The 60948-nt window shown below is 35.5% G+C and overlaps 1 protein-coding gene across 4 annotated transcripts; it reads right to left on the bottom strand.

The window, feature by feature from the left end:
* Window positions 1-608: 608 nt before the first annotated feature.
* CASD1 (CAS1 domain containing 1) lies at window positions 609-46368 on the bottom strand. 4 transcript variants are annotated; one of them, XR_545503.2, is made up of 18 exons: window positions 45676-46368; window positions 37532-37628; window positions 36898-37018; window positions 28516-28560; window positions 27437-27499; window positions 22528-22572; window positions 21964-22087; window positions 20506-20720; window positions 18477-18899; window positions 17384-17473; window positions 15432-15551; window positions 14287-14443; window positions 12577-12656; window positions 10156-10257; window positions 8423-8559; window positions 7823-7900; window positions 3844-3936; window positions 609-2129 (listed from the first exon to the last, which is right to left on the bottom strand). XR_545503.2 is itself a non-coding variant. In XM_070615664.1 (18 exons), exons 1-18 carry the CDS (start codon window positions 46259-46261, stop codon window positions 1863-1865), a joined length of 2847 nt encoding a protein of 948 aa, XP_070471765.1. In that variant the 5' UTR covers window positions 46262-46367; the 3' UTR covers window positions 609-1862. The 4 variants fall into 4 exon arrangements, 3 of the variants coding, with proteins under 3 accessions (XP_070471765.1, XP_070471766.1, XP_008522479.2); XM_070615664.1 differs by having other exon boundaries at window positions 8423-8563; window positions 45676-46367; XM_070615665.1 differs by lacking the exon at window positions 45676-46368 and adding an exon at window positions 44960-45506 and having other exon boundaries at window positions 8423-8563.
* Between the last annotated feature and the right edge of the window lie 14580 nt (window positions 46369-60948).

The raw sequence follows: 60948 nt of genomic DNA, 5'->3' as shown, positions 1-60948 counted from the left end.
AACACATAAGTATTTCCAAAAAAACAGAGAAATATTGGTTATCTTTCTTTTTCAACTGTTTCATTGGGAAGAATCTTTTTCAGGTGATAAAACTTACAAGCTAAATTAAAATGCACTCTACTCTTCATTGGCAACCCACACCAGCAAGAATAATGTGACCAGAGAACTTGGAAGTTTTTGATTTATAACTATACCATTCTCTACTTATAAGGCTGCAGTCTAGGAGGCAGAGCAATGAGTCATTACAATTGTCTCTCTGGGAAATGTCAAAAGATTAAGTAAGCGCAGAAGAAGAGAGAAAAAGAAAGAACACACATTTCTGTCCGAAAAATGCTCCTCAATTAATGGGAAGATATCACTAAAACGTAAATGTAGTGCTAAAGAAATAATAATTAAATTTTTTAAATCTTCAAGTAAGACAAGTACTAAACCATAATGCTTAAACTTCCTAGGTGCAAAAGGCAGATCACCCTCCAGAGCTCTGACAACTAAGTTATTCCTTATTCAAGTATCGCAGTGACCTAGCCCTAAATACTAAGAGTTTGAAAAAGGAAATTTAAGCTGAGGAAATGAATTAGAAATTTGAACCAATCATGAATGGATCCAGCTTTTTTAAAAAAGAACACATATAATTTAATTGATACTTTGCCAATACAAAAATAAGCATCCACAGAACGTTTATTTACTGTTTAAATTACTCCATATTTTCATATACCATGAACAGAAAATATATTTTACCCCACACATAATAAGAGCAAACAAGTGCAATCTTTCAAACATTAAAATTCATAATCAAATATGTACAACACATAAATAAACTTATACCTCTAACAGTTAGCTTGTAACAAAACAAAACAAAACCAAAAACATATATTGCCCAAAGTCACTGATTTACTTAAAATTCTACGTATGGTTATACAGCTCAATCATAACAACTTGAATCTTTACTATACTGCACAAATTTAGATTGGTAAATATTTTTTTAAAAATAGAAGGGAACAATAAGAAATACCAAAATGGTTATAAAGAGTTTTCCAAACATTGGAAATAATATACAAAAATTAATTAGTTGGGAGAAAACATATTAAATGGATCCACAGGGTAACTGGTATTACACTGGTATAGCTTAAGGAAAGGAAACTGGTGAATGTTTGGATTGGAAAGAAAATTTGGCCTTTTTATAAAAAGAAGCATTGACAACCCTATGATGGAGCCTACAACAACTCTGTGAGACAAAGTGTACAGAGATTTAGGCTTGTAGACCTGAAAACCCCAGTTAGGAAGAAGAATCATCTCAGGAAACAGACAACATCAGAACACGAACACACATAAATTAAGGGCATACTGCTTATCACTCCACATCATTGCACATATGATAATAAAACAATACTGCAGTCCTTCTTGAATAAGAAAGTTTTCAATGAAGTAGGAAGTTCCATGAGGAATACAGGTGTAGACAATCTTACTACCACAAATTTAGTAAATATCAAAACACTCAGTGGTGTCATTAAGCTAATTAAATTACCTATATTTTTTACTGGAAGGGTAATTATTTTTCCCTGCCTTCATATGTTAACTTAAAATCATTTATAAATGGAAATATAGATTCAGTAGAAAAGACTTTTCACATGCAGTCCTATACAATGCACTCTGCTTCATCAACTTTTTTTCAGTATTTCACAGTGAATATGTACATTTCCAGTATATACAATCACATATGTTCAACAGATGTCAGTGAGCTGTCCTCTTGCCACACGTTTCTTAATTTGCATATACATTTATATCTCCAGATAGATGCTTTTCTCCTCTAGGTAGACACACAGTTAGCCTGAAGAGTTTAAGTTTTTTAGGATTTTAGGAATCTAATGTCTTGATTTATCTTGAATGGATGATAAGATGAGGAGTCCACAAAAAAATGCAGCTATACATGCCAATCTTTTCAATAGAGATGAGTTATCTTTGGGAATAATAATCTGTGTAAGATCATTAGTGATCTGAGAAATTTCGTGTGCCACACAAACAAATATGAAAGTGCTGACAATGATGTTGAGCATAGGGTTTCCAGGTATGAGTACCAAGATACCCCTTGTATCCGCGGCCAGCCATATGTGATATTGGCAAATAAATAGCTGGAAAGAAAAATATTTGAAGTTAGATATGCAGAGAGGGTCCATGAATATATCACAGTTTTTCCTAATTTAAACATTTGATAGCATAATTATGTTAGAAAGCTTTTCCAAAACCATTTAATTCTGTTTCACTATTGGCCCTGAAAAGTCTACTTGCAGCCCACTCTCCAGAACTCCTACTTGCTGAAGCACTGCTTCAAAGGCCCCAAGAAATGAACCATACGAAACTTCTAACTTTAAAAACATTTCTTTGCATGACATAGAAGATGGCTGACAATGATATCTGCACTCTGGTATTGAGATGCCAAATAAAGAATTACTCTGTGTGTCTCTCTATACATATATGTACTGTATATATTTGTGAATATATTTATGTATGTGTGTATATGAATGGGAAATGGCATAGTTTTTAAGATGTCCTCATGTTTGCTCTGCACGGCCAGACCAATGTCTTGAACTGTATTCACATATTTCTAAAGAAAGTGTATTTCAACTTCTAGTGGTATACACATTAGATGACACCATTACTACTTTTTTTCTTGGTCAGGAAGACTGTCCCTGAGCTAACATCTGTACCAATCTTCCTCTATTTTGTAGGCAGGATGCCACCACAGCATGGCTTGATGAGTGGTATGTAGGTCTGCACCTGGGATCTGAACCCATGAACCCTGGGTGGCTGAAGCAGAGCATGTGAACTTAACCACCATGCCACTGGGCTGGCACCACACCACTACCACATTTGATTGTGACTACAAATGTGGTTCTTTTATCACATTAATTCAAAACATCAAAAAGTAGGATAATGCTTAAGCTACTTCAACAAATACGAGAACTATAAAATTTCCACATTTTTAATAAAAATACCAAATTGTAAATTCATTCAATTAAAGTTAATAAAACCTCTCATGCTCCAAAGATTAAGAGGCTGACGAAATAAACATACTTTTGTCTACTGAATGACTTGGTAAATCATTCATGATCAAGAACTGTAAATTCTATACAATTTCTCATAAATGAGACAAAAAATAATAGAACATTTATTTAACAATTCAAAGAGAAATTTATTTTCCCTATTTTAAAGACAATTTAATAAATCTTATACTCTAAAATGTATCTTTTATGATTACAATATGAATTCTACTGTTTTAAAATGTTCTGTTTCGAATAAAGTTCAGAATTCTCAGAATATATTTCAAAACCTACTTTTAAACTGATTTTGTAAATAATTTCATATTAGGTATTGCATGCAAAATGTAAAGAGTTTAAAAATTTTCTCCAAATTTCCAACCATGAGGGTGAATTTTATTATAAGCATAAATAAACTAAATTCCAGTAATGTAATATTTAATTTACAGATGAATAACAAATCAAAATCCCCTCAACTTGATTTCTCTCTCTTTATAAATTTCATTTATACCTGTTTACCTTTTTTCTCTCTTGACCTCAGCATCTAGGTTGTGCTTGAAAGCTTAAGATAATATAAAGAGTATTTGAAAGTCATCTGTGTCTAGTCATTTTAATAAGGCTTTTGAAAACATTCTATAATACTTTACCACTGTTGAAAGTTTTGAGTTTTTTTCCCTATAAGTCAATAAATAACATAGCTTTGGCTTAAAAAAAAGTATGTCCGATTTACACACCCATACATATATACTTACACACATGCATATAACACTTGGTTGTGTAAGACAGAGCAAAATATTAAGGTACCAACCTCTAAGGAAATTTTTCCAAACCAAGCAAAAAATGTACTGTAAACTGAACGGGCACAACCAGGGATATTCCTTATTAGGATGAAGGCTAAAATCTAAAAAGAAAACCACAAAGACAAATATTAATAATCTGTTTATTAAAAACATTTTGCTTTCCTTCAAGTGATAACTTTCTTCTTTATGTTCTTGAACTTGATACATACACAATGGTTTTTCTCAATAGATAATGTATGAGCAAGTTATTTCCGTTCTTGAGTCTACCCAAAGTGGATCTCTCAACATGGGGTCTATATACTACATCCTAGTGCAGATTTTATATTTTAGGTAGTACATGGCTGAACAGTTTTATTTTATGTATACTGGAAAAAATATAAACCCACCTTGAGGCCCTTTGTGTAGAAAAAAATGATACCACATTTATGTGGTAAAATTCATAAAATCCCACGATACAATTTTGCTTCTTTCATAAAGCATTTGCCTGGTTGGCAGCCACTCTCCCTCTTTTTGCTCTCTTCAAAAGCCTCCTTCCACTGACAGCCATGTAAACATAGGAAATGGCATGACATCTGTTGCCAATCTTCCTCTTTTTTTTCGCTTGAGGAAGACTCAATCTTCCTCAATTTTGTAAGTGGGATGCCACCACAGCATGGCTTGATAAGTGGTGTGTAAGTCTGCATCTGGGATCCAAACCTTCGAACTCTGGGCTGCCAAAGTGGAGTGTGCAAACTTAACCACTATGCCACTGGGCTGGCCCCTGGCATGACTTTTAAGATGTCCTCATATTTGCTCTGCATGGCCAGGCAAATAATGTCTTGAACTGTATTCACATGTAATATATTTTTCCCTCTGGATCTTTTCTCCCCCAGAAGAATCTTCAGCTTTTGGGCTCCTGGCCTCCACCTCTCTCCCCCATCCTTTTGTACCAGGTGCAACAGTCTTGAATTTTCTAAACCTCCAATTCAGGGCTACATCCACTAACCAGTTTATGAAGCAAAGAACTCTCCTCAGAATCCACTCTCCGTATAAAGAACCAAGAAATTGTAAAGAAAAAAGTATTTCCACTTTTACAAATACCTTTCAAAAACTTTCTCTCATAAAAGGATTGAAAAATCTATTTATGCTTCACAGAAAAACCCCATATTCAGTGTTGATCGCGCTGGGCATTTTGTCAAAGGCTCTAGGAAGAGGTCTCTGGGATGCATAAAAGATGAGGAAACAGGAGATAGGTGGATAACTCTATCATTGGGAAAAAGGAACCAAAGTGAATGACTCAGGTAAATTAAGTGGAGTGATCCTCATGGGCAATAGCATCAAAGAGACTCAAGTCTGAATCTGGCCTTTGCCTTGTATTAGTTCTGGGACTTTTGGCAGGGAACTTTACTCCTTTAGGTCTGTTTCCTCATCCACACAAATGGGGATAAGATTTACTTTGAAAGGTTGATGTGAACGTTAGATGAGACAACACATAGGTACATACAGACGCTGTGAGTCATTTAAAGAAACACATTAGGTAATTAATAGTACAGGAAGTATACATAAATGGTAAAAATCATTAAGGTGAGACCTAAATCAAGCCCTTAAACATAAAACTATTTAATGAGTTATTATAATTAAAGTATTGCATAAACTGTAAAATGCTAGAAAGAATGATACATACACGTACAAATCACTAGCCCGAGCATCAGAAAATCTAGGAATAGTCCTAAGCAAATCACTTTCCTTCTTTCTGCCTTTAATCTACCATTTCCCAGTGTGTATTTATTTCTTTAGCATATTCAAGTCTAGTGTTTGTAATACACTTAGTAAACAATGTGATTAGGGGAGTAGAAAATCAAAGAAATAACAACCATGGAGAAGACAACTGAGGTCTGGGGAGACATTCTTATTAGCTTGATAGAGAAATAATAATAATACTTAAAATTTGTTCAACATTTATAACTTGCTAGGTACTGTGCTAAGCACTTAATATACATTATTTACGGTTAATCATTTGTATGCTGTTCTATAGCAAGCCCTTCTAGAAATTTCTATCCAGACTGATGGAGAAAACCAAAAGGTCAGGATTCAAGGATTGATGCATAAGCCTTTTTCTGGGTCAGGCTGAGAAAATACTTTCTAAAAGGACACTAGGAATCTTGTACATGTTTAAAATCTTAAAGAAGCCCCCTCAGCTAAGTATTCTAAGGATATATAATCATATACAATACAATGATATATAAGTACATTTATATAAACACCCACTCACCCACCTCCACCCCCACCCCCACATCATCTGTTGGCATCTGAGAGTAACAATGAAACGTGATAAGGATAAGGATGTAATCTGTAATATTTGGGGCTACCTGGAAGCTTTCTGATTTCTTAATGGGGGACAAGTGCCTTGAAACAAAGCAGAAGCCAAAAAAATTTGTACATACTTGCTTCAATTTTTGCTGTCAGTCCATTCTTTTACTCTGCAATGGAGAAGCTGAGGCCTTCACAAAAAGTAACTAAGGAAATATAAGTATGTGGAGGATAGTGCCTGGAAGGGAAGGTGATAAGGCTCAGGGGCACTCATGTTAGTGTTACTCTCTGTGCTGCCACTCTCTTCCTATGCTCCCCTTATATTGTTTGGTATTGGTGCACTGTGACTGGGAACACCTCCCTTCCATCATATGCATTACAGAACGATATCAGATATGATATACAAAGAGTTACTGGTCAGCGCTACTGCTGTCTGCAGAAGTCATGAAAATGCTATCTGAATACAGTATAATGTTTAAAATTTCATCATCAATTGTGTCTGGAGAGTCTATCACATGCTTGGTTCTACTGACTATATAGAGGTTTAAGAGGAATAAAACAATTCCTGCAATGAAGAGAACTTAGGACCTAAGAGAAGATCCTCCAGGAATTCTTCCTGCTCCTCTTTTTGGATTACTCATTTTTCAGGCCTCAGCTTATACACTACTTCCTCCAGGATCTCTGCTCTGATATCAAGACGGGTTAGGAAGAAGTCCCATGTGCTTCCCAAGCGCCCTGTACTTAACCATCCCCACACCGATCACCATGTCCTATGATTACCTACAGCCAGAGGTATGTCTGCAAAATGTAAATCTGATCTGAGATGCTCCTAGCCTCTGCCCACCTGCCAGTCACTACCACACACTTCTCCAGACCTGGCTCTCTGAGCTCCAGCCCCGGTGGCCTTCTTTAACTTCCCTGAATGTGAACAGGCTCCTTTCCACCACAGGGCCTAAGTTCTTGTTGCCTGCCTTCATCCCTCCATTCTCAGCTTAATTTTCTCAGGGAAATCATCTCTGATGCCTGACCACCCTCACTCCAATTCCAACTAAATCACATCTTATTATAGTCTCTTGTAACATCACGTGCTTCTATTTATTTTTACATGGTGCTTATATGATTACTATCTGTAATAGAAGAATGCAGGCTCTGAGGGTAGAAATTATGTCTGATTTAGTTACCACTGTATCCCCCAGAATAATGTCTAGCATGTAGTAGGTATCAAATATTTGTTAAATGAATAAACAAAATTGTTAAATGAATGAATGAATGTTTGTTGAAATACATCTCTATTAGACTGTAAGTTCCGTGAGGACAGGAGCTGTATCTTGTTTAACATTGAACCTTTTACATGTAGCATGGTACTTAACACATAGTAAATCATTAATAACTACGATTAAGCAAATAAATAAATGAAGAAATTTGAATAAATAAATGACGAAAAAGCAAATATGAGGAGAATTAACATTTTCTAAGTGCCCATTAAGTGACAAATACTGATCATTTCCATACATTTAATATAAGAACCTTTAAAAAGAGATTTTAATATCCTTGTTACAATAGAGGAAGGTAGGGCTTAGAAAGATTATGTAACATACCTACATTTTATAGAGTGTGATCTCAAATCTCTCTGCCTCTAAAGGCTGTGTTCTTATCAAGAAGTAAGAAGAAAAAATTTTTCTAAATCAAGATAATTACCTGTACCACAGAAACGGATGGGTGGAGTTCATTGCATTCTGCTTTGTTTTTACAACTACTTGCCCAGATAGAATAGGTCTAAAACAAAAAATACATGGATTAGTGCACAAAAATAGTTATGCCTTAAAAATTCTCAGAATTTTTTAAAACAGTTTTCTTTATTTATAACATTATACTTCATTGTGTTATTTAAAAACCTTCAGTAAAAACTGCCCATAGGTTTGCTCATCACTTGTTTTGGTGTGCTCAACTACCCAAATATTGGAAAGCAGAGAGAGAGAGAGAGGAGCATAGGTCTGTGCTTTTCTGGAAATAGTGATCATAAGGTAGTGATGGCTCTTCCTGTCAAACAGGTTACATTATATTTTTCCCCAAATTTATGACAACTTTTAAAATTCCTATTTCACTGAGCTCTCAGTTATTCTTTATGTTTAATTTACATATATATTCTCTTTAGAATTTATGTTCAATTAAAAATTAAAGAGAAAAAGAATTTTAAAAGATTTTATTTATTAAAAATAATGGATTAAATTCCTATCTCTTAATTTTCTAGATAATTTAGGATTTTGGAGAGCTAGAAGATTATATTTTGAAACTTACCAAGAAAGAAACTACCGAAATAAACAATAGAAAATTTGAAATTTTGTTTGAAAAAAGAGGTTCACCCTTTCCTTCAGAAAGTACTTGACGCTTCTGTAAAGCCAGATAAATGAAAGCAAACAACATTCCATGAAAGACTATCTGGAAAATAAGGAGAGAAAATTTGTTTTAAACAGCTACTTTTCAATAAATAGTAAAAGTATTTGGTAAATAAGGACAACAGGTATAAAACTAAGTAGGTTAAAAGCTTAAAGGCTTGAAGTTTCCATAAAGGACAAACTTCAAGAAATGAAATAAAGTCAATGATTATTAGAAATTATCAGCAACAGACAAGCGAACATCTCTCTCAGCAATGTGAGACGAGCTGGTGCATTTTGAGCAGTTTCAACAATAAGCATAGAAATAAAGACAATTTAAAAGGAATGCTAAAAACTATTGTGAAGACTCATGATAAAATTTAAATGTACTCAACCAAGGTAAAATATATTTTATATTGGTACTTTCAATCAAATAAAACAACAATAACACCACTAAGATCATACTATTAAAAAGGAGTATTTGTATATAACAATGAAAAAAAAAATATGCTGGACCAGAAACCACACAAGCTTTCTTTTTTAAACCAAGACTTAATGTAAGCTATCATATCATAGCACACTGCTCTAATGAGAAAGTTAAGAATTTAAAATTATTTGATGTCAAGACTTTAGCAAAGCTTTTTATTCACATATGGTTGTAAACTTTATTATTTTTATTATTTTTTTATTGAGAGCACGTTGATTTATAACATTATATAAATTTCAGGTGTACATCCTTATATTTCAACATCTGTATAGACTACATTGTGTTCACCACCAAAAGTCTAGTTGCCATCCATCACTGTACAAATGTGCCCCTTTACCCCTTTCACCCTCCCCCCACTCCCCTTCCTGTCCGGTAACCACCAATCTGTTCTCTGTATCTATGTGTTTGTCTTCCACATATTCATATACGGTTTTGAAACGCAATGTAGTACACTGGACAGTGCACAGGTATTGGAAATCCGGAATGGCACAGAATAGGCACCAAGAAAACATTTGTTGAATGAAAAAAGAGATGAAGGAATGATACAAGGAAAAGGGGAAAGAATGAAAATGGGTAATTAATATTTATTCAGTGTCTATTATTTTCCAAATGCTGTGCTGGATGTTTTACATTTTCTCGGTCAATTGAATCTTAACCATCCTTCAAGATTAAATTCATGGAATCATCCATGACACTGCTCTCTCTTCTTTATACATGTCTACCACAAAATCCACACTGCATAGTTTAGCACTCAATTATAAGTAGTAATCTTGGGTTTTACACCAGATTGTAAGGCTGAGAAGCCTGGTGGTATGTCTTCTTTCTCTAATACATCCCTCATAATGCTGACATGTAGAGCACATACTCGTGCTTAATAAATATCGTCTTGAATGGCTGAAGCATATACATATGAGAGATCAGCTATAAGTCAAAATTATGACTCAAACAAAGCCCACTTTACAGACAACATTTTTACAGCATTTTCCTGCTGATATACATTTCCATGCATACCTTTTCTCTGCTATAAAAAGGGAGAGCAGGGGTGCTTTGATTTATCAAATCAACATGTTTCTTTATTCTAAAACTAAATAAAAATAGATAAAAATTTTCCAAATAATTTTTTTAAAGTATAATTTGAAATGGCAAAAGATCACAAGGTAAATACATACGTAACGGTCTAACCTCCATCTGAACCACCATTCATACACATTCCCTTTCAGTTCAAAACACTTGGACAATGGCCAAAGAGAAAAGATCTTCTCAAATGCACCCTGAGAAAAGGAATCCAGAAAATAAATTAAGATGGTAAAAGTCAATACTTGCTTTGCAGTTCTGTTACAAAGTGTAGTTTTCTAAAGGGAAGAGTATATAAGGGTCATTCACAATTTTAAAATTCTATTTATTTCATTTGAAAATATCACTTAATTTGAAATTCATTTGAAAATAAATTAATTTTACTAATGGCTAATAAAGATGACTTAAAACTTTTTGTTAACTTACTTTCAATGCACATGAAGGGCTACTGAGACTGCAAAATCTTTTAAAAAGCTGGTAATTAGAAAAGTAGTCCATTTAAGTACACAAAAGATTGCATTAATCTAGTACACGAAACAGCTAATACTGATTGATTAAAAAACAAAAGTACAAAAGACTTCAGCCAATATGATATCAATACCCTAAAGAATTGTGGTTAAGGTTAAAATATAGTTTTTCTTTTCTAAATGTCCTTAATGATCTATAATTAAACATTTGAGTTAAAAGAATCCTCTGAATTAGCTCATCTTACTTAATCAACTATACCCAAATGCCATTTCTAGCCTTTGAAACGAAGTTTACAATTTTACTCTGGTCAAGTTAGTGAATGATACCCTCTTATTAATCTGACAGCCTGGAAAATCTGCGAATGAAGGGGCAGAAGTCTTGGGTACATTCCTGCACATTAATGAAGTCTTTCAAAGAAGAGAACAAAAACTTCAATTTCCAGACTAAAGAATGACGACAAGCTCTATTAAGGGACGTTCCATTATTAAACCTAATGCCACAGCATAAAAAATGTAACGTTACAATTTTTAAAAAGGTTATTAAAAACCAAAGAAAAATATGAAAATAGTATTATATTTCAGGTAATGCTGAATCCTTAGGTCAGACGAACTTTCTTTTGATAAAATGTAATATTTTCCATTTAACCACAGAACTTAAAATGCTTATGGTTTATTAAAAATAGATCCTATCAAAATCTATGCCTCAGAAAATTAAGGATGATTCTTATTAAGAGTTGCCGTATAAAGTACTTGTAGATCATATATAATATAGATATGAAATATAAAAACGATATAATAGGTATATATGAGATAGAGATATATGGTCTTATAGATCATATCACATATATATAAATGTATTTATAATTTAAAATTTTATTTCTGATTAAAATTTTATTTCTTATGTAATCAATAAACAAGTATTTATCGGGCAGCCATCTGTAAAAGACACTGGGCTATATGGGGCTATGTCCTTTTTTTCCTTGTTCAGTGGTTGACACTGATGCAAAGCTGGGGAAACCTTCTTAGTCTCTCTATTGAACCTCTGGGCTGCCTTCCTTTCTCTCCCTCAGATGCACCACAGTGTTAGGAATTTGAATGAATAACTGTGAAGCAGTTGCTGCAGTTGCCTGGCTATTTCTTTTTACATCTGCTTATTGTTTCCACACTATTTTAAATATCTCGGGCAGAAAATGTTGGAGGTCAGGAAGAATTATATAAATGCTTTATGTCTAAGTATGACAATAAGTATGAAAGCCTACAAAACAAACAAACAAATAGCTTTATAGGATTACAACACACACACACACACACACAAAATGCTTACATGGCATTTGCACCTGACGCAGCCAGGTACAAGACAGAGAGTGCTAGAGATGGAAGTAAACTTCAGAATATGTCACAACTATAGACATTCAAATTAAAATATTTTGTTGTAAATATCGTGCTACCCAAATAATATATCTGCCTGATGGACTGACCAGCAGGTAGCAGTTTGCCACCCTGCTAAAGTAGCTGAGAAGATCTCAACCATCATAATAGGAGGATAAAAGGTTAGAGAGAAGAAAATGATCAAAAATTTTATTAATAAACATGCTACATATATACAAGCTTCTTTTGCTCCTAAGTTGGTTTTACTAACTGCTAAAATTTTACTCTATGTAGTTATGGAAAAATCAAGCAACACTTTGAAGCAATGAATAATGCACAAATCAAGTCGCAAATTCTGTCAAGAGAATTTTGATCTCCACTTAGAGTAGTGTCTTGTAAGAGGCATTCAATAAACCTTTGATTGATCAAAGTCAAGTAAAATGGATTTTGAACAATTGCCAGAGGAAGAGCTTTAAATTGCTCTTACAACAAAAACAGTAGTGACAAAAGTAGATAGGTCTCAGAAGAACTACACTGAGTAGTCAACTATGGAGTGACACTTTTATTACAGTCATTAAAAAATGAAACTTAAAAAAAAGCTTTGACTCTTATCACATACTTTAATAGACTTAAATTTTAAAATAAAATAGAACAAAACATAAACCAAAAGAATGTACAAACCTGAGAATATGCCAAAAAACATATACATAACAGCAAGAAGGCGAGTTTCAACAGTAAGCCAAAATGCCAGAAACAATTTCCTACGAGAGAAAATATTTAATTTACTAAGAAATATAAATTTACATTAGAAAACATTAAATACTCTCTAGTTAATGTATTAATACTCTCTAATGTAATAATACTCTGCATGTTCTTAAACTAATTTAAGCTGACTACAGGATACACAAAATATATCCAAGTAGTATAAATTACAAGTAGGACAAAAAGGAAAAAAAGGTGGAGGATCCTTGCTAGGAATGAGGCTACAACATACACCTGATACCCTATATTACTGCTGTTCATTGACTATAAATATATTTGAAAATACCTCCTGGATTCAATTACACATATTCATTATTGAAAGTTACAACAAAATTTAGAACAATATACTCAATGTAATTCTAACAAACACTCACTTTGAATCTAACTTAGGTAACATGGCTTAAACATTAAAGTTCTAAGGAGAGAGCTTAAGAACTCCCTAATGGACTAGGATTTAACCATGATTTATTTTAACATATGCATATTTTAAGTTGTATGTTCACAATAATACATATTGATTATTCACCTGATTAATATGCTGGGTTTGTGTTGAGGAATTAAACTGCAGAGGCTGTCCAAGGACACTAACGGACTTTCTTAAAGGCCGGAACACAACTCTTTCCTGAAAACTTATTTGGCATTATAACGGAAGTTAACAGAAAATATCTTTTGATATATAATATTTAGTTGAAAGAGTTAAGTTAAATACATTATTAAAAATAAAAACTTCTGGGGCCAGCCTGGTGGCATGGTGGTTAAGTTTGCGTGCGCTGCTTCAGCGGCCTGGGGTTCACAGGTCTGGATCCCTGGTGCGGACCTAGCACTCACTGCTGGTCATGCCACGCTGCGGCGGCGTCCCAAATAAAACAGAGGAAGACTGGTACAGATGTTAGCTCAGGGCCAATGTTGCTCACAAAAAATAAATAAAAACTATTTTTCAAAAAAAGGGAAACTTTTATTTGAATGATATGATCTTGAGGGGAAAAAGTATTAGGATAAATGACTGTGGCCTCACTTTGAACATTATCAATAACTGGCTATATAAAATTTGAAGACGACAACCTTTTGGGCACTTAGGTTTTCTTATATGTAAAATAGATAGATAATCACTGCTTAAAGAGTTGTCTAGAAGATAATTACATTAGTGCTTTTCAAACTTGTTTGACAGAAAAAGCCTTTTTGCAAATGAATGTTTACCCCAAATCTCAATATATATTAAGAAATCAAATGAAGCAGAGCTGCCAAGATTGGAGCAGGATGTAGGGGCATGAAGCCCTGTTTGGCTTTCCCTTCTCTCTGCTAGTTGTCTCCATTCTGGCTCTGTGCAAGATAGTTTGAAAACTGTTGCATTAGTTAATATGTAAAAGGGCTCTGAAAAATTTAAATTTAAAAAAGCAACACAACACAATAAAAATATACACTATTATCCTACACTGTTAAATTACTTGAACTACTTAGCTGAAACCATTTAGAAACATAGTTTAAGAACAAAATTTCAAAATATCAATACTACACATAAATTTTAACTGTCTATATGTCTCAGTAAAAACAATAGCCTTTAGCAACTAAAAAGAAATTTAGTACATTGAAGGACTATATTTATTAACAATAATAAGAGAGTATATTTACCGTTTGCTTTTTTTTGGATTATCTGTGGCCATAGTGCTAAAGTAACATATATGACCATGAACCATACAGTGACCAAGGGGACAAAGTAATAGAACTGATAAGGCTGATCCATTACTATACACAACACCACTACCAGGAAATTGAGACGAAATAAGACCTATTGAAAACGAAAAGAAAAATGGTTTTCATTTCAGGTGTGCATGAAGAACAAAGATAGATTCTCTCTAACAGAGTATAAATGTTTATTTAAGACTAAAATAATAACAGTATATTTTACTAATCCCTAAAACTACATTTGTTCTACGATCACTGTAAAGAGTTGAATATAAAATATTTATGCATCAGTATATTAACTAAATCCCAGCAAAGCATCAGCCTGAGCTGTCCTCTGGCTACAATTACCATGTTGTTAAATGTAGAAAAAGACTCATAAACTTCCTTCCTAGGGCCATAGTTTATAAACAGAGATTAGATTACCTCAACGAAAAGAGTATCCATTTCATCTCTGTTTGATGTTGATTTTACCCCTTTTGGGATTGAGAGTTGTCATAGATACAATATAATATTACTTAAATTAAAAACTGTCTTTGGGACTTTTGTCACAGTCATTTCAGACAGTGTGATGTCACTCAAGGAACACAGAATTTGAGTAGATTGTTATTAGAGCTGTCCCACTTACTATGCGACTGTAGGCAAATTATGTAACCTCTCTGAGCCTCAGTGTCCTTGTCTGTAAAATGAAGATCACACCTCAGGGTTGTAATGATGGGTAAATAAACTAATGTTCAGAAACTGCCTAGCACAAGGTCGAAACAATATTAATCCTCTTCTCAGAGAAAACATAGCATATTCTAATAAGCCCAGGTAATTGTAAATTTCTACAGAACTGAAGTGAATCAGCAATGTAGTCCCTTGTGTAATAGTTCTTTAATTATACATTCATCTAAATTATATTTTCCCTTCACTCAGTAATAAATTATTTACCTCAAAATTATTCATCTCAAATTAAATACAACTTTAAAGTGCTATTTCATAAATTCAAATTATTCATGGCCTTATAATGACCATATTTATATTTTCTCAACATTTAGGCACAAAAGCATGTTGAAATGAAAGAAAAAGAAAGTAATTGAATTCATTCCCACCTGACATACTCTATGGATTCCAAAGTCTCCTTTGATCCAAAAGTATGAGAAATGCCCATACCCTGTCTGAAATAGATATGCAGCAACCAGAACACGAACGTGCATGTACACAGGCAAAAACTGTCGACAAAAATAAATAAGAAAAATATACGTTGGCATCATCATAACCAGTACATTTAACCAAGATAAAGGATCATCATTACCATTTGGCATTAGCCCAATGAGAAGATTTATTCTCAAAAGTTAGGCATTACAGCAGGGGTTAAGCAAATGTTCTTTGGAATCAGATATACCCAGATTCAAATTCTGATTCTGAGACTTACTAGCTACGTGACTTTGAGTTTTCTAAACTGCAAAATTAGACTACCACCTCCTTTCCCAAAGGGTGTTTGTGAGAAATAAATGAGTTAATAAATGTGAAGCACTTTGTACATTTCATCCAGTTAGAAGTAAATATATGATATCCATAATTATTAATCAGCATATATGCTGAATATAAGGTCACTCTGGATTTCAGATTTCCAAATGAGAAGATAAAGAAAAACCAAAAACCTTACAGTTTTGACTCCCTTAAATATGTAGACTTTAGACTTGTAAACAAAATTGTCGAATGACTACTTATAAATTTATTTAGCAAAAAAATACATATTTAAAAATATACAAACATAAGTTAGAAATATTATTTCCCTTCCACTCATTTTATGAAGTCATTTTATTTTATACTCCTACATCAATGTTTCGCCATGACCAAGACCCTTAGAATCACTTACCATAGTTTTTCAGAGCATCACCTCTTCACCTCTAAGTTGAATGAAATACAGCATATTTCTAATCTATATTCTATGGGAGTCAATTGGAAATATTTATCTCATTTACAAGCCTAATCCTCATAACCTTTCAATACTGTCATTCCACCTGTCTACCACCCATTGGTCCTTTAGGTGTATATTCATGCTCTCCACAACACAACTAGTGCACTGTTTCTTAAAATGATGTTTAAAAGGCTTGTTCAGTGACATCTAACCTTTGCAATTATAAGACCATTCATTTAGGGATAATTACTAAATCTTTGTAGAATTTTTTTGGCTTCTATTTTTATAGACCCATCTGATCACCACTGTAATTATCCAGCATTAACACTGCTTATGGTCACTTTAGGTTAATGTGTCTTCCCAAAGTGATACTTTCTAGGATAAAATAAAATAATTAAGCAGACACCTTAAATAGATTTTATAAGGCCTTGAGTGTATGCATCTTTTGTATATATCCTTGAGAATCCTATCTTTTAAGACACCTAGGGAGAAGGAAAAAATGATTTTGTCCAGGTACAGAAGGCACTGGGTGAGCAAAGAAAGGGTCCTCCCATCTCAGGGAGGAGGTAACACTTAGAAAGTATGACACATCCTATACGGTGTACAATGGCAGTCCATCAGTATCTGAGTTCTCTGAACACGGGAGAAAGAGAGGTCTAAGTTTTTTAAATTTTGAAAGTATAACAATATTTGGTCAAACTTCCTAAAATACAGTAAAGGGCAGACTATAAAACACAATAATCCAAGTTGTTATCTTTTGATAGTAACTTGCCTATTCCAAATCCTTTGCAATTGTCATCTACAAAGTTTCTTGCTAACTTTAAATTGTTCAACAGGATGACATGAAATACTATGCTTAGATTGTCAGTTGTTTCTACTACATTAAATTAAGGCCAAGTAAATACAAATAAATTATTGCCCTATCTTTTAAAAAAGTATCTATTTTGCTTTTACAACTATACATTGCCCTAGAGTCAGCAGGTGTTAGGAGAAGAATGGAAAGGCAGAAAGACTGGGTAGGAAATAAAGAGGGTCTCTAAATGGTAGAGAGTATAAAACACAAAAGAGTTGGTGCCCTTAAAGAAACATTAAAGTGGCATTATTGCCTATATTTTCTGAACTTAAATTCAAAATACTTACTGTACTTGCTCCAGATATATGATAAATCAAAATCACAAGTTGCATCCAGCCTTTCCATTCATCTGTTTGTTCTCTATTTAATACTTTAGTCTGTGTAAAAGAACCAAAATCTTTTAAAATTCATCATGAAGCTACTGTTTGAACAGTATACATTAAGTATGTGAAAATTTTTCTTACAGAATGTTAAAGCTAATGCTTCTGTCAAAAGAGCCTTGGGGGGGAAATACAATTAAAGATGGCCATTTCATTTCTTGATAAACATACAATAAAACTATTTAAAATATAATATAAATTGGAAAACTAATAGAAACTAAAAAAGATTTTAAATATTTAAGTTGACATTTATGGTTTTAGATTAAGATTACATTTAAATTATGACAGATGTGCTTGTAAAACTAAAAGATGGCATTTTATAATTTTAAGAAAATCTTAGAATTTCAGTTAGAAAAGATCTTACAGTTCCCTTACACTTTATTGTGAAAAAAAGCTCTATCATTATAGTTTATTTTCCCTAGAATATTCTCACTGGAGATGAAAAACTGATTAATCATCCTCATATGAGAGCTATTTCTTAGAATAGAATTTATTAATTCAAATAGATCATGCCTTATAAAGGAGTTACACTAATATTCTTAGCAACTACAGCAACGCTAAAATAAGAAATTCAGAATATTGCAAATAGTGCCCACATTATTAGATAAGTTCTAATTAATGTGTAGATATGTCTACTGTATAAATATATAAATATACGTGCATACAGGCATTTATTAATATAATTACTTTTTTTACTTTATAAAAGATAAAAGTATTTTATGTTTGAAGACCATTATAAAACTGGGAGTGCCTCCACTTTCTCCACCCCAAGCAGGCAAAATAACACTAAGTCATGACATCTTTTTCACAGGTCATTATTTTCCAACTTTCCAACAACCTTTATGAGACTCTTAAGAGTCCACTAAGTGAATTACAACTGCAATATTCCTCTTTTTTATATACGTTTGTATATTCTGGCATAATAAATGATATTATTTCTTTAATTTAGAGTTTGTAATGAGATAAGAATAACATGACCTAAAAAGAAAATAACTCTTACCTCTTTAGTATTTTCATTGTAAAATACTCCCAAAACCAAGATGTAGATAATTGGAATAAAGAAAGTTGAATGTGTATAAAATTTGTTTTCCTTCATAAATAGATTTGCACGGTCACACATATAGAAGTAAGCCATAATCAAGCCAAGTTTGCAGAAAGACTGTAAAAGTATTTCTAATGGAGACACAGGGGTATTGATAATATTTTTCTTTTCCTCTCCACTTTCCAAATCAGTACATGGCTTATTCTTCCGATGAGCATTACGATGAATTATATAAAAAATTAAATATCCGACAATAGATAAAGTGAAAAAACAAGCGGCTAGCTTCTGCATGAGAGTAAGAGGAGGCCGAGGTTGACAACAGGAACCATCTACAGGCTTCAAAATCTTATTGCAATACACGTTCATGAGAATCATTGCACTCTGTGAACAAATCAAGTTATTTGGTTATTATCTTGTCAGTAGTGTATTTCTCCTGTGAATACTACTGACTTTTCAGCACTGAAACCAAAACGCTTTTGTACTTTTTGCTACCATTTCCCAAACACTCATGCAAATAATGGTGGTCCTTCAATTTGGAATAGCTAGTTCAGGGCTTTTCAAACTTCTTGGGCTATGATCCATAATGAAAAATTCATTTTATAATGTGATCCAGAACACACACACAGGAAATAATGGCGATCCTTACTACTTGGAATGCACACTGATATTTTCTATTCTAGTCTTTTAAAAAAAAACAAAACTGATTTCATTGCCGCTACTGGGCCATGACCTTCAGTTAAAAAAATAGATGTCAAAGACCAAAGAATTTTAATTAGCAGATTTTCAATAAAGAAGATACCAGGATACTTAAGACAGTCTCAAGCTTTAGATATGGAAAAAAAAACCAAAACGTAAGATAACTGCCATTGAAAAATAATTCTTAGCTAACAATATTTGTAATATGTCTTTCATTTGGTTTACAGTTTATTGACCACTTAGGATGCTACAGTTTTAAGATTTCTAATGTTAAATAAAATGTGGAATCTTCGACATGGTTTCATTATAATAAAAATATTCTAGGCAAGCTGTCAAGATTCTGTCTAGTTAAAGGTTCAGTCAAATCTAGTTTTATAAAAACTTTATAGTTTACGCATCTTTGAAACTCTAAGATGATTATATTATTTAAGCCTAAGCATTCAAAATACTCAACTATTTAGAAAATCTCATTCTTTCAGCCCTGAGATTTCAGGAGGTTCTGTGCCTGCCATCCCTGCAGATGCTAGCCTACAAACTCCATCCCAGGTTCTTAACCAGTTTCAGGGGGTCCATAACACCCCTTAAAGTATATGGAGAACTATGTGTGTGTATACGCAAACATCTGCAGGAGAAGAACGGAATCATTGCTTTTTATCAGATACTCAAAGGAGTTATGTGATCCTCAAAAAGGTTAAGAATCACTGCTTTATAAGAAAACTAACTCTAAATAATATCTGTTGTACTGTGTGAAAATGTATAATTATACAGTTCTCTTTCACACTTAATCTAAAATCTCTTTCCATCCATCAATTTGGATTTGTTCAGTATGCACTATGTACCTTGAATACTGCTTAGTATATAAGAACTATAAAGAAATAATAAAAATTATTCCACATATTAAAAAATGTGCTCTTCACAGAAGTCAATCTTGTAAGTTTAAGGTTTAAGGAAAAGAGAACATAAAACAGCAGTTTTCAAACAAGAGTGTGATGAGAACTTACAAGCTTGTTATGAGACAAGACACACTAAGAGTGACTAGCACTCAATAAATGAAGTTTCATTTCCTCTCTTCCATAACTTCTTTTTCTCTTAGAGTATACTAAAACTCTCACTTATATCTTCAGCTAGATGATAGGAAGTAAAATTATTTCTAGATGTAGGGTTAGATAGAATAACTACAAGTAATTAAGATTGCAATAAAATAAATTATTAGCAGGTTCTAGTGACTTATATCTACAACCGATTAGATATTAGATAGTTTCTATCTACTGACAGATACAAGAATTCTTACAGTTTCTCTGCTTGATTCAGGAAGATGTAAGCCATCCAAAGATTCCATGATGGTTTCTTGAGCAATTAATTTGGAAACACTGAACATCTTAACATTCGATTTAGAATTTCTGGTGCTACTATTCAAAATACTGACTGCAGCTTCATTGTAGGCATCTATCTTCTCATTAGTGATCATTTTTCTATTTTCACTTAAGAGATCTTCATAAACAGGATCTGCACATGAAACACATTTTTACAAACCCATTTAAAATATCCCTATGGGTAGAAGTTGTGATCATACAAGTTAGTTGACTGCATTTCATACTTTGTTTTTCAAGTTCAGAGAATTCCAGGCACCTATAATTTATTTTTAAATAAAGCTGGCTAAAGTTTGTAATAGATTTCCTATCTTACATTCAAATTTTTTTTTTTCTTAAAGATTGGCACCTGGGCTAACAACTGAATTATATTCAATTTTTTAATCAACCAATATTTCCCTCAAATTTAAAGAACTTTTATCCCTCTTTTCGCTTTCAGGAAACATTTTTATGCATGTCTTAAGAGTTTAAAATTTTTGGATGCTGGGTTATTCTGGATAACAGGAATTTAAAACTGGATTATGGAAGACTGCCTAATTAAGAACAGCAGCCAATCTTTTTTCCCTCCTCTCACTCCTTAATTTTGCAAACTTTCTTCATACAATTAGGAGGTAATATTATTGAGGACTGAGGTCCCTTATCACTTACCATAATAATTTAACTTTTTCAAATTTTAGTAAAAGGTTAACAATCCCTCTTTAACTAAAATAGGGATTGTGGAACAGATTATCCCCACCCTTGTAATTCCTCACAGCTTCACATTCAACTTGGAAATAACCAGAAGAGTTTCTGACAACTTGAATTGCTAAAATACCTAAGGCATTTCATATTGTACAAGGTATTAAATAATAAACATTCAATAAACTCCTGGAAGGAGCTGATCTAATGTCAACTTTCTCTTAAAAGAATTTCATTACCAAGTATAAATTAGATAGTATGAATTTAAATACATTCTATCAATTCCAAAGAATATTTGCTTTTAATGAGTCTAATATTATGAAACAGACAAGAATTTTTTTCCCTATATTTCCCAATCATAATAATTATACTTTGAAAGAAATAAAAAATTAGAGATAAATATTTTCTTTGCCTTTAGAATGTATTCTCTTTGTTATATTTTGCAGCCATTGTGTCTGCTAAGGCTCTTTGGAGGATATTTTTATTTATTTATTATTTATTTTTTACTTGTCATATTTATTGGTCTGTTCCTTAAGTTGAAGAAAGGAAAGAAAACACCTCAAATTTATTCTAACTTTGCAAACCTTATTTCAAAATTTATTCTCATAAAGCAGTAATTTTGCTTCTTGAAATAGGAGATAATAAAAACTCATGCCTCAAAATATATATAAAATGCTATTTTTTCATTACTCATCCCTTACCTTGTAAGACCCAATATACATCACTAGTCTTTGCCAGTTTTTCTAACAGTGGTGCTATGGAGGTAATGTTCGTCTTGTACTGGGAAAGGGCTTCATTGCTGCCATTGTGAATCTTGATGGACCACTAAGAGGAAGGAAAAATTACGCATTAATTCAGTATTTATCACAAAAAAATTACAGCATATAATTTACTCTATCATAACAAAGGTTATTATTTTAAGATAAGTCCCATTTTTATTCGATTTAGAATAAAATATTGTCCAATTATTTCATGAAATAGATGAAGGCAGTTAGAAAAAGCTGATATAAAATTAGGCTTTCAATATATAACATTCAAGAAGAACGTAATTTTAGATATAAAATAATATTGACGTTTAACACCAAATTTCCTAAGTTCATCCAGAACTTTTTATTAAAATTCATCAATCTCATTAATTATAAAAGAAATACGAATTAAAATATAAGTACAATCAAGAATTCTATTTAACATCAGTTAACATTTTCTTCGCATGTTCTTAAGTATGAAACAAAAATCACTATGTGAGAATACAGATAATAACTTACTGTGGCAGCTCCTGCTACAATTACATGGGGCTTTGCAACAGAATCCTAAAGAAAGAAAAATCTTTATAATAGTGTTATATCCAGTTCAGGGAATTAATATAAGTAACATCACTTAATTTTTTTCTTAAATTTAAGTTCTTCTGCCTTCTAAATGTGTTCTAATTTTCTAGAGTTCCTTATTGGACAAGATGGACAACCAATGCCTAAAACCTTCATAGTTACATGGTTATATAGGCTGGCTTGTATGGTTAATTCTCTGGTGATATTTAAAAAGAACAAAAACCAAAAAATACAGCTGAAATCTAATATGGCCTAGTATTATTCTGAATTCTGAGTAAATTGCTTAGAGTAAAGCTCTTGTATATTATGTCAGCCAACTAAAAAGTATTCTTGAAAGCCTACAGGGTACTCAGATAAGTGTTAAATAAAATACAAGGTCAGTGCTCTAAAGAAACATAATCTTTTGGGAAAGCTAAATCCAGTTATGCATTTAACAAAATAAACTGACAATTATTATAGACCACAATGTGGAAAAACAAGGAGAAATTTGGTAGAAATCCACACCAACTGCAAACTGCACTATCAATAATACTACCAATTATATAAAACTTAGTCATTTACTAAGTACTTTCTCTTAAATTAGCTCATTTTAATATAGACTCCTGTCGCCTGTGAGATGGGCAGGACGACACTATCCATAACTTATGAAGTAAGGATACAGACTTTACATGTTTATAGGGTACTGCTGAGGCCTGGCAGGGACAGAGCCAGAACTTAAGTCTTCTGACTCCTGAGTTCCATGCACTTTCCACAACACAGATGACCTGATATTACAATCATGTGCACAGGATACTATTAAAAATTAAAAAATTAGAAAATCTGACCCATGTACATATATATAACACGACAGTTACTGTTTCATTATAAAGGTTATACATGCTCAGTGTAGAAAACTATGAAAGCAGAGAATAACAACAAAATCAACCTATTTCCCTTCAGAGATACTCCCATTTCCAGTCTAGCGTGCTTCATTTTACATTGCTATTTGAGTGAAACTTTTTCTTCATCCCTAGGTGGCTCCCTTTCTCATTCTTCACAGTGCTTATCCCAAATCTTATTTTCCCTTACACAGGTCCCTCTTGTCCTCCTCCTCCTCACTTTCAGGATAAAGTCTAATTCTCAAACTTCATAGAGAAATAGACTTCACCTGGCTTGTGTGCTCTTGCCTTTCTTCTTCCAGTCTTATAACTTTATCCATATACTCAGCCTATTTTCCTCTGACAAGAGAGTAAAGAAAGTATGTCGCTATTCTTCGTAATGGCTAATCCTTTACTCTGTGTCTATACCCCCTCCCTTTTTACTTCTGGGACTATATTCATGAATCATCTCCTCTAACTCTCGTATGATCAGTTTCGTCCTCCTTCTCTACCCTTCTTCCTTCCTCAATCTACAAAGTGTTAAATCATCTTTATCCTCAAAAGATGCTCCTTCAACTCTGTCTCACTCTCAAATTCTTCCCCCTCACACCCTTAACCAACAGATTACATGGAAGAGCATTCTGCCCTCACTATGCCAATTTCTTTCTCTCTCATTTATGTTTCAACTTCTCATGTTTTGATTTTGGCCTTCACCATCCCTTAAAACTGCCCTCAGAGTCCACTAATGAACTGGATTGCCAACTCCTGTAGCTTCATTCTACCCTGTCTGGTTCCTAAAGTGACCTACTTGACTATCCACTTCTTAAATCTCTTTCCTCTCCTGTGTATTATGTTAGTTATTCTTCTCCTGTTTTTCTTTCCACCCCTTTTACTGCCTCTTCTCAGAATCTTTTTGATAGTTCCATTCCTAAGCTCTCTTCTTTAAATCTAACTCTCTGCCTATTCAATTTCTTCCATTCAAGTAACTTCAAATGTCACCTCACTCCATAGCAAGACTCCTCAGACTTCTTAATGACCACCATTCACATAGAGATGTACATCTAAATCACTCGTTTCTTCACAATTTAGCCTAATTTCCTACTACTACCCCACTATATTGTATTCTCCTGTTTAAAACTTTCAGTGGTTCTCCACTACCCTCAAAATAAAATCAATCCAACATTCTTATTTTGGGGAGATATACTCTGAAGTATTTAGAAGTAATCAAAAAATGGACAAAGTAAATCGATACCCTATCAAATACAGCTTAGGATATTATTCATAGTCTAGTATCTGCTTACCTTATCTCTTAGGTCTCTTCCAAAATGAAGAGTATGAAATTAACAACCAAACCAAACATAAATAGAGAAGCACTTTGAATTCTAGCTCTAGCCACATTAAAACTGCCGGTGATACCTTGAATAGGCTATACTCTATCTTCAGCATCCTTGCATATGCTATTTCCTTTGCATGGAATAACCTCCTTTCTCACTCCAGACCCACCTTTAAGATCACTTTATCTGAAAACTAGTTTTAAAAACTTTAAAAATTAGCTTTAGTGCCTATCCTCTGTAATCCTATTTACCCTATACTTTCCCCATTTTGGCACTTGTCATATTGCTTCCTTAATTACCTATATCTGCCACTCATCTAGTAGCTCTTTGAGGAAAGGAACTCTATTATGTTAACCAGGGTACCAACAGTTTTTAGCCTAGTGCTGAGAAAACGGTAGGTGATTTATAAATATCTGTTGACTAACAGTAGAGTCGTCTAAATTCAACTTTGTTTTTATGCCTGTAGACTTCTATTAGGCTACTTCAGTTAATTAGTATATCTTTCTAACCCACAGTTCTTTTGGAAATATTATCTCCTCGGTAAAGTGGGTTTTTCTTTTTTTTTTTTTTTGGTGAGGAAGATCGGCCCTGAGCTAACATCTGTTGCCAATCCTCCTTTTTTTGCTTGAGGAAGGCTGTCGCTGAGCCAACATCGGTGCCAATCTTGCTCTATTTTGTATATGGATGCCACCACAGCATGGCTTGATGAGCAGTGTGTAGGTCTCCGCCTGGGATCCAAACCTGCGAACCCCAGGCTGCCAAAGTACAGTGTGCGAACTTAACCACTACACCATCGGACCAGCCCCGGGTAAACTTTTTTAGATCATCACCTATACTCTAACCAACCCCAACCCTAAGGACCTCCATCCATAGTGCTTTTATAGTCCTTGGTGCTCAATACTGTTGTTACTCTTCATCTTACCACATCATTATTCATCAAAAAGTCACTATCTACTAGACTGTAAATTTCGAGGGCTGAGACTGGGTCTAATTCCCAGCCACACTCCTGATACCCAGCAGAAAGCTAAAAATAGTACATAAAAAATAAAAACATAGATCTTTGTATTCTCAGGATCTAGCAGCTTGCTATGGAATTAGTCAAACATAAATACATAAATATATGCATACATACATATTCTTTGAATGAATGAAACCAATCAACTAATCAATCTTAGATAATTACATGGCCATCTACCTGAAAAAGTTGAATATTCCTTTTGACCAATAATCATAAGGAGTCTGACATTAGAATCTAAAGCTCCAAAAACTAGTTTTAGCTAATTACAAGAATTGAAAATCTGGTTAAGGGGGCCGGCCCTGTGGCCAAGTGGTTAAGTTTGTGCGCTACACTTCAACGGCCCAAGGTTTTGCCGATTCGGATCCTGGGCTGGACGTGGCACTGCCTGTCAGGCCATGCTGAGGCGGCATCCCACATGCCACAACTAGAAGGACCCACAACTAAAAATATACAACTATGTACCAGGGGGCTTTGGGGAGAAAAAGGAAAATTAAAATCTTTAAAAAAAAAAAAAAGAAAATCTGGATAATCAACATATCTCCAGGTTAGTAATTAATAAGGGTTTTCTGTAATCTTGCAAGACTTATAAATTATATTGCAATGATGTTTGTTTAACTGAATTTCTACTACTTTAATGGATATACTTTTGGGACCAGCACAAATATGAAACATGTTTAAATCATTTGAAATATACATATAACATTATTCTACACTTCTGGACATTTAAAAACTTATCAATAGAAACAAAATACAATTAATTGTGCAAGATCCCAATTTATCACAAAGTTGAATTCTAGAAGTCTGCATGTTTGGTTTTTGAAAACTTAAACACACTTTCTCAAAGAAACAAAGCTAGAAATGTTAACTAAGTTCTCACCAGATCCCACAAAAGCCTATTTGGTGTATGATGTGGTTGCAGTACTAAACATTTACTGTGAAAAGAAGCAAAGAAAAACACCATTGCAGCACAAGTAATTAAGCAAAACAAGGTCAACAAAATTGAATATTGTTTTATCCATCCAAAATGCAAATACTTCTGGGAAAGAATACAGGTTTAATTAAAGGACTGACAAGGAGGCTATATGTGGGCTACTGTGACTACTGGAGGTTCTAAAGTGGACTTGTGAGAACTTAGGGCTTTTCTGAGGTTAATAGTCTACTTGCCCTTATATCTAATTTATCTCCAAACATTATGAACCAAAACATACTAGGCTGGACTTTTGGTCACAAATGTAATGACAAAAGGGAAGAAAACAGGCTATTAAGAAAAAGCTTCCTGAAGTATCTGGGCATGAGTTTGAAGGATAAAGTGGAAATATGCTCAAGAGGATGTGTATTATGCTAGAGAGATTACCTGGGTTTGAATGAACTGAGCTACAGCAGTAACAGAAAATTTTAAGTCTGGAAAGTATGGTATAAGCCTTAGGGTTAGAATGGCGATAGCAGAGATGCTAGATCAAAATGTCTCTTCTCAGTAAAATGATAGAGTCAATACAGCACAGCTTAATTGCTATCAAGAAGGTTGGTATGAAGTACAGGAGAGTGGGACAGTGAGCAAGGGGGAGAAAAACAATGGATGCTCATGAGCTTTAAAAATTTGGCTGCTCAAAACCCAAAAGGCTGTATTTTCAAATACAGACCTCAGTCCACACTTTGATACATTGTTTCATGGAACCATTAACTTCTGGATGCCACAGAAAATCCTAAAAGAGAAATTAAGAAAAGAAAAAGTCAAAGAAACTGATATACCCACCATTCAAAATAAACATTAGCATATCTCTTAGAGAGTACAGAAAAGAAAAACACCACCTTGTCTACAACATCTTCATCTCTCAGTTCAACTTGGCAAGAATCTCACAATAGTGCTCCTTGTATCTACTTTTGCCTCCCTCTAAACTACTTTCCACATTTTAGTCAGAGTAATCTTTTAAAAATTTAAATCTGATCTTGCTACATCCCTGCTTAAATATTCAAGGCCTTCCAACTCCCCTCAGAATAAATTCCAAAGTCCTTAAAATTGCTAAGAAGATGCAGGATCTGGCCTCTGCCTACACATTCTGCCTCTTCTCCTGACACTTTCCCCCTTGCTCTAAGTACTCTGCTGGTTCTCATTCAGCTCCTAGAATGCATTATGTGCTCCTTTTTCTCCTGGACTTTGCACATACTGTCTCTTCTTCCTACAGTGCTGGTACATTCTTCCACTGAGCCTGACAAGCTCCTACTTATGAGGCCTCAGTTAAAACATCACTTCCTCAAGGATGTGGTTCCTTTAGTTCCTTGCTCTATACATTCCTAATGCCCCACTTTTTCCTTTTTGCCATCCTTATCCCACATTCAACTGAATGTAGAAAACTATAATGACTTGCAAGCTCTGTTAGGTCTAGGACATTTTTGTTTTGATCCCCACCATATTCATAGGAGAAGTCGCTGTCACTGGAAATTCAGAAAATTCACATATGTTCTTTCATGGACACATACTAGTTTCAAATTAATGTACAAGACTATTTTTTCCTTGATAAAAATCTGAAACCAAGTTTTCTATTTTATTACACAAAACAGTGAAGAGAAACATTCACTCAATTATTTTACTATTCTGATCTATTCTCCATACACTCAAGCATATTTAATATGTATAAAGGATTGGCTGATCCGCAAATAAATTAACAAATGAATATAGTTTCAACATTATAACATTTAGCTTACTATTACATGGACTTACTACTTTAACTGACGCAATCTTGTCTTCAAAAGGAATGTTTTCATGCTGCCATAAAAAAAGAGAGACAACAGAGAAATATTAACGTAAAGATTAATTTTATGTAAATAACTTTCCCTTTAGCTGTTTTAATTCATTTACACCCCATATCTCAATTATCTATATTCAACCCGAAAGGAAAAAGACCTGCTAGAATACCAAGAAGTAAGTGATACTAGTTAAATTGTTCATATGTGATTTTCAACATCTAAGATATAATTCAAAGATAAAACGTTAACTACAAACAAGTAGACATGTGAACATGCTTATATAAATTATCTTTTTGCCAAGCTTGCGTCAATTCCAATTTAGTCCTAGTATTATTATTTATAGCAGGTATGGATTGCTTCCCTACATTTGCTGAGTCCCTTCCAGTTAGACAGGACCACATGGATAAGTCTGGCCAATGTAACGTGGCTAGATATGATGGGGGTAGCTCGCAGGCTGAATTTCCCAGGGTATTTCTCTCGTCTCTGGCTTAACTTGATGCAGAGACCGAGAGACTGAACGTTCCAAATGGTACAACTGCAAGATGGCAAAAATTCCAACAGCAGGAATCCCTGAATGACCATGTGGAGCAAAGCCTCTTGCCAACCCACCTAGGAGATGCAGTGCTAAGTGAGAAATGAACTTCTGTTTTGTTAAGATTGTAGGGTGGTTTGTTGCTACAGCAACATCTAGTCCATTCTCATCAATATACTAGTATAGGTCCTGTCTGAACGGAGTGGACATATATGACTCCGGGCAATTGTAGGTTTCACTTTGAAGACTATAGTAGATAAATAGTCCAGCTGTAGAAAAAAATCAAAATTTAGAGACAACTTCTTGTAACCAAGTGTTCCATGTAAAGAATAGAAATCCTTTCAGAGTTAAAAATCCAGAGTGGGGAAAAAAAATCCAAGGTGGAATGGGGGATAGAGGGGGTCAGTAAGAAACTAATTCTCTTCCTAAAACCTAGGTTGAAATGTTTTCCTTAATTTAATCAGACAGACAGTATTTATTTTTATATCTCTGTGAAATAAAGCTTGCTTTATAAACAGGCTAACTTTTAAAATTCTTGTTAGTCCTGCTCAAGCGTCATTTCCTGAAAGGACTCTTGGGACCATTAATTCAATGGAACTTTAAGGTATGTTATATGAAAAGAGCTTCCTTGGTCAAATAAGTCTGGGAAATACTGGGTCAGGGAAAATCACACAGGTATTTTCCTCCTCCTATGCCATCCTAACCTTGCTAAAATTCTTCCTCAGAGAAATAATGTGTCATGAACTTTCCTTTTTCTTCTTCTGCATAACTCAGTTAATTCAATTCAATCTCTTTCTTCTTTTTCCTTTATTATTTTAATGTAAGATTTGATATATACAAGAGCATATGTCACATATATGTAAGTCATAAAGTATAGTAAAAATAAATAAGCATTCATGAATCCATGGCACAAATCAGAGCACTGCCAACACACTGAATGACTTCTGTGGCCCTCACCCTCTCTTAATTCCTTGCTTCACCCAAAGGAAACTACCGTCTTAAATTTTGTCTATATTTTGCCTTCTTTTTCACTATATAGTTTTGTCATACGTATATGCATGCTTAGATAATGTATTGTTTAGTGTTGTTGGCTTTCCCTCCAACTTTTAATTTTGAAAAATTTCAAACTTACAACAAAGTTGACAAAATTATAATAAACACCGAAACACCCTTTCCCAATTGTTAACATTTTCTACACTAGCTTCATGTCTCTCTTTGCACACACATATACAGTTTTTCTTTTTTGCTGAACCACATGAAAGTACATTGCAGACATCCTAATATTTCATCCTTAAAAACTTAGGCATGTATCAACAGTTTATGAGATATAGTCTCTCTCATACATCTTTCGGACTTCGTATTTTTTGCTGTTGTTAAATTTAATTTCTGCGACTAAACTAGGTATGTATAAAATGGTATCTTGCTATGGCCTTAATGTGCCTTTCCTTCATTACGAATGAGGTTAAACATCTTTCAGATTTACACTGGGATTTATGCTTCCTCTTCTGTGAAATGCCTGGTCATGCCTTTCCTGTTTTCCATTGGTTTGTCTTTCTTATTAATTTGTGATTCCTTATCTCTCTTGGATGTAAGAGAGGTATCTTCTCTGGTTTATAGCTTGTCTTTTTTCTTTAAGGTATTTATTTTATTTTATTTTTTTAAAGATTAGCATCTGAGCTAACATCTGTTGCCAATCTTTCTCTTTTTCTTTTCTTCTCCCCACAGGCCCCCAGTACATAACATAGTTGTATATTCTAGTTGTAGGTCCTTCTGGCTGTGCTACGTGGGACCCTACCTCAGCATGGCCTGATGAGTGGTGCCGTGTCCGTGCCCAGGATCTGAATGGGCAAAAGCCTGGCCCACCGAAGCCGAATGCACGAACTTAACCACTCGGCCACAAGGCTGGCTCCCTTAAAGTATCTTTTAATGAACAAATACTCAATCTTAAGGTATGTGAATTTATCCATCTTTTATTTTACAGTTAGCACTTATTGTTTCCCAAGTAAGAAATTTTTCCCCACTTGAAGTAATGAAGATATTCTCCTACTTTTTTTTCCCTAAAGGTTTCAAAGGTTTGGCTTCACATTTAAGTCTAAATTCATCTAGAAATGATTTTACTTGATGGTGTAAGGCAGGAGCCCAATTTCACATTTTTCCATATATATAACCAATTGCCTCACCATGATTAATTGGATAGACCCTCCTTTCCCCAGAGATCTTCAATGGCATATCTGTTACTTACTAAGTCTTTGTATATGCATGTGTCTATTTTAGAGCTTTATATTCTGTTCCATTGGTTTGTCCAGCTCTACTAATACCATGCTGTCTTAATTACTACAGAGGTAAAGTAAGTTTTGATATCAGAGAACAAGCCCTTTCCACCTTGGTCTTCAAATCTTTCATGGTTATGCTTTGTCCACTGCTCTTCCATACAAAATTTAGAAATCACTTGGTAAAGTTCCACAACAAATCCTGTTAGGATTTTATTTGAATTATGTTGAACCTATAGATCAATTTGAGAATAACTGACATCTTTACAATATCGTGTCTTCCCATTCCAGAATATAGTACAAATCTTCCACTTAATTATATCATTTTAAATCGTCTTTGAATAAAATTTTATGATTTTTCTGCATACAGATGTTCCACATTTGCTAGGTTTATTCCTATGTACTACAGGCATACCTCAGAGATACTGTAGGTTTGGTTCCAGACCACTGCAATCAAGCTAATGTGGTAATAAAGTGAGTGACATGAATTTTTTGGTTTCCCAGTGCATATAAAAATTATGTTTACACTATGGTCGATTAAGTATGCAACAGCACTATGTCTAAAAACCAACACACATACCTTAATTAAAAAATATTTTATTGCTAAAAAATGCTAACTACCACCAGAGCCTTCAGTGAGTTGTAATCTTTTTGCTGGTGAAAGTCTTGCAAAAAATGCAATATCTGCGAAGCGTGATAACGAGAAGCGCAATAAAACAAGGTATGCCTGTATATGATTTTTGTTACTATTGCACACAGTATATTTTAAATGTTCTTGAACTCTATATTCCTGGCACGTCGATATGCAATTAATTTTTAACAGCTTTATTGAGTAACTACGATTAATTTTTGTATGTTCATCTTATGGTTAGCTATCTTGTTAAAATTTTTATTATATCTAGTAAATTTTCTATAGGCTCTTTGGGGTTTTCTACGTAGATAACTGTATCATATGAAATCTTGAGTTTATCTCTGTCCAATCCTTACATCTTTAAATTATCTTTCTTTGGCTAAGAACCTCTAATACAAAGTTGAATAGAAGCAGCAAAAATGGATATCCTCATCTTCCTGAGGTTAATGGAAATGTGTCTAACATTTCACCATTAAGACCACTTACTGTAAATTTCTAGAATTTTTAACAGGTTAAGTTAGAATATAAAGAAACTTACCTAATAGAGAAAGAATGATACCAATTCTCTGATATTGTTAGGACTTGCTTAATGGCCCAATATGTGGTCAAAAAAAGGTTCCATGGGTGCTTTGAAGAAATATATTCTCTGATTTTTCAGTGTATTCTTTAAGTATTGAGCTATAAGTTTGTAAAATCAGCATATTAATAATCTATATGTAGTCTATAAGAGTAAACTCTATGTTTACTAATTTTATTTGCTTCTTCTATCATTAGTTGTATAAGCAGTGTGCAATTCTCCCACTATGAATGAGAATTTGTCAACTTCTCACTGTAATCATATTAATTTTTGCTTTATATATTTTAAAGGCTAGTTTATTAAATGCCTACAAGTTTAAAATCTTCTTAGTGATCTGAACCTTTTATCATTAAAAAAATCTGTAGCCCTAATAATGTTTTTTGCCTTAAAATCTATTTAGTCTTATATTAATATGACTTATCTTTCTTTAATGAGTATTTGTCTGGTAAATCTTTTCTCATTTTTAATTAAAACTGTCCCATATCCTTTTGTTTTAGGTATGTCTTTTTAAGCAGCAGAAAGTTCTTTTCAAAACCAAACTGAAAATGTGTTTAGCTGACAAACTTAGACTACTTGCACTTATTTTGATTATAAATATTTCTATCATTTTACTTTTTTTTTGTTTTGAGGAAGATTAGCCCTGAGCTAACATCTGTTGCTAATCCTCCTCTTTTTTTGCTGAGGAAGACTGGCCCTGACCTAACATCCATGCCCATCTTCCTCTACTTTATACGTGGGACGCCTGCCACAGCATGGCTTGCCAAGCAGTGCCATGTCTGCACCCAGGATCCAAACTGGTGAACCCCGGGCTACCAAAGCAGAACGTGTGAACTTAACCACTGTGCCACTGGGCTGGCCCCTCATTTTACTTTTTGATTTCTAGATCCCTTATATATACATAGATTTTTTTCGTATACATATTATATAAACACTGATTTCTACATGTCTATATAAATGTTTTTGTATACACACACACATATGTATGTACATGTGTGTAGGCGTATGTATGTGTTTGCATGTGTATGTATATATGTGTGTCTGTATAAAACATATATTTGACATTAGATGAGTTTGGTTTTAATTATTTTCTTCTTCTGGTTTGGAATTTACACATCTTAATTCTATCCTTTTGGTTTTTGCCCTTGAAGTTTTACTATGTATCTCTGACTTAAGGTCTAAAGTAAGATAATACCTCAAGGAGTAAAGAGGACAATCAAATACTTTGTGATCATCTTCCTCTGACTATATGCTATTACTGGCCAGTTCTTTAGTAGTGTCTTTTTATAAAATGCAAAAAGACATTATTATTTTATACAGATACTGTTTAGATGTACACACATCTTTACTATTTTCTTTAACCATAGCTTGCTATATTTCAGATCATTTTTTTCTGAATTATTTCTCTCCTTCCTGAAGTTTGTCCTTTAGAAACTCCTTTAGTATAAATCTATGTGGCAGTAAACCTATAGTTTGCGTTTACCTGAAAATGTCCCATATTTCAAGAAGAGAGAAATCTGTATGCTAGGTATCCAAATCTAGGGTGAAACTTACTTTCTCTCAGAGCTTTAAAGGTATTACTCTACTTCCAATACTAAGTCCTCTGGTTTCCAATATTACTATTGAGAAATACGCTCGCCTAAAGCTTAGTTTTCTGCATACAGGACATTGCAGCTATTAGCATCTGTCTTTGGGGCAACCCAAATCTCTACTGTGTGCCTACTGTTATTGTTCTCATTTCTGGTTTTGCTTCATAGTTTGTTCCTTTTTTGGGGAGTGTCTCCCATTTCCTGAAAGTCTAGAAATACATCAACAAGTATATTTTTAATCTAGGATCTAGCTGGTTTGAGGTAGAAGGGGCCCCCAGAGTATCTAGCTTGCCCTTTGGCTGGAAGCAACAGAAACAGGTTTCTTTACTGTAAGACTTCTCAAGTTTTTAATATCCTAGCCTAAATTAAAACCATCTAAGAGGGGATATGATCTCCAGCTCTGCCAAACTTATTTGACCAGAGCTTTGCACAGAACTAGTCATCCACAAAACATAATTTGAAAAAAGCCTGGCTCTAAAGCTTCTTTTAAAAAATTTGCCTCAATACAGAAAAGAAACAAATTCAGACAATGAATTATCTTTGATACTCCTATTCCACCTAAATAAACCCATAACAAGACTAAAAAAAAAAAACCCCAAAACGATTAATCAGTTTTTAAAATATTCCAGGCCATGTCAGGCACAAGACATGTATTTAAAAAGTAATGATGATTATGCATAATCTCTATCCTCAAGGTGTTGAGAGACAAGAGAAATAAGTAAAATAGAATTTAGCAAATGCTCCACTAGCAATGTGAACTAAACAGTTTCTCAATAACTGTCTCTTTAAGACCGTGACAGAAGCTGGCCCAGAGGCGCAGTGGTTAATTTCACATATTCCCACTTCAGCGGCCCAGGGTTCACCAGTTCGGATCCTGGGTGTGGACATGCAACTGCTTGGCAAGCCATCCTGGGGTAGGCATCCCACATATAAAGTAGAGGAAGATAGGCATGGATGTTAGCTCAGGGCCAGTCTTCCTCAGCAAAAAGAGGATTGGCAGCAGATGTTAGCTCAGGGCTAACCGGCCTCAAAAAAAAAAAAACTGTGACAAAGCGTCTTTGTTCCTTTTTAAAATGTCTATAAATGTAAATGCATCCTTTTTCTTAATTGTGGGATAACAGGGCACCTCTAGAAAATAAAAGTTGGAAATTTAGCTGTTATAATTAGGGCTCAAAAACAATGTACCATATTGTACCTACTTTTGGTTGTAGACTAAACCATTGTAGTTTTTTTCAACTAACTGTTGCCAATTCCATTATTCCAATTTTCAGACAGTCACACTATTCTAAGGCTAAATATTAAAACTATTTCTCTGAAATCAGAAATCTCTCTACTTTTTAAAAATTTACTAAAGTTTTTTACTTTAAACTGTGATGATCTCATGTCATCAAATAGTTCCAACTCTTCTGTATAATTCTGTGTAGATAAATACAAATGGAAAATACATTTATACATATCAAGTAAAAGGAAAAGTTGACTTTGTCTTTTTCTATTATTCGTCTTTAAAATCTATACTAGCCTTTCCCAGTGGACAAAATCTCTAATAGCCTATGGACTCATCTCACAAACAATAATTCCTAAGAATTCAGTATCCAGTACCATTATCACTACGTGACTAGCTACTTAGCAGTGAAGTCCCTAATTTTTCAACTCCTTTTCACAGGGCAAGTTGATGTGTACAGGCAGATTTTCATCACAAATTCATGTGCTATTTCCCCTACAATTCTGAACTTTCTTGTACTTTACTATTCTCTCTTTGTCATTCCCCACTACTTGTCATGCAGCTGAAGACAGATTAGAACCTTGGATCACTTAAAAATGTATAAACACAAGGATATGATGAGACAATTCATAAAAAAAAAAACTAACAAATTAATTAAGAGACTTATAGAGAGATGTTCATTATTGTTAGTTTCCAAAGATATATTTTTAAAATGAGAAATTTTCTAATAAAAAGAGCAGAAATGTGTTGCATTGTCGTTTTCAATATCTAGCATGATTGCCCAGTGCCAGCAAGGCTGCAAAAAAATTATGCTCTACGCACCTTGCTAATTACAGTGTAAATTGAAACAGTTTAGCAATATAATCAATAATTTTTGAAGTGTTTATATTCTAACTTAATATTTGCATTGTAGAGATTCCATCGGAAGGAAATAATTTTACAAAGCAAAGTTTTCACACAAGATGTAATTGGAAATGTCCTTTTTAAATTGCAAAATAAAAAAATTAGAAAACTACAAAAAGTTAAGAAAAAGGAGGATTATATAAAATTACATTATATCCACTCAATAATACAGTGCCATTAGGAAAACACTTAACGTTGATTATATAATAATACAGTGAATTATGATAAGTGGTGGGGAAAGAAGACATAAAATTGTACATGCTAAAAGATTACAAGTATGTTTAAAAAAAGAGACTGAAAAAAATGATGATAAAATATTAAAAGGAGGATAAGGGATATTTTCTCTCTGTTTTCTTTCTAAGGAATTTTTAAAAAGTTTTCCATGGAAAGAATTTATTAGCTCTGAAAACTAAAAGTTTAAGTTAATAAAAAGCTTACCAATACCTTACCCACCACTTCTTTTTCGTATGTTCCTCATAATGGCAAACCATCCCTTTTTTCCCTTGGCCTTTTCCAAAATCAAAGTAAAACTTTCAGTTCCTTTTGTGAATGAGAAGAGGCAGATTCCCCCTATGACTTTTCAGTTGGTTAACTTCTAAAACAATACCCTAATGAAGAGAATAAACAAATTTTACCTTATTTCCTTCTTCTTTGAATTGTGGATTAATTATTTTTACAAAAGAATAAAACAATTGACGAATTCTGGAATCTCCAATAAATGCAATATGTTTATCTACAAGGCAGTTCTTTGCTTCACTGAAATCAACAAAGAAACGTTAATTAAAATAAGTAAAATTGGCATATTGGTATTTCAAAGCACAGAGAAAGTAGTACAGGATTGTTATACATAGTTATGTTGCTTTAGAAAGAGATGGTCAGGCTTGTTTAACCTACCAGTCTGTGTATAATCAACTAACTCTCAATAATAACAGCCCTCATTTATTAAGTGTTAAAGATGTAATCTAACCATATTTAAGTGCTTTATGTCCATTATCTCAGAATAACCCCATGAGGCAGCTATCCAAGTTCCAAAGCAAAATCCCTTCACTCACAGGCCGAGTTCTCTCACCTGACATAACGCAGCTTGGCCAAAGCTCCTTCCCTAATGCTTTTTTTTGGACTCACTCCAACCCCTACCCTCCGTCAGCAGTTCTCTACCATCATACAGAGAAGAAGTACCGCATAGTACATTCTTTGCTTCACCAACTCCTTTTCTCTAGATATTAAGACCCATCCTAGAAAACAAACAACAAAATGAAGAAAGCTTACCTGATTTTGTATTTATGCATCATACAACTGTGAGGTTGCCAAACTTTCTCTCCAAGAAATCTGCCACTTGAGAGAAGGTATTCACATGAATCATTGCCTGTAACAAACACAACAGTGTTGCAAACAATACTTTAAATGCTTTATATGTTGGCTGTCTGACTTCATGTAAACTCTTTGAGATAAGAGAGTACAAAATTTTCCATGTTTCACTATACCTTCTAGGTACATATTACTCATCCATGAGAAGCATAGTAAATATCAATGTATTAATATTTAAGAGGGTAAGAGCCACTAATGACAGATACTTCATCTTAGAGAGACTGCTAACTCCTAAATGCTACATTCACTGCTTTGGCAGTTCCTTCTGCTTCAGGTTTTCTTTCTAGGGACATCATCTCAATCTCAAACTAGCCTTTACATCTGTTTATCACTTCCACTTCTAGTTGGAAAAGAAAAGTTTAAGGGATAAAGAAGAAGACTTTGGAAACGACTTCCTAATCAAGTATTTTAATACATAGTGTATTATCATATCTGGAAACCTAGTAAATATTGAAATATTTTATAAACCTACTCCCTGATTTTCACAATTTCCCTGTGAGAAAGTATGCTATCCTTATTCTGTAAATGCGCCAACAGAGAAAAAGGCTTATTCAAGAACCTCTTTATGGGGCTGGCCCCATGGCGAGGCGGTTAAGTTCGTGTGCTCCACTTGGGCGACCCGAGGTTTCGCCAGTTCGAATCCTGGGCACAGACATGGCACTGCTTATCAGGCCATGCCGAGGTGGCATCCCACATGCCACAACTAGAAGGACCCACAACTAAAAATACACAACTATGTCCCGGGGGGCTTCAGGGAGAAAAAGGGAAAAAAAAAAGAACCTCTTTAAAAATTTAATAAAATTTCATCCTTTTACAATCTTACAAAAATAAACTTAAAACTATGCTATCCACAAGGTGGCTGAAGATACACATGATCAGTATCAGTAACAAATGCAGATTTCACGGTCATTCAGCCTCTCTCTTGATATCTCTTGCCTTCTTTTAGGATAACCAACCAACTCTTCTCAGTTTGGTTGGGACTGTCATAGTTTTAGAGAAAGTTCCACATCTGGGAAACCCCTTGGTCTGTGTAAACTGGGACAGGTGGTCACCCTATGTCCTTTTGCCATTTTACTATACATTCACTTTAATGACTGAAGGAGCTAAAAAGGGGTTGGAGGCATTAAAAAAGTTCCAACATGTCAAATGGATGAAGGAAAAATAGAATGTTTATAGATTAATCATGAGGTTATAATAAAATGTATGTATTATTTAATCTAATCTCTAGTTCTTTGTTAACAGTCAACACCAAGCTCTATTTGTTTTACAAATAGTTAAGGTCAGGATAGGGAGTCTGGTAAGAGGGATACCACAGAACAAAAATGGTACTGAACCATTCAGGGTGGGGATAGGGAATACCCAAAGATATTTAAAGTAGAAGAACACATCTCTTCTCAATCCAGTTATCCATGTATCTGGCCAACATACAGATAAAAGGTGATACAAATGCAAGAAAGGGATGCATAAACAATGAAACTGTTGGTACTTCAGTGTCATAAATTACAAAATAAAAGAGGAAGGAAAAGTGAAAATACTGCATTATTGTATTGGTGGTATAGGGAAGGAAGACATATCCTCTACCCTTTGGGTCCTTCTGGCTGGGCTACTAATTAAATTCACATGAGACAGAATAACAGGAGAAAATCATACAAAGCTTTATAACATGTATACACGGGAGACACTCAGGAAAACTGAGCTACTCGCCAAAATAGCAGAGGCTCTCATCTTACATACCATCTTCAGCTAAAGACAAAGGAGGATGTTGGGGGTAGTGGTTTGGGATTTCAAAGGAGAGGAAGGCAATTCACATGGAAACGGAAAAGCAGATGTTTGGTAAATAGAACTTTGATAAGAGTGGACTTAGCGGGGCCAGCCCCATGGCTAAGTGGTTAAGTTCATGTGCCCCACTTCAGTGGCCCAGGGTTTCGCCAGTTTGGATCCTCAGCACGGACCTAGCACCACTCATCAGGCCATGCTGAGGCAGTGTCCCACATAGGAGAACCAGAAGGACCTACAACTAGAATACACAACTATATACTGGCAGGCTTTGGGGAGAAGAAAAAAGAAGGAAAAAAAAAGAAGAAGACTGTCAACAGATGTTAGCTCAGGTGCCAATCTTAGCAAGGATCCTCCCAGTCTACCGGATACCCAGAGTTAACTATGCTGATGGCCTGCCCTGGAGACAGGCCTTTATCTTAAATTTCCTTTAGGGAGTTAGGGGAAGGTCAAAGTTTCTTTCAAAATCTTTTGTTCTTAAAAATAATCAAGCCAAAGAGACACATTTTGAGGTGGCCAATTCTGATCCCCCACAGCAGAAAACTAGATAAGGAAAGCAGAATATCAATTATTAATTTTTTGCAATTATATATGTAGCCTGTGCAGGGTTTTTGTATTTCAAAGATTTTTAAATAACATCTCCGTAAGGAAACTATAAATAATCAGTTCTTAATTCTTCCAATTATTAAAAACTAATTCTAGTCCTAAAAAACAAAATTAAGCTACATAAATAACCAAGGAAGAGTACAGAAAGGCCTATAGGAACACACAATTAAGTTATTTTCCTAAAAACAGCACTCCTGCTACATTCTTTTATAGTGGCTATAGAGTAAAATCCTATTAAAAATCTAGTAAATGTTTAAATTAGAATGATAATTCCATACTTATTGCATTTCTACCTCTTTAAATACATCTATTAAGCAAAGTAAAAAGTTAGTAACATCTATTTTCTTAAAATAAGAAGTTGGAAATAACTAGGTATCAATTCTATAAAGTTTTTTTCCCTTTTCTTTCTTCTTTCTCTCTTCCTCTTTTTTTTTGTTGTTATTTTATTTTGGTTTTTAAATAGAAGTCTAAACAGAAACATACCTTGATCAATCTTCAGTGTGTAGGATTATGTAATTTGTTAACCATCTGTAAGCGTTATCAACACCATTTTGTGGAGATAGAAGTACCGTACTAACATCTTAAAATAACCAGTGTTTCCTATACCAGAAAATGTCTCTAAAAATGCAAAGTTTTTCTTTCTCTCCTCAATACTACTATTCACACATAGTTCAGCTAGTGGAAAACAATAGCTCTAATGTGATGAACCCATATTAGAAAAACCCCATAGCAAAACAGATTTGAAACTGTGACCAACCAAAAGACACTATAAACACAGTATTTTAGAGACTGTTGATCTTTCCAGGGAAGAAATTCTTAATTTGCTAATGAATGCTAGTTGATGATGACTCTTTTTAATCTATTTTATGATGTGAAGCTTTTTTTATAATCCTTGAATCTGAAATTAATAGTCTCTGTATCATATCAGTGAAGGTCCAGTCAGAAGACAGAAACTATCCCAGCTATCTTAATGGAGAGAATCTAATGTAAAGAATTATTAGAAAAGTAATAGAACTGCTAACTAGACAACTGAAAATACAAGAAGGGACTGGCTTTTTTATATTTGTCAGAAAAATAATAAAGATAGTAGTAATAATAAATACTATTACAATCTGATTAAAAATAAATTACCTTGATCTAGAAAAGAAAACTCCACAAAATTCCATAGTGTAAAACAAGTTCTCTTTTCTTGGGAAGAAAATATTTTTTGGGTCAAATCACTAAATGTAAATCTAGATGTTAAAATAAGTCAATGTGCCACATTTTTAATATGTATACTAACTATACGTAAATATCTGCTGGCATATATTTTCCTTTCAAAATTTACCCAAAAAAACTGCAAACAAAAGAAAACAAAGCCTCAGTCATTATTTTCAATTGCCTAGTATAATTTTGATAGCTACTTTAATACAACCAGCATGAGACAAAAGTTGTCAAATGCTCACATAAATCAAGCTAGGAACACAAGTTTTGAAAAAAAAAGCAACTAAAGAGAGAGAATTATCTACTTCAGCTATCTCCAATACTAAGATTATCTAGATGAATGGCTGTCTTCCTCTTCACCCTGTTATCTTAAGCATAAGCATTCTGGTTTGTCAATCTAAAGTCTCAGGTTTTTATGTGTGATTTTTCTATAACAGAAAGATACTAAAAGTAAACAAAATAAGCCAAAAGAGAGGTTAAAAAAAAAGTGAAAAACAAAATGTAACAACTAAAGAAAACATCTGAGGTGCTAAATAAACTGTAGCTTCCATTTTCCTTTGGATAGCATACCTCTGGCGCACTGCACCTTTAGACTGAATCATCCTCCCAAAGCTGTGTGTGTTTTACTACCAAGCATGAAAACACCACAACATAGTGTTTACAATATGACCTGTGGAATATTTTGTCTGCCTAAAATTCAGCAAGTTATACTCTAATCTGTTCTGAAAAATCACGACTTAAATTTTCTGTCGACAGCTAGGAGTTCCTCATTAAAGTGGTGTCATATAGATCAGGATCTTTCGAGCAGTCAAAGAAAGCAAAGGCTAAGAGACCTAGAGCTGCTTCTTTGCTTTAATTTCTGAGGCTTCAAAGTCACTTTTCTCCAAAACATGTAATAATATTTAATATTTGCATTAAATATGCTAGTGATAGAAAGGAATTAGATTTCAACAAATTTAAGGCATTTGAAGTAAGTTAACTTTACCAATTAAAAATTAAAATGTATCCAGATTGGCACTACCCTAAAGGTTATAGATACTGATCTCTTGTCACAGAAATGATATTTTTGATCTGTAATCACAATATTAATGGACACTTTATGATTCAGTAATGTTTGAGATTGATAAAATTTAGAAAAAATACAGTTAAAAGAATAATTTTTAAAATGTCATTCTACTATATTATGTGAAAATAATATTAACAGTGCAAAAAGACTCCACCTTACTTTCTAAAGTTGAGATCAGAACATGATATTAGAACATGAAACTCAACTAAAACTGAAAGAACCAAATGCAAGGAGCAAAACGGAAGGAAATAAGGACTCTGAAAAGCTATTTATCCAATAATTGTTCATTGAGTTCTTCCTGTGTGTTAAACTCTGATGATTCAAGGACGAATAAAATACCCTTGGAAGCTCACAGTTTGTGTGGGGGAGACAGATACAAATTATTATAATACAACATGATAAGTATGTACTAATTGCTGTAGAAACACTGAATTCCTAATTCCTACTTCTTTGGTGACATTTGAACCAGGCCTTGAAGGAAAAATCTGTACTTTCAAGTACAGAAAGGTCATTGCTGGCAGAGAAAATCAGATATCTGTGAGATATGGAAGAAGGCAAAGCATATTTAGACTGTGAGACTGAAATTTAGGAAGAAGAAGGAAAAAACAAATAAAGGTAATAAAAAGTAAGGTGGTCAGATTTTGAAGTTTTTCACATCCAACTTTTAGAAAATCACCACTGTACTGGAAAAAGAATAGGAAAACTCTTGGCTGGTATTGTGAGGCTGAATTAGTGTTCCTAAGTGGTTTAGCCCATGTCCCTCTGGAAGATGCTTTCTCACTTCATCTTCTATACATCACTGCTCTCTAAGAAGCCGTGAGAAAGGCAGGCTATCATGTAATGGCATGAGGCAGACTAACTGGGTCCTAGCTCAGTCCGAAACTAACTGTGTACCCTTAGGCAACTTAACCTCTCATGCCTCATCTTTAAAACGGAAATAATAACGTGATTCACTGAATCTAAGACAACTGATTCTAAGGCACATTACTATTTTATGGAACAGCTGGAAAAAATGTTACCAAGAAATGCAAGCGAAGTTTTGAAAGCTCATCCTGATTATAGAGATGTTAAAAATGGGAAGGCAGGGAGGATGAAACATAACTGTATCTACCTCACAGAATGGCCATACAGACAAAATGAGTTAAAACATGTAACAGCACCTGGCATATAATAAGTGCTCAATGTTAGCATGTAGTGTTTGCCAAGCTTTACTTTCTGCAGTGTGTAATTCTTTCTTTTACTTTCTGTAGTTTGTAAAGCAACAGCTCCTAAACACGTGTATTCAAACTGCATTCACTCTACCTTGCCTGAGGCATATTCATATCCACACACTGCAGATACTAATATACAGCCTAAAGCTCCACATCTAATATAAGAACCTTGAGTATTCTAAAGATTTTTGATACTGTGATTCAAGCATACGGTTACGTTTGTGTGAAGGGCACTGCATCTGACTCTTTGACACTGCCAAAGCATGAGGATGGCTAAGAAGTTCCTGGTAAGATCATTATTTTTCCCAAACAGTCTCTGGCTCAAGTTCTCAACATTCCGTCTGGGCAAGTACACCCACCAGGTGTACTACTTCACACTCAGGCACTGAAGCACCTACTGAAGCTGATGACTAGCTTCTGGAGGAGGCTTTATAAACCACCCCAGATTGCTACACTGACTCATAAGGTTCCACCTGACATTCTATTTTCCCTGCTGATGACAGATCTTGAAAGGATGAAATATACAATCTAAATATAATAATTAGTATCCAAATTTATCAGAAGATAAAAGCACAATTTAAAAAAGGGAGGGGGAACTGGATGTTTACCTTTAGGACTACAGCACTGCAGTTATAAAATTTATCTCCACTACCATCACAAATAGAAAACTGAGTTAGATTATTGTCCTCTTATACCAAACTAGCATAAAATGATTAACAGTAGCTAGAAAATCCTCTTCAAAATTACCACGAATTAACGCATCAACATTGCTAGTTTTATTTTGCTTATGAAAGTGTTGGACTTCTGTTTATTGAATTAAAATGAACCAAAGCCCTGTCAGGTCATAGGGCTGTGATCCATAGGAGGCTGGAGGAGAAAGGCCAAAGGGTATAGAGAATTTATCTTTTTAATTCGATTTAGTGTATTTATATAAAGAGCTATTCATCCAGTATGGTAGTAGAATACAAGATTTTTAATTCTCAAGCACTGGAGAAAACAAAGCAGCAAAACTGACCAACATGTCCTACACTTTGAAAGGTTTCTGAGATGAGAAGAGAGCTCAGATTTCAGTACCCTGTTTACTGGTTATTTTGCCAAAGGGGTGCGAAGTTAAATGGGAACAGTGTTAAATGCGCACCTGTCCATTACACATTACATCTTGACCAATTAATCTAACAGTCACCAAGAGCTGTCCCGACAATGGCTTCGATAATACTACGGGCCAAAAATAAAAGATCATTCATTATTAATTTCCCTCAGCCTGTCAGCCCCTTAGTGGCATTTTTACAGAGAAATTTTTTTAAAAAAGAAATCAATCAAGAAGGACAAGCAAACATCACTTGATTACTGAAAGATAATGCATTCCGAAATAAGGAGGTCATAGTTCCTTTCCCCCATTACTCCAGTTTCAAAACCCACAGCGGAGGCCTCCTTTCAGACGGCTCCCACCTTGCTTTCATTGCCCACCTCAACTCCCGTCAGTCCTTAACTTCTTTTCGCCTCTCTGCCCCAATGACTTTACTCTGAAAAAGCCTGCACCCAGAACCCTTTAAACGTTTCGGAATCACAAAGGCTGGGTGACACCTCCTCCATTTGGCCAAGGGCATCTTTTGCCAGCTGCCGCCCCAGCGGCAGAGGCACACGGGGCGGCCCCTGTGGCTGTCCAACAACAGCTCGGCCCTGCTGTTCCGGGACGGGGCCGGACTAAACAAAGGCTACAGAGCCGGAGCCCAGGGCGCAGAGTCCGCTACCCAACTCGTGGAGTTGGTGCGCCCCGGCCGAGCGGCCTTGGCCTTCACGCGCCGAGGGCTGGTCCCCAAAGGCCGCCCGTCCGACCTCCAGCCCGCGAGCCCCGGGCCAGCGCGTCTCCCCGGACCGGCTCGCGCAGGAGCCTCTGGGGCCAGGCCCGGGTTGGCGCGCCGACCCCCGCGCAGGCGGCTCGGGGGCCTCGGACCACAGGCCCTCGGCCAGTGGCGGCCCGCCCTGGGGTCTGCTCAGTCGGCCAGTGGCGCCTGGCCCGCCGCCGGGGACATCTGGGGGCACGTGGGGCCCCCGCCTCCCCAAAGGGCCGGGCGCGCGGGCGGCCGCGTGAGCGTGGGCGGGTGTCGGGCGAGGGGGCGGCCTCCAGGCGCCGCGTCGCCGCCTCCTCGCGGCCGGCTGGGGCAGGGGGAGGGTCCGCTCACCTCGGTAGCGGCGGGAGGCGAGGTGGCACGCCGCGAGCAGCAGCACGGCCACCAGCGCCAGCAGCTTGGCGCTCCTCACGCTGAAGTAGTGGTTGATCTCCCGCTTGCCCAGGTTGTAGGCCAGAGCCGCCATCTTGGTTCCTCCATGACAACAGTGCGCGGCGGAGCGGGGAAGGGGCGCCGCACAGGGGCAGCACTGGGGCTGCCGCCGCCGCAGCCAGGCCAGGAGCCGCCGCCAGGCCCCGCGGCCGCCACCCGCGCCGCCCGCCGGGGCGCCTGTCCCCGCCGCCGCCGCCGCCGCCGCGGCGTCCCTGGCCTCCACCTGCCCCTCCTCGACCGCGGCCGTCTCGGCGGCCTCCCCCCAGCCCCGCCGCCGCTGCTCCCCCGTGCCCGTTGCCCCGGCGCCCTGGACGCCTGTCTCCTCCCCTTCCTCCTCCTCCCCTTTAGCCTCCTGACTTAAGAGCGGCTGCTCTGGCGAGGGGGCTCCGGATGCCCAGGGCGCCGGGGTCACGGGCCCCATGCTGCCCTGTGGGGTCACCAGGTCACGGGCGCCGTCGGGCGGCGGCGGCGGCGGCGGCAGAGACATGGGCCTGTGGGGATATGGGACCAGGGCTCCAACCTGGCCCGAATGCGAGCCCTGGGCTTTCACTTGGCTTACTGACCCAGGTTGGGACAATAAAACTACAGTTCCGGAACAAAAGTACACATCCGTCCGCTCCCCTCTTCCCCGACACACCCTTTGCTAAATTTTCTACTTCCGGAACCTGCCCAGCTGGTACGCGAAGACCAACCCGAAGGTCCCCGGGGATTATTGTTAGGCTTTCTGGTGGGTCTGGCAGTCTTTAGCACCCAACCCACCAGTAAGATCAGTCTTAACTCACTTCCTTGGCCCATTTCTCTTGAAACTTAAAAAGTTCTCAGTTGGCTCAGTTCCAGCGGCCCAAGATACAGAATGAGCCTAGCTTAGTGTAGACGTTGGTGAGAAAAGAACCTCATTCTTCATTTGTATTTACACAAGGGTTGGCTAGGTGGATGCACCAACCATAACGTGTGCTCATGACGACCATTCCTGCTCCTAAAGTTGGTTAATGTTTTGTGGTCGTCAATAAAGCGAGCAATCCTTCACTTTTGATAAGCACTTGTTATCCCTCGCCCTCTTTTTTTTTCTGTCTCTCCTGTGCTGCGTTCCAGATGGAAATGGTTATTTACATTGCTTCCCTTTCTGCTGGCCGTGTTTAGAGTGAGTCGTTGGTTATTTGGGGTGTTTTCAAGTATTCTTTACAACTTTCCCATTTAGCCATTCCTGAACCTGTGTTTATAGGCCCGTCTTAAAATTATAGAATGTTACATGTGAAGGGTCTATAGAGATCTTGTCACCCCAATTCGTTTCATCCAAGGACTTTTTATTATGTTTTCATCCATAGACCCCATATCTTGAAAGATTTTGTCGCTTATATGAAATCACATACATCACTGTCATGGGTGAAATGCTAATAAGCAATAAAGTTAAATAAGTGTACAAACTCTAGGCACTGATCCCTGGAAATGGTCACTTAATTTTGGCTGTCACTGTTCTGATCCAACGTTGATCACGTGCTGGAAGAATTAAATCAGATATTGTAAAAACCAGATAAATAACTCTGCTAACAGCATATGGTCCACCAATCGCATCCTAGAAATTTCTATGATGTCATTAACAGCAAATTAGAATTTCTGATAAGCGTGGGATAACCAGTGTTAGCCTGCGGGGTTGATTCAATGTCTGCCAAAAGTAAAGAAACTTGACATTTTATTTAATTGCGGTTTCCAGAAGGCTTTCTGAAGTATTGTAAATAGCTTGTGGACCTCTTTCTCCCTTTCCTCTAGTTTAAAGCTAATCCTTCTCCTCTGCTCTGAATCTCTTCCTGTAAGCCTTTCTTGGGAGCGTTGACAATCCCATTAGTTATCCCCATGTCAATCATCCTCTTGCTGTGTCTTCTTCAAATTCTCTCTCTGCTGGCTGTTTCCCTGCCACTGTTAAGTTTCTCTTTTTAGTGAAACACATCCATGGACTCCATGTTTCTGTGTGTTTACCTCTCCATCCCTCTTTCCTTCTCTCACAAATATCTGGAAAAAGTAGTGCTGACTTTGTGGTCTCCGCTTGCTCCACTCCCATTCCCCCTTCTAAATAACTCTCAGTTATGTTGCCTCCTCTCCATTCCCTTGCTATTGCTTTGGTTTATGGCATGATCTCTTGCTGAATTTCTTATCGTTTTAACTCACCTTCCTCAGGTCTGGCTCAAAAATCCAATCTTCCTGCCTCTCCACCATACCTCTAACCAGACTGAAATTTCTTAAGCTCAAATCTGATAATGCTGAAAACCAGTTAGTGGCTCCAAGTTTATTTGCCTACCCCTATACTATCCAGAATGTTTACTAATGCTCAGCAAGTTACCTCACCCCGTAATAATCTAGTAAAAACAGAAAACATCTGATAGGAACTTTTCAACCCTGCATTACTTAAAAAAAAACAAAAACACAACAACAGAAAAAACTACCACGCTTTATCCTTTCCCTTTTTTTTAAACCAAATATCTATTTCCCATTGTACCACAAGAGGTCATAGGTCATGGTGATAACGAGGACCAGAAAAGGAGACTGAAATTAGAGCAGCTAGCACAACAGGAGGAGCATAGTTTTGAGGTGGACATCTTTTGGTATAAACTGTTCCTACTCTACTGTGTCCATTCATTACTGTTTATACTGATCTCATTTTTTTTGAGGTATAATTGACATATAACATTATATTAGTTTCAGGTATACAACGTAATGATTCAATATTTGTGTAAATTGTGAAATGATCACCACTATAAGTCTAGTTAATATCCATTACCGTACATAGTTACAAAATATTTTTTCGTGGGGCTGGCCCAGTGGCATACATTTAAGTTCTCACTCTCCACTTCTGCGTCCTGGGGTTCGCCAGTTCAGATACCAGACATGGACCTATCACCGCTTATCAAGCCATGCTGTGTCAGGTGTCCCACATATAAAGTGGAGGAAGATGGGCACAGATGTTAGCTTAGGGCTAATCTTCCTCAAAAAAAAAATTTTTTTTTCTTGTGATGAGAATTTTCAGACCTACTCTTAAAACTTTGAAATATGCAATATAGTATTATTAACTATAGATCTCTTCTGACTTGAAAAACCCCTTCTCCCCCTTCCCAAAGCTGTCTCTTTCATCTGTGTGCTTGATTATATGGATACCATTTCATTCAAGAACCTGGCCTCATATGTTTCCCTTCTTTATTTCTACCTTCAATTTTCCCTCTTCACTGTTTGCCCCGCATTCAAGCTCAAATCCTTCCTATGTAAAGCACCTTCCTTAACTCACCACACAATCTCTCTTCTCCCTTAACCATCAAACTTCTTGAGAGAACAGTCTACGATTACTGTTCCCATTTTTTTGGACTATTTATTCATTTTTTAAACACTTGAAAACTGACTTGTACTTATTACTTTACCTAAACCACTTTTTCATATGTCAACCACATCCTAAATTATCAAATCCCATGTCTTTATCTTAGCTTTATCCTTCTTGATTGTGCAGCATTGTTGAAATATTTGCTTTCTTAAAATCCTCTCTTTTTGACTTCCATGCCACTATATCCTCCGGCTCTCTTCTTCCCTTTCCCATGTGTCTCCAAGAAGAATCCTCTTGCTTTTTCAAACCCCTTAGATAAAAATGCTTTTTAGAGTTCTCTCCTTTGCCTGCTTTTTTGGGAAACCTACATGACAAGTTGGCTTCAACTATCATACTGCATCCATGCATGTAACCTGATTGCTTTCATGTGCTCCAGACCTCTTTCACATATTCAGCTTCACTAATTATCTCAGGGTACCCGAGACTCAATGTCTGGAAACCAGTTTTATTTTCCTTCCAAACCCATGCATCTTGTTGTTTACCATTTAGCTCACTGACACCACTATCCTTCAAGTCACTCCTGCTATTTATTTTTACTGAGATAATGTTGGTTTGTAACATTGTATAAATTTCGGGTATACGTCATTATATTTCCATTTCTGTGTGGACTACATCATGTTCACCACCCAAAGACTAATTACCATCCGTTACCATACACATGTGCCCTTTTATTTTTTTCCACTCTTCCCTCTCCCCCTTCCCCTCTGGTAACCACCAATCTAATCTCCATATCTATGTGTGTGTTTGTTGTTGTTATCTTCCACTTATGAGAGAAATCATACTGTATTTGACTCTCCAGCTGACTTATTTTGCTTACCATAATACCCTCAAGTTCCATCCATATTGTCACAAGTGGCAAGATTTTGTCTTTTTTATGGCTGAGTAGTAGTCCATTGATGGGCATTTAGGTTGTTTCCAAGACTCGGCTATTGCGAATAATGCTGCAATGAGCATAGGGCTGCAAATATCTTTTCCGCTTAGTGTTTTCGTGTTCTTTGGATAAATACCCAGAAGTGGAATAGCTGGATTGTACAGTAGTTCTATTCTTAGTTTTCTGAGGAATCTCCATACTGTTTTCCACAGGGCCTGCACCAGTTTATGTTCCCACCCACAGTGTATGAGAGTTCTCTTTTCTCTACATCCTCTCCAACATTTGTTATTTCTTGTCTTTTTAATAATAGCCATTAACGGGGCTGGTCCCGTGGCCGAGTGGTTAAGTTTGCGTGCTCTGCTTCAGTGGCCCAGGGTTTCGCCAGTTCAGATCCGGGGCACAGACATGGCACCACTCATCAGACCATGTCGAGGCAGCGTCCCACATACCACAACTAGAAGCACCCATAACTAAAACATACAATGATGTACTGTGGGGATTTGGGGAGAAAAAGCAAAAAAAATAAAAGATAAAATAAAAAAATAATAGCCATTCTGACGGGCATGAGGTGATATCTCATTGTAGTTTTGATTTGCATTTCCCTAATCATTAGTGATGATGAACATCTTCTCATGTGCCTGTTGGCCATTCGTTTATCTTCTATGGAAAAATTTCTGTTCAGATGCTTGGCCTATTTTCCAATAGAGTTGTTTTGTTGTTGTTATTGAGCTGTATGAGTTCTTTATATATTTTGGAGGTTAACTCCTTATCAGATATATGATTTGAAAATATCTTCTCCCAATTGTTAAGTTGTCTTTTCATTTTGTTGATGGTTTCCTTTGTTATGCAGAAGCTGTTTAATTTGATATAGTCCCATTTGTTTATTTTTTCTTTTGTTTCCTTTGCCTGGTGAGATATAGTATTCAAAAAGATACTGTTAAGACCGATGTTGAAGAGCATACTGCCTACGTTTTCTTCTAGGACTTTTATGACTTCAGGTCTCACATTCAAGTCTTTAATCTGTTTTGAGTTAATTTTTGTGTATGGTGTAAGATAATGGTCTACTTTCATTCTTTGCATGTGGCTATCCAATTTTCCCAACACCATTTATTTAAGAGACTTTCCTTTCTCCATTGTATGTTCTTGGCTCCCTTGTTGAAAATTAGCTGTCCGTAGATGTGTGGGTTTGTTTCTGGGTTCTCGATTCTGTTCCGTTGATCTGTGTGTCTGTTTTTGTCCTAGTACCATGTTGTTTTGATTACTATAGCTTTGTAGTATATTTTTAAATCAGGGAGTGTGATACCTCCAGCTTTGTTTTTTTCTTCTCAGGATTCCTTTGGCTATTTGGAGTTTTTTGTTGTTCCATGTAAATTTTAGGATTCTTTGTTCGATTTCCATGAAAAATGTCATTGAGACTTTGATAGGGATTACATTGAATCTGTAGATTGCTTTAGGAAATATGGACATTTTAACTATGTTAATTCTTCCAATCCATGAGCATGGATTATCTTTCCATTTCTTTGTGTCTTCTTCAATTTCTTTCAACAATGTTTTGTAGTTTTCAGTGTACAGATCTTTCACCTCTTTGTTTAAATTTATTCGTAGGTATTTTATTCTTTTTGTTGCAACTATAAATGAGATTATGTTCTTGATTTCTCTTTCTGCTATTTCATTGTTAGTCGTAGAAATAAATGTTGATTTTTCTTGTATGTTGATTTGTACCCTGTAACTTTACTGTATTTGTTTATTATTTCTAATAGTTTTCTGGTGGATTCTTTAGGATTTTCTCTATATAAAATCATCTCTTCTGCAAATAGTGAGTTTTATTTCTTCCTTTCCAATTTGGATCCCTTTTATTTCTTTTTCTTGTCTGATTGCTCTGGCTAGGACTTCCAATACTATGTTAAATAAGAGTGGCAATAGTGGGCATCCTTGTCTTATTCCTGTTCCATTTTTCACCATTGAATATGATGTTAGCTGCAGGTTTGTCATATATGGCCTTTATTATGTTGAGGTACTTTCTTTCTACACTCATTTTATTCAGAGTTTTTATTATAAATGAATGCTTATCTTGTCAAATGCTTTCTCTACATCTATTGAGATGATCATGTGATTTTTATTCTTCATTTTGTTAATGTGATGTATCATGTTGATTGATTTGCGGATGTTGAACCATCCCTGCATCCCTGGAATAAATCCCGCTTGATAATGGTGTCTGATCTTATTGTTGTATTTGATGTGCTAGCATTTTGTTGAGGATTTTTTGCATCTATGTTCATCAGTGGTATTAGCCTGTAATTTTCTTTTTTTGTGTTGTCCTTTTCTGGTTTTCATATCAGGGTAGTGTTGGCCTCATAAAATGAGTTAAGAAGTTTCTCCTCCTCTTCAATTTTTTAGAAGAATTTGAGAAGGAAAGGTATCAAGTCTTCTTTGAATGTTTGGTAGAATTCACCAGGGAAGAGATCTGGTCCTGGACATTTATTTTTTGGGACGTTTTTGATTACTGTTCTGATCTCCTTACTAGTGATCGGTCTATTCAGATTTTCTATTTCTTCTTGATTCAGTCTTGTAGTTTGTATGATTCTAAGAGTGTATCCATTTCTTCTAGATTATCCAATTTGTTGATGTATAGCTTTTCATAGTGTTCTCTTATAGACCTTTGTATTTCTGTGGTGGCTGGGTGTCTGCTGTAATTTCTTCTCTTTCATTTCTGATTTTACTGATTTGAGTCTTCTCTCTTTTTTTCTTGGTGAGTCTAGCTAAAGGTTTGTCAATTTTGTTTATCTTTTCAGGCAACCACCTCTTGTTTTCATTGATTTTTTTTCCTGTTTTTATCTTAGTCTCTATTTCATTTATTTCCATGTGATTTTTATAATTTCCTTTCTCCTACTGATTTTGGGCTCTGTTTGTTCTTCTTTTTGTATTTCTTCTAGATGCATTGTTAGATTGTTCATTTGAGATTTTTCTTGTTTCTTCATGTAGGGCTGTATTACTATAAACTTCCCTCTTAGTACTGCTTTTGCCATCTCCCATAAATTTTGGTATGTTGTATTTTCATTTTCATCTGTTTTGAGGTATTTTTTGATTTCTCCTTGATTTATTCGTTGACCCAATTGTTGTTCAGTAGTAGTTTGTTTGATCTCCACATATTTGTGGTTTTTCCATATTTTTCTTGCAGTTGATTTCTAATTTCATAGCATTGTGGTCGGAAAAGATGCTTGGTATTATTCCTGCTAATCTTTGACTCATCTTCTTTCTCCTCTGTCTTATCTAAAGTATGAGTTTTTAATGGAGGGTGTGTTCATATGATGAGCCATTGGATAGTAAGGACAAAGTACTAAAAGTTCTATTTATAGTTAATTCCTGTTACAAAATGATTGAAGAAGACAATTAAGGCAATACCAAAAAACTTTATTTAACACTTCATGAAGTAGATAGTCTCCTTTTGGAGAAATGAAAAAATGGGGCTTTCTAGGATAATGAATAAAGAACAAGGAAGAGAAAAATAGAAAATATCAGATTGGTTGGAGCCACATAGTCAACCTCATTTGGAATGAGAAGAAACAAGGATGTAAGTATAGATCCCAGGGTTGGCTTGGTGTTTGAGGATTGGCTGACTGGATACACTGCATTTCTGGTCAAGTGGAACATTTACAGGGACACAAAAGTTATCTAAGCTTTGGTTTGCTGATGTGGCACCCCGGGGAAGGAATGGTGCTGTCTTGGGCCAGAAAGTCATTTCAACATTCCTAATTATAATAAAATAAGGCTTCATTAATGTTTAATATGAGGACTTCCCCTGGTACTCTGATTTGGTCTATATGTAGAATCATGTCAAGTGCACTTGAAGAAGAATCCTGAGGGGAGAGTGGGAATTCACACTTGTGGAGAGATTGACAGTGGCTCACTTATTTGTTGACTTTCAGCATAGTGCTCCTATGAGCCTATCAAATGGATTCACAGATTATATTATCTACTGTCACTTAAGCTCACAAAATGGAAAGTGACTTTAAAACATGCTATGGGGAATGTGAATTGAAGATGACTCTAATCACACAAGCACTAGCAAATCAGGAGAGTATACAGAATGGAAGCTTCTACTCCTAATAAAATCTCTTCATCAGCTACATTACATGGTTTAAAAAAAGTATGTGTATACATCAGATACATCTGGATTTATATCTATCTATATATATCTGATGTATACACAGTTTATGTATCGTTTACAACATACGCATATATGGACAATTTAAATATGCAAGAAATACGAAAAAAATTTTGAAATTATCAAGATAGTTTAAGAATTTACACCCACGCATTGTAAACTGTGGATCTTGCTGTAAGTATATGGTGCTTTGATATGAGAGTTACTTCTGATATGAAGCCATCAAAATTAATGAGATACTTATAAATTAAGCATCCAAACATGAATTAAACCTCTCTCTTTAAGAGCAAAAAAAGTTTGTGAGTGTGTATGAATGTTTCAGATTACATCTATTAGTTCATTAGTAGAGGAGTACGTATTTTATAATTAAATATCAGAAGTTAGAGGAGTGCGTGCTCTAATTTCAACTGGTATCAATACACAGTCAGAAACCTAGAATCACTTGGGAATTCCCATATCCTTTTTCTTCTGTCTTCCTCAAAGCTCTTCCCTTCTCAGAATGCTCTGGTTTAGGCTCCAACCTGACCATTGCAAACAGGTTTCTACTGGCCTCCTTGCCTCTAATTTCTCACTTTTTCAATCTCTTTTGCTCCTAATTGCTGCTGGAATTATTTGTCTAAGGCTTATATTTGATCTCATCATTTCCCTCCTTAGGAACTTTGGTGGTTCCCTATTGGAACAAAATGAATTCCCAGACTTGTAACATGTTTGAAGTTCTCTGTGATTCAGCCTAAATCTCAGCTTCTTTTTTTCAGCTCTCATTTCATCCAGTCATGATAAACTACAAGCCAGGAACATTAGTCATCTGTCATTTTCCTCTTACTATTCCCTTAGCTTGAAATATTTTTTCCCCCACACCTCATATTCTACTTGTTTAAAATGTTCATTTTTTTCTCCATCCAGCTTTATTGAGGTGTAATTGACAAATACAATTGTTTATATATTATCGTGTACAATGTGATTTGATATATGCATACTTTGTGAAATGATTACCACAATCAGAAAAATTCTCTCCTTTAAAGACCTGCTTCATTTTGTCTCTTCCATGAAGTAAGCCCCATGGCTCCTTATGGGGAAATAACTCTTTCCCTCCTCTGATTTCTCATAGTACTTTGTTTCTGTCTATGCTTAAGTATGCATTCAACACAGGCACCATCCAATCAGAACAAATATCTTTCTTACTTGTGCAGAGTGTGTGCATTGGGAAATATCAGTTCTGTCTTTTGGGATATGTCCCACTGTGCCTTATAATCTATTTAGTTATTGTATTTATCATCCTATTTTTCATTCCCCTCCCTCCAGATTTTATGTATTGGGGCATAGGGAGTTAGTACTTTTTGTATTATTTGTAGGGAAAACTTGCAAAAGACTTAAAAATGGACTAAGATATTATGGTTGCCTTCAATGGAAAACTGGGCCTTGTCCAGATTACCTGGTTCTATTGGGTCTCTGAATCTTTTATTGTATTTAAATTATTCTACATTGCTGTAAATTATATAATACTTAGAGTAATGCAAATGATTCTTGTCCACGGAAATGCAAATTGTTTCTCATTGGGATTCAGTTGATTATTGCCTGGATGTTGAATAGTTTTGAAGTTTTACATTTGTTAAGCAAACTTATTCCACCATTCTTAATGCCCATATATGTGTGGTTCTTTGAATTCTCCTTTGAACCAGTTGTAATATCTTACTGGTTCCCTCATTAATTAATGCGTTAAATAAAAGCTTTGACACATGTTCATTTTATATCTGTATGAAAGTCATGCTATATCCTTTTCTAAAAATTATCTTTTAATACATGACTGTGCCTTGAATTTAATAAATATTAATATTTCTTAAATTCAGATTAAAGATCATTCCTGAAGAGCACTGGAGAAATTTGAGACACTTTTCTTCTTAGAATTTTTAAGATTACTGGGTAGAGAAATATTTCGCAAACTGAATTTTGGCTGGTCTGAACAAGTGAACTATTTCACATAGAAGATTGAAAGCCTGTTTTTGTCGCAATGAATTTGAACATTGGCCTTTGGATTCTTTGATCAGGTTAAGTATATCCAAAACAAATGAAACAAAAACCAAATTTCTGATTTGTATTTACTCAAATATTCAAAAACTGATACAAAAGAATAAGAAATTCTGATGTATTACTCAATTATTTTATTATGTGTTAGTTTTTTTTTTTTTAAAGATTTTATTTTTTCCTTTTTCTCCCCAAAGCCCTCGCTACATAGTTGTATATTCTTCATTGTGGGTTCTTCTAGTTGTGGTATGTGGGACGCTGCCTCAGCGTGGTTTGATGAGCAGTGCCATGTCCACGCCCAGGATTCGAACCAACGAAACACTGGGCCGCCTGCAGCGGAGCGCGCGAACTTAACCACTCGGCCACGGGGCCAGCCCCTGTGTTAGTTTTTTTTAATCTGGAAGATTTTACCTTGAAAAAAATTATGCAGAAATCTTCTCAGTAATCATTTGGAAGTTGTATAAAGTAAAAGTTTCATTCATGATATAATAGTCTTCAATATAAGAAACATCCTGAATGTGCCTTATATTCACACCTGTCCTTCTTTTCGCCAGATTGGAAAGTGCTTAACAGTCAACCTTAGGTCTCTGGTCCTTTGTCTAAATTCTCTGCTTTTCCTGACTGTATTTGTTTCTCCCACCTTTTCAGCTTCTCTTCTGTCTCCTTTTCTTCTGCTACCAATTGTAGTGTTTCTCAAATATCCGCACTTCTGAGAAAGCTCTTTACTTCCTACCCTAGTAGCCTCATTCTCTACTGGTTTGGACAAAGGTGCAAGCAGAGGAGATGATAAAAAGTAGACAGATTGGAGACAGATTTTAGAAGTAAAATCGACAGAACTTGCTGGCGGAGTGCATGTGGGAGATAAGGGAGAAGGACAATCAAATGTGACCTCTGTTTCTGGCTTGAGCAACTGGTGGCTTCAGGCAAAGACTTACTGAAGTGGGAAAGACTAGAGTGGGGACAAACTGAGCAAGAGTATCATAGCATTTCTTCAGTTTCTTCTTGTTTATATTGAAGCAATATGTTTAAAAATTAAAATCCAGAAAATATAATACATATTACATTTTCATTTGTGAAATTCTGCCCCACCCCCCACCATCCTCAATACCCTTTCTCTAGGACAGAAAAATGCATCTCCCATTCCATTCCCAAGTTGCACACTGTTTTTTCCAGGTGAAATCAACAGTAAAAAAATGAAGGGGGAGAGGGATGGTAGTGTGGCAATTGTTTTGCCCTGGATCTTCCTCAAAGGCTAAGACAGATTCTCCTTTCTGTAGAAGAGTTGCTTTAAATTAGCTGGAAATTCACAGTTCACTGCTTTTAAAAGGCGCTGTGTCCCTTAGGGAAGGCGAATGTGACTATCTCCCATTGTTTCTAAGGTAAAGAATGTTAACCTATCAGACTCCAGCAACTTGAGACTCCAGCAACTTGAAAGGAGGAAAAAAATTCTAAATGACCTGCCTGGTTTCACAGCCTTCTGGCCCAAATGGTACTGACATTTTCATTAAGCAGGTTAAGGAAAACAATAGAGGTTAATTAACTTAGTGGTGTTTCAGGTGAAATGGCTGAAACTGCCCTAGGTCCCAGTGAAGTCTAATGTTGTTAGCAGCATCTTGGCCTTCCGCTTTATCCTATATCACCTTTGAATGTCTGTAAACAAATTAGGATTGCTTTTTTGTGTAGGGCTGTGTAGCTCATAGGGATGTGTGAAAATGTATTAGGTAATGTCTGTAGAACACTTTAAATGATTTATTCTTTAGCCAGTTTTTCCTAAGGGATACTTTGTCTCACACACTTCTAATTGCCATCTAGGTAGGTGATAAAGAGCAATCTTCAACCAAACACTTAGTGGGTTGCAGGACATGACTCATAGATCTTTTACTCTAAGCACACAGAACTGGTACTTACATTTCCCATCAAGAAATTCTGCCTTTCTAACTAGCATATTATTTTTTTGCTGACATTTAGATATCATTTTTGGTTTGCAGAAGTGGCAGGTATAACTTTATGGTGGTTAGAAAAAAGTTTTTACTACGGGGGTAGAATAATGTAGTAAAAAGAGCGTAGGTTTTGAAAGAAGAACATTCAGGTTTGACATCTGGCTCCACCATTTACTAGCTCAATAATGTGGCAAATCATTTTACCTGTTGAACTTCAACTTTCTTACTTGTAAAATGAAGATAATAACACCTATCACTCAAGGTTGTTTTCATGACTGAGTAATGTATAGTTTTTGACACTTTGACGCTCTATAAAAGAGTTTTTCTTTCTTCCTTCAAAGTTCATTGTCACTGGTAAATTCACCAGCAGTTGTTCTTAAATTTGTTCCCTACCAGTCAATATCTACCAGTTAACATAGGTCACAGAGAACAGGTGTTTAATTAATGGAAAGTAGCCAAGTCAAGCACAGATTGCTTTAGGTAATTAAATAATTCTTAGTTTGGTCTGTTAAACAATATTGAAAGGTCCTGCCACCACCTTTTTTGCCTTATTTCCAAGTTTTAAATAATTTTGCTTAAGTTCACTCTTTTGATCATAAATAACTTCTAGAAATTATTTTTGATCACACACACAAAAGGCTGCTTTCATTTTGTTTTGGCCTGATTGTTTACACAGTTCAGCAAGAGGTATTAGCTAACCATATATGCCTCCTTGAGCTTTTGGTGGTATTGAGCAACTATAGAGGCCAAAGAATTAAATTTCCATGAGTGATTTCATTAAAGCATATAGGATTCAATAACTTAAAAGCATCTATTATTTATTTTTTTCTTATCCCAGGATTAGGAAACCAAGCCCAAGAAAATCTCTCCACCAAGATTTCACTTTCATTGCTTATAGATTCCAGTGAATTCCTTTCTACCTGAAGTCCCAAATACCCTGAGGTTCCCAGCCAGCCAGTAAGTGATGTTGCTTATGACCTGTGAGGCTTTAACTGTAAAACAGGTACCAGTTATCTTGGGTGGGACTTGTAGTCATTGCTTTCACACATAAAATACAACACTTGCTCCTTAATGATGGGATTTCCATATCTGATTAAATGTCATTTATTTTCAAATAGGACTCTCAGGTGTGACCTTGTATGACCGCATCAAAATTGAAGACAATAAAATTCTCTGTTGATGTGCAATATATAATTTTTTAAAAAAGATTTGATACCTGGTGAAAGGAAGAGAGGCTTCTTACTGACCCTGAATAGGTAACTTTATTTCCATGTAAGGTATGGAGACTTAGTAAAGGTATTTGGTTTTAAATTCTAAAGGAGGCACTGAGAATTAGAAGCCATTTTAAAAGTTTCTTTTGATGTTGAGAGTTACATTTGATGTTAAAAGTTAGAGCTCAATTACCAAGTAAAAGAAAGGACTTGATACAAACAAAAGAAAATAGACAATTAACAAATAAATGCCAACAGTATTCCAAACCTAATAAATATAATTAAATTTCCTTTATCAGTTCATTTAGTTTTATGTATTGATTTCTTATTCCGCTGCATCTTGGGTCATCAGGCTACTTTCTGAACTAAAAAGAGTCCTGGAAATCTCAACTTGTTCCTACATTTGTCTCACATTTGTGCAAACAATGGTATCTTTATGGTCCAAAGGTGTTACTCATGAGCCTATTCACTGAAATATCAACAACTAAAAGCACATGGTATAGTCCTTTCCATGAAATTCTGAGATTGTCCTTCTTTGTTGAAGATGAAAGTTTTAACCTGTGAGCCTTTTGGCAAGCATCAGAAATCACCTATCAATGACACTAAATGATTGTAATTAATTTATTGGGGTAACCAACAATGTCAAAACCAAAGGCAGTAAAATTCTCTGTTGAGTGCAGCACATAACTGTTTTTGTAAAAATTTAATCAATGTTTCCCTGGGAGTAAGAATGTGTTATGGACAGTGAGATCACAGACAAATCTCCAGGGTCTTCCGATTCACTCTGTAATGTGTACAATCTCAGAAAAATGTATATGAGTAAGATTTTATCTATAAAATTTACCCCTTAATTTGACCACTTTTTTTGATCCGTTCTTACAATAGTCTTTCACTAATCAAGAGATAAAGAACATGTCAAGAAAACAATTATTTTGGGTGCCACTACTTTTATAAGACAAAAGTATAAATCTTCATGAATTTCCACTGGCCCAGTGGGAAATTTCAAAGAAGTTTTATGTGTAAAGAAAATCCTGAAAATTTTATTTTTCTGAATCTAGGATATGATCATGGGAAAGAAAAATCAAAAGAGTTGTCAGTGCTTTATCTTAGATTGCCTCTGAAGACAGGGTCAGGTGTGCCTGAGAAACAATAAATTGGTACCTATTAATCAAAGTGATAATACAATATTCTAAATAACAGGAAGAAAGTAACACAATTGAAAAGAATCTTAGCTCTTTCAGAAATGAGGAACTTTATGTTTTTGTTGCTTAGTAATCAAGGACTTGACAAAGTCAGCAGAAGACATAGAAAACTATTCTGGTGGGATATAGAGTTTCCACCATCCAGAGGGATCACACAGAATGGAAAAGAATAACTATTTACTATCCCTTGTTAAGAAAAGACCAAATAGGGGCCAGCCTGGTGGCATACTGGTTAAGTTCGTGTGCTCTACTTCGGCTTCCTTGGGTTTGCAGGTTCAGATACCAGGCATGGACTTACACACTGCTTATCAAGCCACATTGTGGCAGTGGCCCATGGACAAAATAGGGGAAGATTGGCTCAGATGTTAGCTCAGCAGAAATCTTAAGCAAAAAGAGGAA

The sequence above is a fragment of the Equus przewalskii genome, chromosome 4 (assembly GCF_037783145.1).
Source record: "Equus przewalskii isolate Varuska chromosome 4, EquPr2, whole genome shotgun sequence".
Lineage (NCBI taxonomy): Eukaryota > Metazoa > Chordata > Mammalia > Perissodactyla > Equidae > Equus > Equus przewalskii.
This window is presented reverse-complemented; position numbering and strand designations above follow the sequence as displayed.

Bases quoted from the DNA above. Each gene is read 5' to 3' on its own strand.
- CASD1 (XM_070615664.1), bottom strand. From the start codon at position 46,261: ATGTCTCTGCCGCCGCCGCCGCCGCCGCCCGACGGCGCCCGTGACCTG. The intron at 8,564-10,155 runs GTATGTATTTAC...CTTATTTTCCAG, and splicing joins GATGGAGGTTAGACCGTTAC to ATAGTCTTTCATGGAATGTT. The intron at 3,937-7,822 runs GTAATTATCTTG...TTTTCTTTTTAG, and splicing joins CATCCGTTTCTGTGGTACAG to ATTTTAGCCTTCATCCTAAT.